Below are 72,089 nucleotides of genomic sequence, written 5' to 3' on the forward strand. Positions count from 1 at the left end.
CTGAAGGGCTCGTCGCTCGCTACCTCGCTGCAAAGGTAAAGGTAATTTACTATTTTTATTTCTCAATTCTGTACATGCATCCTTTAATAGTTTAACTGTCAGTTATGTTTTTTATTTTTTGTATGCATGTTTATAAATTGAAGAATGATTATAACTCTTATCATTTAAGATCTCATTTCAAATAACACCACAATAATGAAGCTGTTCAAGTAAAGATTATGCAACTATAAAGGTATAAGTTTTGATATATTCCATTGCTACGTAATACATTATACCGTATCCGCTATTTTATTCTTCTGTTTTGCTAATCTAGTAGGTTCCACTTTAGTATTCCGTACAGAGCCTTGGTTTATGCCAGCCCGCCCCTGGCTGTGAATACAGAGCATGAGTAAAATTCAGGGCAACTCTGGCTTTGCATCGTGTGGGGGAGAAGAGATGCTAAATCATCATGTACATTGTGAGATGGGATTGTTCTCTGAATAATCACTAGCTAGGATGCTATTAGGTTTCTAGCCATTCTGCATGTTAGTCTTATTGCTACAGAAACCCTTTTTTTTGTGTGTGTGTTTTGGTTAGTGCTGTACAGTTATCAACAAGTGTTGCTAGCAGATAATCATTTTCATTGTGTTGTTTGTAAGCATCTGAGACCTTATATTATTTAAGCAATGGATGTAGCAGATCTGGTAGTTCAGAGAACAGCAAACTTTTGATGGTGTTTTCCAAATGTGATGATCTTTCGATGCTTTAGACTCAATTTTCCCATGTAAGCCTTTTAGCACTATGCTTCCAACGGTGGCATGCTCACGAGAGGAATCAAAATAGTCAGCGAACCTTGATAAATATATTTTCTTAATCAAATATACATGTTACTAAGTAGAGAACTGACTTTTGATGCGCCTCCTTTTAATCCCGGTTTAAATAGACCCGGTATAAAAGGGGTGAGCGGAGCTTTACTCCCGGTTGGTATTTGCAACTGGAACTAAAAGTCACATTTTGTCCCGATTCAAAAATCAGCCACCCGTGGGGGACCCTTTAGTCCCGGGTTAAAAAATCAGCTACCCGTGGGAGACCCTTTTGTCTCGGGTGGTAAGAATAACCGGGACTAAAGGTCACCCTTTTAATCCCGGTTGGTGTTACCACTCGGGACTAAAACTCATGACACCAACCAGGATAAAATGGAGACTTTTATCCCGGTTGGAAACTCCAACTGGGATAAAAGGGTCCCTCACCGGTGGATGAAAAAGAACTAAAATTATCCCGGTTTGTAGTACCAACCGGGATAAAAGGGGGTCTTTTATCTCGGTTGGTGTTTCCAACCGGGATAAAAGGGTCCCCCAAGTGTCGCTGGGACAAAACTAAATCCTTCAGACCCTTTTATCCCGGTTTGTAATACCAACCGGGATAAAATGGGGTCTTTTATCCCGGTTGGTGTTTTCAACCGGGATAAAATGGTCCCCATGAGTTAGTATAAAAGGATTGGATCCCCTATATAGTCAGATGTGGTGTGTAGAAGGGATGGCAAGGAAGGTATGCGCGAGGCTTGAGGTCGTGGGTTCGAATCCCGGATAAAAGACACCCTCCTTTTATCCCGATTGCTTTATCCCGGATAGTTTTTCGAGAGATTTGCACCCTTCCAACCGGAACTAATACTCAGTTTTCTACTAGTGTGTCATAATGATTTTTCTTTGAAGGATTTTATTACATAGCATATGTATCTTCTTTCAAAACTCCTTCAGGGCGATAGCCGTCTCCCTTCAAGACTGCAACAGGGCCTGAGGAGAAACATGACCAATCCTCATTTCTAAGTTCATTAACCCCTTTGCATATTCAAGAATATAGTGTGAAATGGATCAGAAATTAATGTTTTTAATTACCTAGCGATGATGATGAGGTGGAGGAGCAGTAGGAGCATCTAACAGAGCTGTGCCAGATTCAAGATCCTTATTGGAACGACCTTCATCATCTCTTTATTTGTAAGTAGTCTTCTAAAGTTCTAATGCAGATCATGTCCCTATTCGGTACAGCTCTGACATCCCTGCAGCACTGACTCCAAGACTTAGGTGCAACAATAAGCCGCAACTGTACAGGATGGCGCCCTTCTGCTGTCGGGTACAATAAGCCGTCACATGGCGAGGAGAGATTATTGCAAACACAACCAGGAGGAGCACTATTTTCCCAGGCATCGTACTTAGGCTAATGTAGCTTGTTCAGTTGTTATGATCGCTCCATGAAGCATCGGTGTGCTCCTATATATACTACTAGTATAATGCTCATGCTAATTCTACGGCAACATGCATCACATATCTATTTCTATATCTACATCTATATCTATATCTAGATAGATGACAAACAGAGAGAGGAAGAGGGAAAAGTAGCAAAGATGTTCAAAATCTCTCATCTGAGACATGGAGAAAGATGTATACTCATATGCATGGAGCAAAGATATGTTAGTATTGATGGAGAATATATCAGTATATGTTTATACGTAGCATATATTAATACAACTATATGGATACTTACATTTGCATTGGGAAAGATAAGTTAGCTTTCATGGATAATATAGTAGTATAAGCTTCTAGTTTCTATATATTTACATCAATTATATATGGATACCCATACGTATGGGGCAACAAGATGTGTTGCATTTATAGGAAATATATACTAGTATATCATTGCTGGGGAATCGAACTTTAGTAGTTGGTACCGGGTTAAATAACTGATACTAAAGGGTACACATTAGCACTTGTTGGTAACACCAACCGGTACTAATCCGTTTTTTATCAAAAAATAAAGAAAAAAATCCGTGTGACGGTACTAACACCACCAGTACCTTTCAGTACCAGGTGGTGTTACGACCCGGTACTAACGGGCTTCCGGGGACCCCGAAATTTGGATCCGGTACTAATGCTAACATCAATACCGGGTCAAAATGTGACCGGTACTAAGATTTAGGACGAATGCTCATATTTCTAGTAGCTTATGTTTCGTATCTATTTATATCAGCTACATGGATACATATGCATTGTGCCAGATATATTAGTATTTATGGAGAATATGTTAGTACATGTTTTAAAATTATTTATATCAACTATATGGTTACTCATGCAGACGTGTTAATAGCATGGTGGAAGAGCGCCCGGTGAAGGCTTCATGGCTGGGTTTGCGCCCTGGCGCTGCACGGGTTGTGTACCCACGTCCCTGTTCTGTAACAGAGCAGTTGGATCCGCGGATGCCAATGAGCACACAGAGAGTAATTAGCTTTTCCCAAACACCATATAGTTAACGATAATTCTTAGCCCTCTCAGCTAGCCAGCTAACAACTATCTGGCCATTGCCTTCACCTAAATAATCCCAGCTAACCATTTAACTCTAGTTGATCCAAAGACCTTAGTTCCATTTCTCTTTCTCCTCTACCATCGGTGAGTATGCACATCATAAGCTTGCGTCGTGGATCTTATCATACTTTGCGATTTCAAATATGTAGCCTTTAGCCCTTTACCATGTGGTTATTGTAGAGTGAGGTTGAACTAAATTTGGTCACTTCTTATTTGATCTTCCACATGCTCATAAACATGTGGTGACGTGCAATATTTTTCCTTCCTCTTTGCTTCTAGTATTATGCTGCCAGTAGTTACAATTACGTTTAATCTGACATTAACTAATATTGGTGCAAATAAAAATTCGGGTAAGATTCACTTCAATATCATTTATAATTTTGGCTCTTCTATTATCACAAATAAATTCAAACCGTAGATCCGAGATGCAACCAAAGAAAAGGCTCGTGATGTGCACACATTCCTTGTCTTTACCATGATACTAGATTTGTTCTCCTACTTGTTAGAAGAAAAGGCATATTGCACTAATTTTGTAAGGATAATAAGACTTTGTGTACAACATTTTGTTGAACGACTCTCATATAATGATGTGTTTAATGGGTTTGGTTCATCTGAGCTGCGGTATCGAGCCCTTTTGGTTCACGCGGTTGTTCATACGTAAGTCCTAAGAGAAAGGATGTATAGATATCATTTTCTGATGATTGTGAACTACTCGGGCACCCAATTCACGTTACTTTTTGTGTTTTTGTAGTGTCTAACTTTAAAACGGTATTTACCTGGCTGAATTTACTATTTTTACCTTATGATGAACAAAGAAAAGAATGAGAAATGAAAGGTAATGTTACTAATGTATAATTTGGTATCAGGACTCATATAAACTACCCTCTCACTCTCTCCAAATGCAGAACAGATCGCAATTTCTTATTAAATGTGTTACAGCTCTTCGAATTAGACTATCAAATACACAAATTAATATGATGATGATGCTTTTCTTTGATACTACAAGATGATCTACATCAAGATATTCACAGCGTGCCAACTCTGAGCCTGCGAACTCAAAACTTTAGGGCATTGTAAAGCAAGGAGAGGCTGGCCTAGCTAGTTCAGGTGGGGAAGGCATGAAAGATACATTGTTTGGCTGCAAGCATTTCCGGTACAGGAGAGCTTTTAGCTACGCTGCTAATTTTGAATGCATTTCCTTGCTCCAACAGTCTAGTTTGCCTTGCGAGCAGCTAGAACTCGCTATGCGAGGTGAGGTAGTGTCTGGCCCAGCACTAGTTGGCCTAAAACAAATTTTGCTTTTGACCATTGCATATCTTTGCGCGGTTTTACATACTGCTACTCTCATGATTAGTAGGAAAATACTTCAGCTTCGCGGCTAATTTGAAGGCATTTGTTAGACCTTTCCTCACCTACCCAAACAAGTATTTTTAGGTGAAAAAAGGTCATATTAACAGAGCTTAACACCTCATTAGTTCATTTACAGGTCAAACCTTAGTCTATGGATATTTGATTAGTTCTTCTTTCTCTTTCACTCGAGAAAATCTCTAAAACGATTGGGCGTCGTTGTAAAACTGATCGTCCTTGTGGTTGATTCTATTCATACGTGCATGTAGAGAAAGGCGGCACCGTTTATGTGCTCTGAATAGGGCTGAAAGCGGTCGGGAATGGTCAAGAAATCACCCTAACCACTTTCATTACTACATTTTTTACTCGAGAACAGGAGCTGGAACAGGAATGTTGGTCGGGAAAGCGAAATCGGATGTATGGGATGACAGAAACAAAACTATATGATCGGAAACATGTCGATAATAGGCGGGAACCGGTATTTTAAATCGGGAAGATTGATGCTTATAAGGGTGTCTCCAATGTATGGATGCCCGGTTCCGTGTAGGAGCATCTGAAATCTGATGAAAATCGGACAATGTATAGGACCAGAGGGGCGGCTCTATAATAAGCTATAGAGTGCACAGCCCATGCCCATCACATCTACCCAACAGCTTACAGCCCAAGTGCAGAGACCAACAGCGACGGCACAAACAGTACATGCGGGCAGCTTGTCGCAAACCTCAGGAGGAAGAATCAGGCACAGTAGGTAGGCTTCTGTCTATTTTTTTTCCTTTCTTCATTTTTCTAATTATACTAGCTATTAGCTAATTATGTACAAGATGTACGATGACGTCAATTACAATCTAAAAGAGTTTAATCAACATTTCAGAATGAAAAAACTATTCAACGTTCTGATTATACTATTTTACCATTTTCACATAAAATTAAACTGACACGTTTAAACTGTTGAACTAATTTAGTCAACATTCTAAAGTACTGTGTTCAACATTTTCTTAAACTTAGTTCAACAATTTGGATAAATTAGATCAACATACGGTAGAAAATGTTGAAGCGTCATGTATAAAATGTTGAAGTAATTGCTTAAAATGTTGAAATAGTACAATCCAAATGTTGATTTTTAAAAATATATTAGAGAAATAAAAATATACTCATATTGGATCTTATTTTGTTGCATTAATTCCAAATAACATGGTGGTTCAAACGGATTTCAAAATGGATTGACGGTTTAAAAGAAAATCGTATTTGAAGTTTGAAACTCGAATTAGATTCCCATCCACCCCATTCGCTCAGCTGTTGACCTGTCCATCGGGTTTCCACCTGCTTCGTGCCTAAGCAAATTTACAATCTCAACCGTTGCACGGATCTCCAGCAATGGAAGTCAAATAATAAGAAAAATTCCGGAAGCCCCGGACCAGAGTGGGTTGAAATGGAGCCCACAGTTCAATAAAAGAAAGCCCATTAGCAGGCGCCGCAAAGGCCAGCAACACGGGAGAGAAAGTCTAAGGGCTGGGTATTCCCGTATTTAGAGGTTCACAACCTCAAACTAGCCCACTAGGAATACCACTAGGAATATTCCTGTTCAAATACGGGGCAGGAATATTGCTGTTCAAATACGGGAGCTCTGAATACGGTCAGCAAAATGCTTCAATTGATTACGCCCCTATTTTCGTTAACGTGTAACGAACTAACTAATGATAGATAAGTCAGCCCAATTTTCCTTTCCTTTTGCACCCTTTGTAATTTTGAACCACTGTCTCTTGCAAGAAAGTTCTTCAGGCAGCTCAAAGCTCTATCCAACCAAGGGCTGCCAAAGTTTCCTTCAAAGATAAGTCAGCTCAAAAGCAGGCGCATCGCCAATTTTGATTTGACGAGTGACGTTAAGTCAACTCAAATACGCGTTGCCAGTTCTGCTTCTAGTGACCAAATCAGCCAAGAACTTCTCTCCTTAACTATATGCTCGATCGCATCCATCATCCCGACAAAATTAGCAAAACTTCAGCATGTACTCGACGAAGCCGCTCTCCCTCTTTAAGAGCCAACCGGAGGCGTCGTTGGAGCCACCGCCGGAGGGCCGGAACTCCGGCTACCTCGTCGTCAAGGGCGCCGTCGATGAGGAGACTCGCTTCTGGGGCCTGCTCCCTGACAGGCGCGTCCGTGAGCTCCCCTTCCCGCAGGACCGCGTGCTCAAGGTGAGGTACACGGTAGGAGCCGGCGAAAATAGGAGCACCCATGAAGAAGCCGTCGTGTTCGTCCCCGTCCCCGACCAGCCGCTTGCGTCCAACCGCTACTACGCCGTCATCGCCAAGGGCAAGCGCAAGGGCCTCGTCAGGGCGTGCTCCCGCGAGGAGGACATGGCGACGTGCTGCTTCTGCCGGTGCATCAGCGACGTGGCGCCGCGGCCGTTCGACCCGGCCGACGTCTACCAGCAGGTCGAGATCGTCCAGCGGCGGCGGGGCTGGTTCACGGCGAGGGCCGTCGCCGCCGACGCCTTCCCGTCCTCGACCCTCCGCCACAAGTACTGGGAGGTGTACGCGTCCAAGTCCAAGAAGTTCGACCTCGGCGAGGCGCTGGGCCTGGACGCCGCCGCGCTCCGGACGCGCCAGCTCGCCGTCGCTGACACCTTCCCGGTGGCAGCTACGGCGGCGGCCGTCGGGAAATGGTACTCCCCGTTCTACCTCGTCAAAGAAGCCGGCGTCACGCCGCGCGAGCAGATGGAGCGCAGCGCGTTCTACGAGGTGACGCTGGAGCAGCGGTGGGAGCCGGTGCGCCCGGACGCCGGCGGCGGCGTCTCGAAGCTTGCCAGCAAGAAGGCGCTCGTCGGCGGGATCGTGGAAGCAGAGCAGGAGTCTCTGAACTCGCGCCACGGCGACGCCTACGTGCGGTTCAGGGCGGCGGCGACGGGGCAGATGGTCGGGGTTTGCACGAGCATGTGGGAGAGGATGCGGTGGGAACAGTGCAGGGGCGGCTGGGTCGACGAGGAGGAGGACGCCGGGAAGGTTGCCGGCGGATCGGTGCTGGCGGAGAGGTTCGTCATGAAGAGGCTGGATGGGAGCGTTGTTGTGGCCTTTGACTTTGTGCATTTCAACAAAGTCAGAGCGAAGCAGATATGAATTGTGGTGGTACTATGCTAAATTACGAGTTTGCATATATTCAGGGTGAAGAAACTTGTAGAATATTCTATATATTGATAAATTACAGATTCTCTGAATGGGATAAATTGCAGATTTGCTATATAATAGTTGTTCAAAACTATTGTAAAGAAATAGCATTTTCTTATGATATAACCATCTTCAAGATTCATGCTCAGGCAAATCTGGCAATCCAAGTGTACACCAAGATTGAAGTTCTTTGCTTGGCTACTACTTGTGGATCAGCTCAATACCAGGATTATCCTTAGGAGGAGGAATTTCAATGTTCAACCGAATCACAATTGTGTCCTATGCCCAAATGCATGTGAAGAAGACATCGGCCGCTTATTTTTCTCTTGCCAATTTGCAACTAGATGTTGGCAGAAACTCGGAATCCACTGGACACAGGCACCGGACCTGCACGAAGCCATGAACGCATCTCTCAAACACGGCAAACGACACAAATACCTTTCTTCATGGAAGTATTTATCATAGCTGCTTGGGAAATCTGGAACCTGAGAAACAATAAGATCTTCGAGAATATCAACCCCACCCATAGGCTTTGGATCGTGAGATTCAAGGAGCAGGTTACTCTCCAGCTGCATAGAGTTAGAGAGGATCATAGACCAGTAATTGTACAATGGCTAGAGACATTAGCTTAATTTAAACCTCCCTTCCCTCCTTTGTAAGTATTCCTCTTTGTACAGTTGCCTTTTTTTTTATAACACGAAGCATTGTGGGGAAACCCCCACAGTTTTACTTCTAAAAAAGATTCATGCTCTGGCGTGGAAAGGTTGTTTTCTCAGAATTCAGTAACGAGGCAGCTTCAATCCATTGCAAATAAAACTGCAATTTATGAGCACAAAGTATTTTGCAGCTCGGTGTCAAAAAGTTCAAATTCAAAAGAGTCGAAGAAGATGCCCGTTAACCAAAGTGAAGGCTTCAAAGAAGGCTGGGTCAAGGGATATTAGTAAAAAACAAAATGATTGCACTATCCATCAAGCAGACGTGAAATTCTGCACGATCCATCAGGCTGATGTGGCTTTTGACTTCGTGCATCTCAACAAAGTCAGAGCAAATCAGTTGTGAATTGTATGTGGAGACTGGAGAGATGGTAGAGTATGTTAACTTGCCACAAAATTATGCCCAAGTACTTGCATCAGGAAGCCTCTTGATATTTATCACGAAGTCACCTAGAACCAGACCATCATTTGGAAGGATTTGACCCTGTTACTGTCAAGAGAACTACCTCACCCTTCCATGGACACAGACGCCCCTTTGACCCTTCTCGTTCGCAAAAATTTGTTGGCAGAGCACTTGGTTGTGGAAGTCGAGGTCTTGAATCGAATTCAAAGTTTGCGATGGTGAGCTGCACCAAGGAAAGGGGGGAAGAAAGGAAGCTGGAGAAGAAGGTGACGGGTGGGAACATTGACTGATAGAGAAGAGAAAGTATCATGTGTGAATTCAAAGTTTGCGGTGGTGAGCTGCACCAAGGAAAGTGGGGAAGAAAGGAAGCTGGAGGAGAAGGTGACGGGTGGGACCATTGAGTGAGAGAGAAGAGAAAGTATCATGTGTGAACCAAAAATACCATTGCAACATCTGATTTACGTGGACGAACGGATGTGTGGAGCACAAGAACTTAGAAACTTAAATTATTCGCAAATACCATTATACTTAGAAAAGTGCAAATCATGATTATTAAGGTCGCTCGACTCTATCAATACATTATTTTCATCCAAATACGTATAATTAATGAGCTGTATCATATATTCGAGCGATTTTAATAGTCATGATTTACACTTTTCTAAATATAATGGTCAAATTGAAACCAGCCAACAAATATAATAACCATTCATGTATATTTACTCAGCATGGAATTCACAGCAACATATACGCACTCAAATCAGCGTTGGCTGTGGTGCTAACCTGGGCTCTGGATGATACGGCTGGGCCGACCACGGGCTCATAAATAATTGGTCGGGTCAATGGTGGGCCGTTTACATCCTTTGTTCCTTCTTTGGCCCAAAATCGGGCGTAATGGAAGCTTTTTTTAATTGTTCCTTTTTGGATTGCTGATGTACTCGGTATTGCAAATTTGCAATGCCGGTAAAATTAATATGATAATGTTTACGATTGACCTTTTAACTATTCCATCTACACGACTTCTTACACGACTTCTTATCCATTGATGGTCAAAACTATAAAACTTTAACCAATATTTCTAATCCAAAAGATTAGGGAAAAAACTAAGGTGAGAAGACAGCATCGTGCTTTAAGATCCCTCGTAAATTTAGCTCGGGGACGACAAAAATACTCAAAACAGGTCAAGAAGATGAAATGAAACACATAATATTTCGTCAAAATTTTCTAGTGAACATCGTACTCTCCAAAATTTCTAGTATACTATACAATCGTACTGGCACGTCTAGTACAGCGAGTCGTCGTTCATGGCGGTGTCGTCGTCCTCAACCTCCGTGATGGTCAGCGGCTCCTTCCCCATGGGGGCCGCGATGATGGGCTCCTCCTCGAAGCCCCCGCCCTTGAGACGCTGCGCGAAGAACTCGTACTTGAGAACGTCAATGTCGCTCACGCTCCGCCGCGCGTGCTTCAGGGAGCCCAGGAAGTGGCCCAGCCCGATCTCCGCGCCGCGCATGGCCGCCGCCTTGCCCACCTCCAGGCTCCGCTGGACCAGGTCGCGCACCGCCAGCTTGCATGCGCGCTGGCAGATCTCGGTGATGTCGGCGCCGCTGAACCCGGCCGTGATCCGCGCCAGCGCCGGCAGGTGGACGCGCCGCGACACGGGGGACCGGCGCAGGCACGACCTGAAGATCTGCAGCCGCGACGGCTCGTCGGGGAGCGGGATGTAGATGAGCTGGTCCAGCCGGCCCGGCCGGAGCATCGCCGGGTCGATGATGTCGGGCCTGTTGGTGGCGCCGATGACGAACACCGTCTTCTTGGCGTTGATGCCGTCCATCTCCGTCAGCAGCTGGTTCAGCACACGGTCCGACGCGCCGCCGGCGTCGCCCACGCTGGCGCCGCGCTTCACGGCGATGGAGTCCAGCTCGTCGAAGAAGAGGATGCACGGCGCCGCCGCGCGCGCCTTGTCAAAGAGGTCCCGGACGTTGGCCTCGCTCTCGCCGTACCACATGGTGAGCAGCTCGGGGCCCTTGACGCTAATGAAGTTGGCCTTGCACTCCTTGGCGATGGCCTTGGCCAGCATCGTCTTCCCACACCCCGGCGGCCCGTAGAAGAGGACGCCGCGCGACGGCGACATGCCAAACATCTCGAACATCTCGGGGTGCTCCACCGGGTATTGAACCGTCTCCTGGAGCTCCAGCTTGACGTCCTCCAGGCCGCCGATGTCCTCCCACGACACCTTGGGCACCTCCACGAGCCCCGTCTCGCGCAGCGCGGACGGCTTGGTCACCTCCATGGCGTGCTTGAGGTGGTCGTTGCAGACGCGCAGAGAGTTGAGCACGTCCACGTCGATGGTCTCCTCCTCCACGTCGATCACGTCCATCTTCTCGCGGATCAGCTGGAAGGCTGCCTCGGAGCAGAGCGCGGCGAGGTCGGCGCCGACGAAGCCGTGGGTGTCCTTGCAGATGCGCTCGAGGTCGGCGTCGTCGGCGAGGGGCATGTCCTTGCTGTGGATACGGAGGATCTCGAGGCGGCCGACCTCGTCGGGCACGCCGATGTCGAGCTCCCTGTCGAAGCGGCCAAAGCGGCGGAGCGCCGGGTCCAGGCTGTTGGGGCGGTTGGTTGCGCCGATGACCACAACCTGCGCGCGCGGCCGGAGCCCGTCCATGAGCGTGAGGAGCTGCGACACCACGCGCCGCTCCACCTCGCCGTGGGTCTTGTCGCGGTTGGGGGCGATGGCGTCGATCTCGTCCATGAAGATGATGGACGGCGCCAGCTTCTCCGCGTCCTCGAACACCTTGCGCAGGTTCTCCTCGCTCTCGCCGGCCATCTTCGACATGATCTCCGGGCCGTTGACGACGACGAAGTGGGCGCCGGACTCGGAGGCGATGGCGCGCGCCAGCAGCGTCTTCCCGGTGCCCGGCGGGCCGTAGAGCAGGATGCCCTTGGGCGGCTTGACGCCGAGCGTCTGGAACAGCTTAGGGTGGCGCAGCGGCAGCTCGACGAGCTCACGGATCTGAGCCAGCTGCTTGCGGACGCCGCCGACGTCGTCGTAGCCGGGCCCGTCGAGCCGCTCCTCGTCCTCCCGCTTCACCGGCTTGCCGCTGTCGCAGAATATAGTCGTGTCCTGCGCGACGAGGACGCAGTCGGCGGGCTCCGTGGCCACGACCTTGAACTCGACGGCGCGCATGTTGCCGCGCACCATGAAAGTGTCGCCCTTGCAGAGCGGCCGCAGGTACTCGCGGAAGTAGGGCTTGAGGTACGCCTCGAAGAGGTCGCCGGAAATGCCGTCCATGGAGTCCTCGAACGGCGTGACCTGGACGCGCGTGCCGTTAGGGACGTCGAGGCGCCGGTTCACGGTGACGACGTCGCCGAGCTTGACGCGGAGGTTGGCTCGCACGCCGCGGCTGACGCGGACCCGGCCCTCGGGGCACGAGTCGTCGGGCAGCGCGTAGCAGACGGTCTCGCGGCGGCGCTTGCCGCGGAGCAGCACGAGGTCGCCCACGTAGATCCCGAGCTGCTCCATGGCGGCGGTGGTGATCGCCACCGTGGAGTTGTCAGGGACCACGCTGCCCTCGCCGTCGTCCGCCAGGAGGCGGTTCGGCGCCTTCTTCCGCTCCAGGATCGCCGTGCTGAAGTCCTTCTTGCTGCCGCCGTTGGCGTCCATGCTGCTGCTGCCGCCGCCGGACATGGTAGATCGAGATCGGTTTCGACGACGCCGAGTCGCCGAAGCTGATCGATCGATCGAGGGGTTTCGATCGAAGGCCTCGGAGGGTTTTGGTGAAGGCTGCGGCGTCTGATATATTGGGCGCGACGTGGCTTGATCCAATTCGGAACGGACTCTGCTGTCTTCCGAGGTCGGTACCATACGGTGGCAGTTATACAATCCTAAGTCGGTTAGGGGCTCAGGACTTGTGTGCGGCAGAGTTTTAACAGACCTTTATACCTAAATCAAAGTCAGTTTCGGGGTCGTGTACGGCAGAATTTTGACGCCACTTAAGAACTAAAGTTCTTCATGCCTTGTTTGGTGCTACCTTGTCGTACTAGCTTAAATCAAGATCAGCATGCTACTATACTAGTAAAGTGTTTGAGCAACGCGTACGTGTTTTGAAAAAAAAATCTTAGAGGCTTATGATGAAATAATTTAATTATAGATCGTTTTGGTTTTTCTATATATATAGTTTTTTTATGCATCTAGATATAACGTATACCTTGATGCATAGAAAAATTATGAATGTAGAAAAAACTATGAATATAGAAAAAATTAAAACGACCTGCAATTTGAAATGGAGGGAGCGGTGTACAATAGTATTCACATGCTTATGTGAAGGCCAACCTTCACAGGAAAAAATACTCTAGGTCAGAAATTGCATCTAGAGTGCTATAACAATCAATTCTTTGTCAAATGAATTAGCAATCTATATACTTACTAAAAAATATCTTTTAGAGGCGCACTAGACATAATCATAATAGCAAGCAACAATTGAAGAAAAGAGCTCCAGTCGTAGAAGATACGGTCGACAACCGAGCACATAGTGCAAATAATGCATACCCTGCAAACGAAAGGGGACATGATTGGCGAAGTAAATATGTTGACGACTAAAATTGGCATTCATAGGAATTTGCTGTCTGAATCTAACATTATTAAATATTTGATTTGACTTCACCATTGCATAGATCTCATCGAGGCGATCGAAATGCATATGTAGAACGTCCAATTTGGAATCCGGATGAGAGAGTTATGGCTCTGGCAAGATTCAGCCCTATGCAGACCAGTCAGACTGGTTTGGATGGGCTGGTCTAACCGGTTTGACCAGCCTAATCCGAGTAAGGAGTTGTCTTTTGATATGGGATTTGTATAACCTTCGACTCCTACTGAGGCAAGACCTCCCCATCCTATAAATATAAAGGGCCACGGGTGATTGAGGACAACCCAATCGAATCAAACAATTATGCATTTACTTTATATCTCCTAAACCCTAAATCTCTCTTCCAACCTCCATGTTGTTCGTCTACTGATCTCCACGACCATAGATGGCGTCCTAGGATTGCTGGAAAACCCTAGGGCACGCCGGTGATGTCCACGCCCTGGCGGGGCCCTCCCAGGCGAGAGTTTCGACGGCCTTTGCTAGTTTGCTCATAAACTAGTCGTTCTTCTCCATGTAAGTGCACTGATTATCCCTTTACTGGTTTGCTTGTAAGCCAAGCCGTCCTCCATCGCGTAAGCATGGTAGTTATCCCCTCGAATGATCAATTTGGGCTAAACCCTAGGAAATTGGTCTGACCGGGTTGCTAGACCGGTTTGACCGGTCCGACCGATCTGTGCATCATCTTTGCTATTCGGTTTGTTCACGACCCGCACGCACTTGTGCTCTCCTGTGTTGGCTCGAATTTGCACCAACACATTTTGGCAACTCTGCTAGGGAAGAAAGATCCAGTTTCTCAAACTGTTCTATCAAACCCTAGCTATTTACTTAATTGACCTACTATTTTGATCTGCCACTATTGTTGCATCTGATCTTTTTGGATTCATTGCATCTATACTTGGACATTGTATCAGGCTGCTCAAGCCATTTGCAAAGCTGTTTGCATTATGTTTTGCTTGCTGCTATTCAAGATTAAAAGCAAACTGTTGGTCATTGATTGCTTAGATTATCAATAATATCTGGATTTATTTATCACAAGACCAAAAGCGTCAAGACCTGTTATGGCGGGATATCTATATACTTTGCATCAGTTCAACTACAACAAGCGCAAGGTACAATTTGCAAATACATTACCTATGTCTAATAAATATTTTGCAAGTACCACAAATTCTCATGTTGATGTTGCTAGACATGATATTAGTAGGCATATTGCATCAGCCAGTAATTATTCAGATGGTTTTACTTATGCAAATTATAATTCTGAATGTTACATGCAAAAGCGAGTGTAAAATGATATGCATGCTCTGAATTTTAATACCACTAGCAACATATAACATGCACCTATTTACTCTCACACATCGACTGTACAAGTTCATAAGCCAATGAACATTTATCAAGGCCAAACTAACATGGTGAGTTCGGCCAATTATTTTGAGCCTTGTATGCAGCCTCAAACATATGATCAATTGGCTAGCATATTAAGGGACTAGTTTGAAATAGAGCTAAGGGGCAAAATGGGTCCATATCAAAATCTATACCCTGAGCATTATAATTCAGTTTTGTGCCCCCAAATGGTTTTAGAATACCTAATTTTGTTAAATTCTCTGGAAAAGATGGAAAAGTTGTACAACATATAAAAAAATTCTCATACAATGTGGAGAAGCTAGCTCCAATGAGATCTTGAGATTAAAATTATTTCCTTTATCATTGTCTGGTGGTGCTTATGTTTGGTTAACTACTATATCACTAAATTTTATTCGCACATGGTCTCAATTAGAGCAGTTTTTCTACCGCTGGTTTAGAAAGGCTAATGAGGAAGATTGTGACACCAGTGTTGTATACAAAACCATGGATTATAATGTCAATGCTCGCAATTTGGTTCCTTGTTTAGCAATGGTTATAGCCAAATTAGTGAGAATTCAGCAAACATGCCGGTGAATGAGAAAATTGGCCATGCTAATTCTAGCTATCCGGCTAGTTATTCTCAACCATCATATGCTGCACAACAGGCTACTAGAATGGAGGTTGCACCTACTTTTTCAGCACCATATACAAATGCTATGAATCATAATTTGGCTCCAAATGTTTCTAATAACTATAGCCAAATTAATGAAAATTTAGCAAGAATATATATACACCTCCACAAGTTAATTCACAAGTTAATTCAGCATATGTTTTGTCCCATGTATCATCACAAAAATTTGATATTGCTCATGCATCACTAAAAGCTCATGTTAGTGATGTTCCACATAAAAATATGCCACATGAAATTTCTACATCACAATAGCAGAACTTGCTAGCCTTAAGGCAGATTTCCCTAAACTAATGAGACTTATAAGAGAGATGAAATCTGAAGCCGAAAAGCTTATTGTCTTATCACCTGATAATGAGAAGACCCGCAATGATGCAACTCCAATCTACAAGCCGACCCGCGCTGCAATGGATAGGTTGAACGCGCGAATGGGATGGTCCTCCAGTCCCTCAAGTCTCACATCTTCGATGACGCATCCAAGTATGCCACCAAGGGGCTACGCGAGCTACCCGATGTCATCTGGGGCCTTCGGACCCAAAAAAGTCGGGCTACAGGCTACACTCCTTTCTTCATGCTGTACAGCTTAGAAGCAATCTTGCCCTCCGAAGTAGCTTTTAGCACCCCACGCATCCAATACTATGAGGAAGGCGAAGAGGAAAAAAGCCAGCGGATTGACATCGATAACCTCGAGGAGCATTGAGTGGCGGCTCTCATCCAGCATGCACGCCACGAGCAGCAGATACGGCGCTACCACGATCAGAATATTAAAGAACGATCCTTCAACATTGGCGATTTGGTGCTTCGCCGGATCCAGTCCACCAAAGACATGTACAAGCTGGCAGCACCTTGGGAGGGCCCCTTCATTGTTAAAGAAGTCATCCAGCCAGACACCTATCGACTCCAACGGGCGGACGACTCAGGCGTCCCCAATCCATGGAACATCGAGCACCTGCGGCGCTTCTACCCTTAGGATTTAAAAGCTATGTATTCTTTTTTCCCTTTTTATTGAATGAATAAAACCGCTAAGGTTCTTTGCGTACCTACTTCCTTGTTCTCTTGTTTGAGCTGTTCCTAACGCTCGGGGGTTGTCCGACCTATTTGACAGACCACTCGCTTTCATGCTCGGGGGCTTCCCCTAGGCGCCGACCTCTAGGTCTCTCCTCCTCCTCCCCCTCTCAAGGCAATACGACTAACTTGTGTGGTCGGCGACCTAGCTTGCAAAATCAAGACAACCTTGCGTTCAACCCTTCTACAAGCTCGAGATCCGTTCTCAGCAAAATGCTGGTCAGGCAAGGCTGAACACTTAGCGGCTACAGGCGTCATCTACACGTTGTCCTATCGTATACACCAAGGGAGGGATGGATCCCTTTCTTTCCACATACATTAAATCAATTAGATCACTTGTCTTGTCACACAATTTGATACACCACAAGTTTTATTTTACAGGTCCAGCTCCTTAACGACATTTTCGCTACACCATTAAATTCTTCGGCCAATTTCGGAAGCTTCTCTACATCGAGTCCGAAGCGACCCCTGCACTAGCACGCTCCAAAGGAATCCGTGGGAAGTGCGTCTTTAACACTGCCAAGACATTCTTGATGCACTCCACCACAGTATCCTTCAGCAGCTCTTTTAGCCAACCAGGCGCACTCTTAAGGCAATCGAGAAGTGGCGTCGGTGCGGTCGGGTTGGTTTCCGGTTGGACCATGTCCATCACATAGCTGGCTGCCTTGCCCAGATCTTCCAGCTCCACCTCCAGCCCTGCAATCACCACTTGGTCACGCTGGAGACTTTGCATTGCAGCTACTAAGCAGTGGTTAGTATCCTTGCGCAAGCTGGTCTCGTAAGCCAGATTCTGTGACACAGCGTACTCACGGTGAACCACCATGTTGTGATCTTCCTGGAGATGAGCATTTGCTGCCTTGCATTCTTTGAGGCCTTGCTTTAGCCTCTGCTCCCTCGCTTCGGCATTTGCTCATTCAAACCAACACACATCAGCACCAAGACTTCAAGGACAGAACTGAGTCGACAGGTCGGCACAATGCATCTTTCAACTGTGTAGCAAGGATCTGTTTGTGCTCGGCATGCTCTAGGTATTTTTGCTTAAGTTGCTCCATGGCATCCTCTTTGGCCTTCTTGAGGTCGGCCTCAAGTCGTTATGCCTTAAGGCGATATTCCTTGGCTTGCTGAATCACGTTTGCCCTCTTATGAGCACGTGCGGATTCTGTTTACACTCTAAAATCAGAGCACTGCAAAGAAACGGGATTTAAGATGTAGGTTCTCCGGGTTGGTCGGCATACTTACAAATACCATGTGGAAATCTTGGAGGATGACTGCCGCAGCTCGGCAAGATCTTTCTTGTCCTCCGCCATGTCCCCAACAAGGTTAGTCCTGGAAAAGTCCAGGGTATCAGGATCATCTCCTCCTTGCATGTCCATGCTAGCATCCCCGGTGGACTCCTCCAGCAGCAGATCATCTGTGGGCAACTCTTCCAGGTGAGGCTCGGCTCCGGCTCTATCATAGACACTTGCTCGGCCCCGGAACCGACTACAGCAGCGTCCGTAGCAACTGCACTTGAAGCCGTAATATCCCCGACTACGCCTTGCTGCGGCACCGAGATTGGTACAGCTTCTCGTCCGGTGTGACTATCTTGATCCCCCCCAGCCTCCAGAGGCGAGGACCGTTTAAGGACGCGGCCGCTCGCCCCTTCAGCATTGGACGAGCCAACAGTCAGTTGCATACCAAATTCATCATCTAGCATGGCCTTCCTGTATCGTTAGTGCGAGAGGCAACTTAAGCAAGATAGGTAGCAAAAGAATCACAAGACAGATAATATAACCAGATTGCACTTCATGGTGCTCTGCTTCACCTGAAACTTGGGACGAAAGGATGGTGGTGGCGACAACACATCTTCGCTCGGCCCCCCGCGGATTTTTGCCTTTAGCGTCTCCTTGATCTGCTCCGCGCCAGCTGCGGTCGTCTCAAGGAGCTCGGCCTTCTTCTTCTTGGCGGCCGGGCTCGGCATGTCCGAGTCCTCGTTCGCTTCACTGGCAAATCTGCCCGCGGAGGCTGTGCTCGGGGTAGCCTTCTCTTTCTTACCGGCCACCTTCTTCCTCTTACCACTCAACTTTTGAGATTTGGAGGTGGGAAGCTTCTTCACGACCTGCTGTGTTCAACGTCCAATTGGTGCGGAGTCCTCGGCCTGGCCGACCTCATCTGACACATCCTCATCCGACCCAATGGAGGAGACCGACTCCCAATCAAGGGCAGGAGGTGGCTAGTCGGACTCGGTGGTCGGGCGGACCTTGGGTCATTTTTGCTCGGCCCCTTCAAGAAGTGGTGCCAGGCAAAAGAACTCAAACTCGCGGCTCTGGTAAATCAACAAGATTAGTCAAAGACAACACAAAAGCAAAGCGTGAATGCCAAATCCATGTAGTTAAGATCATATCGGGTTGGCCGGCCTCTTGAGGGAATACGCCTCGGGGTAGCACTTGTTCTTGATGACACCACCAAAGAACTCGCATACCGGTTTGTGACATCTTCTTTGGTCACCTTTCGTTGTGCCTCTTGGGTTGGATCTAGTAGCCCTGTGTATTCATATGCCGGATGGACCCCGTCCTTGATCGGCTGCGTTAACCTCCGACAAAAGTTGATGCTCATAGCCTCGGCTGTGAGCCTATGCCTTTTCAGGTTGGCGATTTCAATTGATATAGATACTTCCACAGATCGAAATGGGGTGGAATGGCTAGGAACGCTTCACAAAGATGGATGAAAACTATGATGTCCAGAATGGAGTTGGGGTTGAGATGTACTAACTCAATTTTGTAGTACTCCAGTAATCCACGAAAGAAATCCCCCGTTGGGATCCTAAATCCATGCTCGAAGAACACTACGAAGACAACGGTCTCCATCTTGTCCCCGGAGGGGAAATCTTGGCCAGCGGTCGCCTTCCACTCCAGTAGCGTCTTGGGTCCCAGGAGATTCCGGTCATCAAGGGCCTGGATTCACTCTTTGGTCATCACGGATTTCATCCAGTAGGTGGATGGATCCGGTGCTTGCTCCACCACCATCTCCTCGGTTTCTAACCCTTGCTGCGCAGATCGACTATAGGCGGGCTTCTTGGTTCGCATATGGTGGGGAACCGTGTTGAGGCGGTAGTGGCTACACCCTGTGGGTGGAGGAGCGCTGGATGTGCTCTATGGATATGGTGGCAAGACCTCGGGCTCTCAGGAGTGGTGACTATGGCACTGGTGGTGGTGTTCAAGTGTGGGCCGACCGGACATGAAAATGGATCCGCGCCCCTTCGGCTTTTGAAGACACTGATGGCGTAACCCTAGTGACGGAATCCACGGACCATCTGTTACGCGGCAAGTGTTAGACGAAATTTGCGGGTTTCCCGTTAAGTTGCATGGCGTGCCTTCGTGGCTCCGCCAGTCCTCGTACTTAGGGGCATGGCGCCTATCTCTGATCGGCGTGCCTCTGCATCCCCACCAGTCCTCGTATGTGGCGGAACCATCCAACTTAAACTGGTTTAAATGCGCCTAATTGCTGCCAATGCAGCAATTATCCGAAACGCACTTTAAAACAGTATAAGTCCGGTCGTCCGTCGAGTGTCCCTAGGACTCCTCGAAAGATCCACGTCGTGTCTCATAGCCATACATCAGGATTGTATCCGCGATGGGATAGCATCAACAAATATTACATTTTTACATACATACACGAGGTACGAGTTAATACAAGACATAGTTTGAAGCATTAACAGTGTAGTGTTAGACAGAGTTCTAGGGTTTAAAACAGAAACGGCTCGGGTGGAGATGATCATTATAAAATTTCTTCTAAGGGTATTGTGAGACTCATAACAATACCCTAGGGTTTTGGGGCTTCCTCCTCGGTGGACTCCTGCGGTGCTTCTGAAAAGATAGCCACAAGGGATAACCCTGAGTACGGGGTACTCAGCAAGTCTTACCCGACTAACCATTATAATAGTTTTTCTTGGAAGTACATGATATCTTTTTCAGTGTACTTGGCTGATACATTTTTGCCAAAAAGCTTACTACAAGTGAGACCTTAGTTTTATCTTTACTTGGGTTAAGTCTTTACCTAACCATTCTAGGTGATGATAAAAGATTATTTGCAAACAACAAGGTATTAAGTCATATACCAAACATCATCAGAAAGATATGACATTCATGAATTTATGCTACGATGCTCAACAGTGATCAAGTGCATTCATAACCAAGAATTGCGGCGATCCGGATCATATTACATCCTGCAGGAGAGTACCCTGGTCACCAGTTATATACGACTGTCCAGGTCGTACGTAACGACTTTTCGATTAGCAAATCCAATGATTGGGAATAAGACTACCCGGACCCAGGGACGCACCCCCACATGGGACCCCACGTGTTGCCCGATCACCATGTGAGTTTCAGGCTACGCCCCTGCCAATCTCCAGCACATCAAGCGCGGGTACGAAGTATTCCCGATCAGAGAGTTTACTAACCTACTGGGCTTTACTGGTCCCATACCCAGTAAGTGATCAGATGTCTTTCACTTGATCAAAGGTTAAGACAACGAATCGGGCTTTAACCAGATTAATCTAGCAGACAGAACTACATCCTTAGCTTCTGTCCGCTTCTTAATTTCCAAGTCATCTTTCCATATTTAACATGCATGACTCAAAATTTGCCTTAAGGTTTGGTAAACCAAGTATTTAAGCAACTAAGCAATTCTAGACTTGGGTTATCTATTAAAGGTTTGAACAAGTGGCAAAGATGTCCTTAAAACAAGGTATGATAATGCACAAGAATGGGTTTCAAGCAACTCCTAGACTTAGTGCATACATATGGCAAATAACCAATAATGGACACATGAAATATTGACTCTAAAATAATAGGGATAATGCACCGGGGCTTGCCTTGTTCGCTAAAAAAGTTAGCACTGTCCGAAGGATTTGCCTCGCAGGGGACCAATTCAAAGACTTCCTCAAATTCCGGAGATTCTTCTAAATATTCCGAGAAATCTCCTTCTGGTGCTTCGGTGTCTATAACACAACACATGCAGAGTTAGGAATGCAACTTTTTGAATACAAGACCATACAACTTTCCTTCATGATAAAGTTGCAAGCCAACAAGGACTATACAATTTATCATGATAAAGTTGCAAGCCAACACACAAAAACCCGAAAAGATTAGCCCACAATTTTTATTTTCTTAATTATCCTTACTTAAGGCCTTTTCTTTTATTTTTAGAAAATGTTATAATTATTTTCTAGCTTTAAAACCTAATTTCCTATGAATTAATAATAATTTGTAATTATGAAAATGTTATTCCATATTTTATGTATTTAATAAAGATTAAGTATTTATTTAAATACCTTAAAAGAAAGGCATTAAATAAATACTCAAATTGTTATTATTTTTCTAGGGTATAAAAATTTTAATGCATAAAGGAAAATAAAACAAGCCTAACAAAATTGGTTTCACTAATTTTGGACACTCCTAGAAATTTCTGTGATTTAAATGGTGAGATTCGGATTTAAACTAATTATTCTATAAAGGAAATCTAATTTTTCCCGAAAAACACCCCCGACAACTTTTCTCACGCGACCCTACTCTACCCCCTCTCTCTTGCGCTGGGCCCGCGGCGCGGACCCACCCTTTTTCCTATTCATCCTACCCGCCGGCCTACCCCCTCCTCTAACGGGCTCTCTGGGCCGATTCTTCTTTTCTTTTTCTTTTTCCAACCGGCGACGGCCCGACGGACCATCTTTCTTTTTCTCTTTCTCCCGCAACGCCGGCCTGCTGGATCTCTGGGCCTCCGGCCTCTTTCTCCAACGGCCGACCGCCCCAGCTTCTTGGGCCTCCGGAATGCTGGCCCAACTGACGCCCGCGCCCGACCGGCCTGCCTCCTCTTCTCCCCTTCTCCCCACTGACACGCGGGCCCGGCTCCAGCGCCTTCCTCTTCCTCCCGCCAAAATCCCGAGCGCAACAGGGGGCAGCGCGGCTCGCCGGCCGGCGCCCCACCGGCGACGGGGCTAGGCCGGGGAAGCATCCCCATGCCATAGCACACCCGGGCGCGGCGACAGCTCCCCGGGAGATGGCTGGAGCTACTCCCTCCACGGCGGCGGGCGGCGGCGCCTACGGCCGGTCGTGGCGAAGCACGACAATGGCTTTGCTTACCCCGACGACTCCCTCTACGGCTTCCTAGCATCCCAAGGCCCCGCCTACGACTACCCAAGAAGAAAGAGAGCAAGCGCAAAGAGGTGCTCACCGTGAGCAGGAGGTGCGGCGACGGCGGACAGAAACAACGGCGGCGTAGGGTATTCCGGCAAGGATGTTGGACAACGACTCAACTGAGGTGTAGCTGGGGTGTCTATGGAGGAGTGGGCGAGAGGAATCGACGGGGGCTGTGGTGTGGTGGGAGAATTTTATCCGGCGGCGGCGGTTTGGACAGAAGGAGCGGCGGCGGTGAAAAAGAGCGGCGGTAAAAGGGGCGGCGCGGTCTAGCTAGGGACTCGCGTGGCAAGGAGGTGGCGTAGCTGCCGAGAGCGCCGGCGGCCGACCGAGAGCGCTGGCGGCGACACGTCAAGCTCGACCCTATCACCCGTCCTCCCTTTCTTCTTTCATCAGAAACTTCACAGCCTTTTCACGGTCGATTTGCAATCCGACGGCTCCACGGTCCTTTAAGCAATGTTGTAGATAAACTTGGACTCTCCAAGTTTTATTTTTGCTCTGACCCGAGATAATCATCCTAGTATAGTCAAATTTTGAATCCTTTCTTTCATTTGTCTGAATTTCTCTGAAACTCGACATTCAGTTCGTCAGTCACCTGACAGGGTCATTTACCCTACTTCGTAATTAAATTTAGTGATCCAAATCCTTTTCTTCCAGTCCAACTTCTCTCCATTTGCGTTCTACAACATCCAAGGGTTCCATTTTGCCCATAAACATGTACACCTTTTACTCCACATCTCTCTAAAACCGGCTCCAAACTTGGCCATATATTGCTGTTTCAGACTTAGTTAAATTCAGTGGTGCAGTTTACCGTGACAGGATGCTGACTTTAGGCCTCCATTTGAAATGGCTCCCTCTACTATTCTCGATCAACAACACCTAAAGATACTTTTCCAAAGTCCATACTTTAATATGATATAGTTGTCTTAATCCACTTATTTGAAAAATTTAACAGAAATCAATTTCCAAAATGGAGTCTGATGTTGTTCTTCTGAAATTCCTATTGTCGGACGATGAACAGTGCAATTCGGTTTTAACTCCTTTCTTTGTTTTTTTTTGAGGTATTTGGGACCAAATCTTGTCCCAAATCTTGATATTTAAGTTTTGCCCACCCTTATACTCCCATTCCATATTTTTGCCGAATTTTTCTGAATTTCGAATTCAAAATTCAAATTTCGGTCAAATTTGACCCGAATTTGATTTTTAGCCAATTTCTTCTCCTTTCCTTCATGAATTGCTTCTATTTCTTTAGAGTTACTTTGATGACTAAAAATGGCAGGTATTACAGCCTCTCCCCCTTAACAGAATCTCGTCCCGAGATTCTCGGGGTTAAATCCTCGGCTTTGAGAATGGAAAGGAAACTGCGTCAGGCCATCTATCTTTCTCTTTTCTGTACAAGGGAAGTGGGGTGGTGGCTTCTGTTCATCTGATCCTGACGGTTTCAAATAGTTCAGGATATTTAGACTCTAGGTCTTCAGCCTGCTCCCAAGTAGCTTCATCCGGAGTATGATTTTTCCATTGTACCTTGTAAAACGTAATACTTCGAGTTTGGGTATCTCTTGTCTTTTGATCCAGAATTTTAATAGGCCTTTCTTCATAGGTTAGATCTGGTTCGAGCTTAATTTCTGGATCTTCTAGAATCTCTTCTGGAACTCTTAAGCACTTCTTAAGCTGGGATACATGAAACACATCATGTATAGAAGTAAGTTGGTCTGGTAATGACAGCTTGTATGCTACCGGACCTTTTCGTTCCAGAATTTCATAAGGACCAATGTACCTTGGAGATAATTTACCCTTTATTCCAAATGCTGTACTCCTTTCATTGGGGATACCTTCAAGTATACAAAATCTCCGGTATGAAATTCCAAGGACCGTCTCCTTTTATCTGAATAACTCTTTTGTCGAGACTAGGCTATTTCCAAATGTCTACGAATTTTTCGAACCTTTTCCTCGGTTTCCATAACCAAATCTAATCCTAAATGTGTCCTTTCTCCTATTTCCGACCAATTCAAGGGGGTTCGGCATCTTCGACCATATAAGGCTTCGAAAGGTGCCATCTTGATACTAGCCTGATAACTATTATTATAGGAGAACTCGGCTAGGGGCAAACACTTGTCCCATAGCTTAGAGAAGGTAAGGACACATGCTCTTAACATATCCTCCAAAATTTGATTGACTCTTTTTGTTTGTCCTCCGGTTTGGGGATGATAGGCAGAACTTCTAATTAAAGTAGTGCCCATATCTTTTTGTAATTGTTCCCAAAATCTGGAAACAAACTGGGGGAGCCTCGATCGGAGATAATTGTCTTTGGTACTCCGTGCAAGGATACGATCCGGGCTATATAGAGTTTAGCATATGTCGACACTGGATAGGTAGTCTTGACTGGGATGAAGTGGGCTGACTTAGTGAGTCAGTCGACAATAACCCATATGGAATCATATCCTTTTGAAGTGGTAGGCAATCCAACTATATAATCCATGGAAATATCCTCCCATTTCCAGACAGGGATTTCTGAAGGTTGAAGCAAACCCGCCGACTTTTGTAGTATTGGTTTAACTCTCCGGCAGGTGTCGCACTCGGCTACATATCTTGCAATTTTAGGTGTCATTTTGGCCCACCAGAATCTTTGCTTTAAATCTTGGTACATTTTATTGCTTCCGGGATGAATGGCGAACTTAGACAGATGTGCTTCATCTAAGATCAATTTTCTTAGGCTTTCCTCCTTAGGAACTACTATCCTTTTCTTGAAATAGAGTCCTCCATCTTCTTCTTGAGTGAGTTCGGAAATCTTTCCTTCTGTTTTTCGTTGATAGAGCACCTTAATCCAAGGATCTTCTTTTTGGGCTGCTATGATTCTCCCCTTTAGAGTGTCTTGCACAATAATGTTCTGGAGGGCACCTTGCTTTACTATTTCCAAGCTTAAATCTTCCAATTCTTCACATAAGGTCTTAAGATTAGACTGAACAGTGGTACAATGGCACTGGGCCTTTCTGCTCAAAGCATCAGCCACCACATTAGCCTTACCAGGATGATAGTGGATTTCTAACTTATAATCTTTAATTAGCTCCAACCATCATCTCTGCCTCATATTCAAATCCATTTGAGTAAATATATACTTTAAGCTTTTGTGGTCAGTAAAGATACGACATTCACTACCTAAAAGATAGTGTCGCCATATCTTTAATGCATGGACTACGACAGCAAGCTCTAAATCATGGGTAGGGTAATGCTCTTCATGACTCTTCAGTTGACGAGAAGCATAAGCAATAACTCTGCCTTCTTGCATAAGAACACACCCTACTCCTATCCCTGAGGCATCACAGTACACATCAAAGGGCTTCTCTATATCAGGTTGAGCTAGCCCTGGGGCTGTAGTCAGTAGCCTCTTTAGGGTTTGAAATGATTCTTCACATTCGGGTTTCCACTCAAATTCACTTCTTTCTTTAACAATTTTGTGATTGGCTTGGAAATTTTTGAGAAATTGGGGATGAGTAATACCCGGCCATTCCTAAGAAACTTCTTACTTCATGAACAGAGGTTGGTGATTTCCAATCCAATATGTCCTTGACTTTCCCGGGATCTACTTCAATTCCTTTTTCGGACAGTATGTGCCCAAGGAATGGAACTCTCTTTAACCAGAATTCACATTTACTGAACTTGGCATACAACTGGTGTTCCCGGAGTCTACTTAGAACAATACGCAGGTGTTGCGCATGTTCCTCTTCATTTTTAGAAAAGACGAGGATATCATCTATAAAGACGATCACAAATTTATCTAATTCTGGCATGAATACCGAATTCATGAGGTACATAAAATGCGCTGGGGCATTTGTCAGTCCGAAAGACATAACTAAATACTCATATAATCCATATCGGGTTGAGAAGGCTATTTTAGGTATGTCTTCGGGTTTTATCTTAATCTGATGATATCCTGACCGAAGGTCGATCTTTGAAAACACCTTGGCTCCAGCTAGTTGATCAAATAACAAGTCAATCCGTGGTAACGGATACTTGTTTTTAATAGTTACCGCATTTAAGGGACGGTAATCCACACATCTCTATCTACCTATTATTAAAGCAAGTAACGCCTCTGCCTGGATTTTCGTCCGTCGTGGTTATTTTACAAAAAAGTCCCTTGACTTTTTAGTAATCAACCCGCGGTCCAAATGTTGAAAAGAGGGGAGCTCGGGTAGAAAAAGAAGAGAAGGGAGGGGGTTAACGGGAAAAACACTTCTCCTTTCTTCACAACAGAGAGGCGGAGGGAGATTGGGCGCGGGCGGCCGGCAGCGTCGGTGGTGCGGCGTGGAGCGGCGGCGGCGGCGGCGGGAGAGCCGGCGAAGGGGACGGCGGCGGGGGCGGGGGCTTGCGGCGGCGCAGGCACCGACCAGGCAACGTAACCAAGAATGGCCGCCCGCGTCGCCGCCACCCTCGTCGCGCTCCTCGTCGCCCTCTTCGCCGTCGCCGCCACGGCGCAGGCCCCGGCGGCGGCGCCCAAGATGGCTCCGCTGCCGCCGCCGCCCAAACGGGCCCCGATGGCCTCCCCGCCCGCGCCGCCCATGGGGAGCCCGGCCTCCGCTCCCTCGGCCTCCGTCCCGGCCATGAGCCCGACGGCGGCGAAGCTGGTGTCTATGGCGCGCGGCAATCCCCGCGTCGCCATCATCGACGTCAGGTACGTACGTCCGCGGGCCGATGCCTGTGCTGCGCTGCCCTTCGCCGCGCCGATTTGGAAATCGGAGCGTAGAATTCTGATTTTGCCCTCTCCGTGTGTTGCTGGGGAATTCGATTGGAAACGGAAGGGACGAGGAGAGGAGCTACCAGGCGCACATCGCGGGGTCACACCACTTCGCCAGCGGCAGCTTCGCGGCGCGGATGCCGGAGCTGGTGCAGGCCGCCAGCGGCAAGGACACCCTCGTCTTCCACTGCGCTCTCAGCCAGGTCCCAGATCCGCCGCCCTCGTTTCTCTCACTTCTATCCGAAGCTCCGCACCCTGCAACTACTCTGCCCCGTTCCCTATACATACAGGGGAATCTGATTCTCCCCGGATAATGCTGTTCTAGGAACTATCGCACGTCCGTTGGCTTGATTCGCTTTTGCAAATGGAAACATATATGTGTTGGTTTGAGGCACAGATGATTGTCAGCTCAGTAGAGGTGTTGATCTTCATCTTCCTGTGGAAACTGATAATTTGCACAATGCACATCATATTAGCATTTGACTGTTAAGATGTCCACTAGACTAAGCAATTGTTAAGCCAACAACAGCTTTGGTGATGCCAATTTGTTTTTGAGCGTGGTCTCCACATGTACCTTCCTCTGATTAAATTAACTGCCCTACCCTTGTAATTTCGTTAGCTTGATCATACTGGTGGCCTGCATAGTAGACCTGTATATGCACTGCTCTGTCCTGCATATTAGACTTGTATATGTAATGCTCTGTTCAGGTTTTCATGTTTGGGTCAAACTTTAGTATGAAACAAAAAAGTTTAGGATGCCTTAGCTTTAGCTAGGAATAATGATACAAGTTCAGGATTCAGAATCTTCCTTGTGGGAGGTATCTAAGAAAAAATTGCTATCCAGAGGCATTCCTTTCCTTTTCCACTGGATGGTTGTTGCAAATGACGCAATAAATCTTTCCCTTGGGGAAAAGCACAAAGGGAGTTTGTTTTGTTTTATTGACAAGCCACACAGGAAGTTAGAATTAACATGTCACATCCAATTGTAACTTCTTTTTTTGCTTATTAAGAAATGTGTGTGAAATTGCAGATAACAGCTTGCTTTTGACTTTAATGAAATATACGCTGTGATGCTGTTTTAACTTCTATAGAGAATGCAAGGCCTATGATGTTATTGCTGATTATTATGCCCATGGCTTTGGTTTTGCTAAACGCTTAAACATCCATTAACTTCCAAACATTATCTGATGAAATAGATGACCAATTGAACAGTCTTATCTAAATCTCATCATCTAGCTCTACTTCCACCTGTAGTTGATAGCTAGGAGTTGTACCCACTCGATATTTCTTCTGGAGCAGAGACCTTTTACAATTTTACTCTCTAATGAATAGTGATGCTCATATCTCATGCGCTGTTAGTATCCCAAACTGTGTTAGTTTGGCAGCAGCATCGCTATTACTCCCACCGTCCCAAATTACTATTCGTTTTGGTTTTTCTAGATACATAGCCTTTGACATGCACCTAGATATATATTATGTCTAGGTACATAGCAAAAGTTATGTATCTAGAAGAGCCAAAACGAATAGTAATTTGGGACGGATGGAGTATCTGATGGCAGGAACAGCAATGCAGCAAGTCCTGTTTCCTCTGTTTTATCTGTGTTCTTTTATTCTTATAGTCTTCATTTTATATCCAAATCTTATCTTTCAGTCCAGTGCAGGGATTATATGTAAATAAAATAGTTTTTTCCCCTTCCTAACTGTTGTATCACTGCACTCCAGGTGCGAGGTCCAACATGTGCTCGGATGTTCTCTGACTATCTATCGGAGACCAAGGAGGATTCAGAGATAAAGAACATCATGGTACTGGAGCTCGGGTTTAACGGATGGGAGGTTTCAGGGCAGCCTGTTTGCCGCTGCACCGACGCTCCTTGCAAAGGGACGTGCTCATGAACACACGAGTTCCATGTCAGGCCTTCACAATCAACGATCAGCATGGTCGGCGGGAGAACTACGTCGAGGGGTGGGAAAGAAGGCAAAATCATATGCTCAAGTTACTGATGAAGAAGAAACTTATGTTTTATGTTTTATGTTACCCGTAGCAACGCACGGGCATTTCTGCTAGTAACCTTAATATGTCATCTTTCTCTTTAACAAATAGAGCAGGGCAGCCCCATGGTGAAGTACTAGGTTGGACAAAACCTTTATCCAGCAATTCTTGGAGTTGTACTTTTAATTCTGCTAATTCCTTAGGTGGCATCCAATACAGTCTTCTCGAGATAGGAGCAGTGCCCGGTTCTAACTCAATGGTAAACTCTACCGCTCTATCAGGCGGTAGTCCAGGCAGATCTTCTGGGAACACATCTATAAACTTATTAACCACAGGAATAGATTCTAGAGTCACTGCTCTAGTCTTTTTGACCATCTGGTCCAAACAGGGATGAGCGGGTAATTGGAGCTCAAAAGGGTGGCCTTGGTCATCTCTCATGCTAACGACCTGATTATCCATATCGATTTGAACTTTATGTTCCTTCATCCAATTCACCCCCAAAATAATATCTATTCCTTGATCTTCCAGAATTAAAGGATAAGCACCCACCTTATTTCCTTCTAAATTCAAAATTACATTGCGAGCTACTTGATTTGTATTCTGAGTAGCCCCAGTAGCTTGAATAGCATATTTGACATTTAAGGTGTGTACTTCTAGTTGGTGTTGCGTAACAAACTTTCTACTTATAAAAGTATGTGATGCACCCGAATCAAATAAAACCATGGCAGGATAATCGTTAACAAGGTACATACCTACCACAATAGGCTCTCCTTCCGAAATCTCCTCCACATTCATATAATGAGCCTGTCCTGTCTTGGTGTTCAGAAATTTGCGACGAACAAACTTCTGTCCGGTGCCCTGACCAGAGGTTTGAGCCCTTAAATTCGCGTTTCCCCCAACCTTGGGAAAACGGCAGTCTCGGGCAAAGTGTCCCGGTTTCCTACAGTTAAAACAAACCTATGGATTCCCTGGAGGAGTAGGGTTACGAAACCCAAGAAGTGGTGCATTTCCAGGACGAGGAGCATTAATAGGAGCTCTGACATTCCACGGCTGAAAGGGCCTCTGCTGAAGAGAAGGTCGATACGCGGGTCGAGGAGGACCTCGGTATACCACCTTCATTCTCTGTGGGGCACTCCCGAAGGTTCCAAAAGGAATATTCTTCCTCTTCAAGGATTCTTCTTTCTTTAAAGTCTCATCTAAGATCCTCATCTTTTCTTCTGCAGTAATGGTTGTGCTTACCGTAGAGCTATAGTCAGCAAAGGTGCAGGTGGACAGTTTCTCCTGCATTCGTCATTTAAGACCACGAAGATAACAATCTCTTTTTCTAGACTCCGTATTGACATGTTCCGGTGCATACTGGGCCATGTGATCAAACTCATTGGTGTACTCCAGAATGCTGCGGGTCCCCTGCTGCAGCCCTAGGAATTGCTCCAGCTTCATACGCATGATACCTTCTGGCACAAACTGTGTCCGAAGGCTTCCTTGAAGCTCTCCCATGTAACTTCCCTTCCAACTGGTTGCCTTGCCAGATAACTGGTCCACCAGGTCCCAGCAGGACCTTGGAGCTGGAGTCCAGCAAACTCCACCTTCTGGGTGGTGGTGCACTGGGGAATCACCCGAAATATCTGCTCCATCGTCTGAAGCCATTCATTAGCTTCAAGTGGGTGCTCTGCTTTTAAGAATATTGGAGGACGAGTTTCCAAGAACTGGGTGTAGGATACACCTCGTTCTGGGTCTCGTCGGTTTCCACCATTGCCGGTGTTTTGCACGATCATTTGAAGCAGTCGAGTCTGTTCGGCTCCTGAATTCATGAGGCTGGCTATGGCATCTGCCAGCGTTGGAGCTCTCGGTAAATTCTCCTCGTGGCCCCCTGACCCTGAAGCTCGTGGACCCCTCAGATCTGTCATGCTGTCAAAAGCAAACAGAGTATTAATATCTAAGTTACATTTCACCAACAGTTCTCTGTGCACACTAATATTTCACACATCACAGCATGACCATACACAAACCACACTTATATACATATTTATTTATAATACATGACTTGAAGTTACTTTTTACAAAAACCACCGTACTACTTCATCCACTGTATTTATCTTACATAACTACATCACAACATCTCTTGGTTAAGGTCTTGCTTCAACCATCGTAGGGGTAAATGCCTAGTTCTTCGGCATTCAGTCCTAGACGGGCCATCGCAGCCTGCAGGATATCTTGGTCCACTGTCATTAGCGTCTGTCCCGGAGGAGTGACAGGTGGGGCCTGATTTACTGAGTTCTCACTCTCTGACTCTGGCCTGGGATCACTTGAAGTGTAGGAAGTGTAGGATGCAGAGGTACTGACTCCGGAATTTCCCTCCATTTCTTCGGGGTCTTCTTCTTCTTCCCCGTCTTCCTGCTCAGCTTCACCCCACTGTTGCATTGGTCCGTAGCCTTGTGGATCTAACCCATCGGCATTTGCATTTGCCCAGGCAAATTGTTGATTTCCCATGGGAGCTTCACCCTGATCATCTTCCATGTCAACATCAAACCCTTCTAAGTTCTCGTGAGCGTATAAGTCAATCTCGGGAGCTGCAGGTGGAGCAATATCACCCTCCACTCCTACAACGTCCACCAACTGATCTGCTTCTTCTGGGTTCGGTGGTTGGGGTTCTTCTGGTGGTGGAGGCGGTGGAACATTGACTATGTTCTGAGCAGGTACCTGGGCCTGCATTTCCTCCAAAGCCAGACGAAGAGATAAGATTTCGTCCAGCTGCTGGAATCTTTCTGCCTCGAGCCTATTAACATTGGATTCGGCTTCTTCTCTTGCCCTGTCTGCCATACTCCTACTGGCCTCTATGAATCCTTGCATTACCCTGAGCTTCTCTTCATATTCATCGATTCTTCTGGACTGCTCTCTCATGATTTTCTCCATGTCGTGTTCCCTTGCTAATGCCGCCTTCTTGTACAACTCCTTATCGTGTCTGGCACCCATTAACTCCATCTTGGCATCTTCATTTTTCTTCCTCTGATTATAATACTCTCTGATGCAAGACTGGTGCAAGTTGTACATGGCCGTCATATAGTCGGAGGCAGCAGCAACCAAGATGTCATGCTCTACACGAGAAGAGTTCTTCAGGGCTTTAATCCTTCTCTTCCAGATTCCATCATCTTGATGCTTTATAGGATAAAATCGAGCAGAGCTCGACCCTATCTCTACCTTGTGCTTCTCACATAGGTCTGTGAGAGCAGCCATAGCCGCCCTTTCAATTGTGTCGTTAAACTCAAAACCCGACTCCATCACTTCTTCTAGACGCCAATTGGGGTCGGTGTCTTCATCTGGAATATGCACATAAATAGTGCAGCACTGCTTGTGACACGTGTTCTCCTTCCTCCAATAGTACTCTGGAGGGTTATGGAAGCCTAACTCCTGCAGCGTTTTCCATAGCAGCTGCACAAACCCTGGCTTGTCCAGGTAATGCCCTCGGGTCCATCCGTCCTGGTCGGTGTAGCCTTCTTGGAACATCCTATAAAAGAAACGAGGTTAGGTCTAACGGCACTCACCAAACCCAAAAGTTTTTAAAACATGCTTATGCAACATGATGCAACGGCTCCTACGTACTCACAGACTCATATACACACTCGTAGAGAAATTGGTGGCATCGTAATCTCTCCCTAATAATATACTACCGAATACTAGCGACACGCAGCAAACAGTTAGCATCTGCAAAACAAACAACCAGTTAACACTACTGCCACCTGTGACTCACGTTTTCTTTTGTTTAAAATAGAGTCTCAATGTTCAAATGGTAATATCTGTTGATTATCCCAACCTACGGCTCTGATACCAGCTGTGGCGGAACCGTCCAACTTAAACTGGTTTAAATGCGCCTAATCGCTGCCGATGCAGCAATTATCCGAAACGCACTTTAAAACAGTATAAGTCCGATCGTCCGTCGAGTCTCCCTAGGACTCCTCGAAAGATCCACGTCGTGTCTCATAGCCATACATCAGGATTGTATCCGCGATGGGATAGCATCAACAAATATTACATTTTTACATACATACACGAGGTACGAGTTAATACAAGACATAGTTTGAAGCATTAACAGTGCAGTGTTAGACAGAGTTCTAGGGTTTAAAACAGAAACGGCTCGGGTGGAGATGATCATTATAAAATTTCTTCTAAGGGTATTGTGAGACTCATAACAATACCCTAGGGTTTTGGGGCTTCCTCCTCGGTGGACTCCTGCGGTGCTTCTGAAAAGATAGCCACAAGGGATAACCCTGAGTACGGGGTACTCAGCAAGTCTTACCCGACTAACCATTATAATAGTTTTTCTTGGAAGTACATGATAGCTTTTTCAGTGTACTTGGCTGATACATTTTTGCCAAAAAGCTTACTACAAGTGAGACCTTAGTTTTATATTTACTTGGGTTAAGTCTTTACCTAACCATTCTAGGTTATGATAAAAGATTATTTGCAAACAACAAGGTATTAAGTCATATACCAAACATCATCAGAAAGATATGACATTCATGAATTTATGCTACGATGCTCAACAGTGATCAAGTGCATTCATAACCGAGAATTGCGGCGATCCGGATCATATTACATCCTGCAGGAGAGTACCCTGGTCACCAGTTATATACGACTGTCCAGGTCGTACGTAACGACTTTTCGATTAGCAAATCCAATGATTAGGAATAAGACTACCTGGACCCAGGGACGCACCCCCCATGGGACCCCACGTCTGGCCCGTCACCATGTGAGTTTCAGGCTACGCCCCTGCCAATCTCCAGCACGTCAAGCGCGGGTACGAAGTATTCCCGATCAGAGAGTTTACTAACCTACTGGGCTTTACTGGTCCCATACCCAGTAAGTGATCAGATGTCTTTCACTTGATCAAAGGTTAAGACAACGAATCGGGCTTTAACCAGATTAATCTAGCAGACAGAACTACATCCTTAGCTTCTGTCCGCTTCTTAATTTCCAAGTCATCTTTCCATATTTAACATGCATGACTCAAAATTTGCCTTAAGGTTTGGTAAACCAAGTATTTAAGCAACTAAGCAATTCTAGACTTGGGTTATCTACTAAAGGTTTGAACAAGTGGCAAAGATGTCCTTAAAACAAGGTATGATAATGCACAAGAATGGGTTTCAAGCAACTCCTAGACTTAGTGCATACATATGGCAAATAACCAATAATGGACACATGAAATATTGACTCTAAAATAATAGGGATAATGCACCGGGGCTTGCCTTGTTCGCTAAAAAAGTTAGCACTGTCCGAAGGATTTGCCTCGCAGGGGACCAATTCAAAGACTTCCTCAAATTCCGGAGATTCTTCTAAATATTCCGAGAAATCTCCTTCTGGTGCTTCGGTGTCTATAACACAACACATGCAGAGTTAGGAATGCAACTTTTTGAATACAAGACCATACAACTTTCCTTCATGATAAAGTTGCAAGCCAACAAGGACTATACAATTTATCATGATAAAGTTGCAAGCCAACACACAAAAACCCGAAAAGATTAGCCCACAATTTTTATTTTCTTAATTATCCTTACTTAAGGCCTTTTCTTTTATTTTTAGAAAATGTTATAATTATTTTCTAGCTTTAAAACCTAATTTCCTATGAATTAATAATAATTTGTAATTATGAAAATGTTATTCCATATTTTATGTATTTAATAAAGATTAAGTATTTATTTAAATACCTTAAAAGAAAGGCATTAAATAAATACTAAAATTGTTACTATTTTTCTAGGGTATAAAAATTTTAATGCATAAAGGAAAATAAAACAAGCCTAACAAAATTGGTTTCACTAATTTTGGACACTCCTAGAAATTTCTGTAATTTAAATGGTGAGATTCGAATTTAAACTAATTATTCTATAAAGGAAATCTAATTTTTCCCGAAAAACACCCCCGACAACTTTTCTCACGTGACCCTACTCTACCCCCTCTCTCTTGCGCTGGGCCCGCGGCGCGGACCCACCCTTTTTCCTATTCATCCTACCCGCCGGCCTACCCCCTCCTCTAACGGGCTCTCTGGGCCGATTCTTCTTTTCTTTTTCTTTTTCCAACCGGCGACGGCCCGACGGCCCATCTTTCTTTTTCTCTTTCTCCCGCAACGCCGGCCTGCTGGATCTCTGGGCCTCTGGCCTCTTTCTCCAACGGCCGACCGCCCCAGCTTCTTGGGCCTCCGGAACGCTGGCCCAACTGACGCCCGCGCCCGACCGGCCTGCCTCCTCTTCTCCCCTTCTCCACACTGACACGCGGGCCCAGCTCCAGCGCCTTCCTCTTCCTCCCGCCAAAATCCCGAGCGCAACAGGGGGCGGCGCGGCTCGCCGGCCGGCGCCCCATCGGCGACGGGGCTAGGCCGGGGAAGCATCCCCATGCCATAGCACACCCGGGCGCGGCGACAGCTCCCCGAGAGATGGCTGGAGCTACTCCCTCCACGGCGGCGGGCGGCGGCGCCTACGGCCGGTCGTGGTGAAGCACGACAACGGCTTAGCTTACCCCGACGACTCCCTCTACGGCTTCCTAGCATCCCAAGGCCCCGCCTACGACTACCCAAGAAGAAAGAGAGCAAGCGCAAAGAGGTGCTCACCGTGAGCAGGAGGTGCGGCGACGGCGGACAGAAACAACGGCGGCGTAGCTGCCGAGAGCGCCGGCGGTTGACCGAGAGCGCCGGCGGCGACACGTCAAGCTCGACCCTGTCACCCGTCCTCCCTTTCTTCTTTCATCAGAAACTTCACAGCCTTTTCACGGTCGATTTGCAATCCGACGGCTCCACGGTCCTTTAAGCAATGTTGTAGATAAACTTGGACTCTCCAAGTTTTATTTTTGCTCTGACCCGAGATAATCATCCTAGTATAGTCAAATTTTGAATCCTTTCTTTCATTTGTCTGAATTTCTCTGAAACTCGACATTCAGTTCGTCAGTCACCTGACAGGGTCATTTACCCTACTTCATAATTAAATTTAGTGATCCAAATCCTTTTCTTCCAGTCCAACTTCTCTCCATTTGCGTTCTACAACATCCAAGGGTTCCATTTTGCCCATAAACATGTACACCTTTTACTCCACATCTCTCTGAAACTGGCTCCAAACTTGGCCATATATTGCTGTTTCAGACTTAGTTAAATTCAGTGGTGCAGTTTACCGTGACAGGATGCTGAATTTAGGCCTCCATTTGAAATGGCTCCCTCTACTATTCTCGATCAACAACACCTAGAGATACTTGTCCAAAGTCCATACTTTAATATGATATAGTTGTCTTAATCCACTTATTTGAAAAATTTAACAGAAATCAATTTCCAAAATGGAGTCTGATGCTGTTCTTCTGAAATTCCTGTTGTCGGACGATGAACAGTGCAATTCGGTTTTAACTCCTTTCTTTGATTTTTTTTTGAGGTATTTGGGACCAAATATTGTCCCAAATCTTGATCTTTAAGTTCTGCTCACCCTTACACTCCCATTCCATATTTTTGCCGAATTTTTCTGAATTTCGAATTCAAAATTCAAATTTCGGTCAAATTTGACCCGAATTTGATTTTTAGCCAATTTCTTCTCCTTTCCTTCATGAATTGCTTCTATTTCTTTAGAGTTACTTTGATGACTAAAAATGGCAGGTATTACATCGTACTCGGGGGCTAGGCGCCTATTTCTGGTCGGCACGACTCTGCGGCTTTGCTAGTCCTCACGCTCGGGGGCTTAGCGCCTATTTTTTGTTGGCAAGCTTTTGCAGTTCTGCCAGTCCTCGTACATATGGATTTGTTCATGCTACATTATGTTTTTGACCATTGGACTGATTATTTTAATTGCTTCAATGCTCGGGGGCTACTCCATATGGAGTGCGTCTTGCGACACCCTCCATGTCCTTCGCTTCGACCTACTAGATGCCCGACATCCATCAGTTCGGCGCTCGACTTCGCTCTGCGCGTATGGCTCTGCATTCGCTCGAATTTTCTTCTTTTTTGAGCACTGCGTAGTCTCTCCGTCACTATGACGCCATCGCAGCTTCAGCCAATCACATTCCAAGCTTCGTTGCGATGTCCTCAGGTTCTTGTTCGCCTACACACCGCTCAGGGGCTTGAGGGATATGGTACCCCATGGGTCCCCACTGACCAGGATACTAGCTATCCCTAGCAAGTGGGCCCGCCTGACCAGAACGTGCGGGCTAAGGACTTGAAGATACTTGGAGCGCAAGTCAAGGAGGTCGTACGATTCAAATCAGCCCGGATATTACAGGATACTTATTATAATCCGACTCGAGTTGCTTTCCATGTAACAACCGATTAGATTAGATTCAAACCAACTTGTAACCCTAGGTCATTAGCCTATATAAAGCGGCCAAGGGCGCCTCCCGAGAGCATCCGATCTATTCTTCGCACCCACACAAAGCAATACAAACCGGCAAAACATAGGACGTAGGGTATTACTTTTCGGAGGCCTGAACCTGTCTAAACCTTCGTGTTCTCATGATTACCTTCAAGTTCTTGATCTCGCAATCCTCCCTACCTACAGATTTACCACTTGGGAAACCCCCTAGTGGACTACCGGGCTACTAAATCCGACAAGAATGATTCAGATTTGAGCAATAGTTCAGTTATTACTATAGCTAAACTAAATAATAGATATTCTGGATCTGTTTTATCAAAAGAACCAAGTTTAGTTGTACAAAGCCATGTCAAACATAAGAAAACAGCTATACTTGATTTTTCTGAAGCTGAAGGTGTCGTGCATTTTTCTAGCGATTATCGCTTTATTAAACGACAAGTTTTGGTTGAGAAAAGTTTGAGTAGTGAGAAACATCAAACTATCGAAGACTATGACAATAGAGGCAAGAAGGAAACATTAGCATGTCAACATAAGGTGATTTCCAGCAACCCTAGAAGCACCAGTCGAACCGGTTCCATAATCCGGTCTGACCGGTCCATGCAGAACGTGGCTGTGGGCTGCCATCAAGATGAGAAGCACGATATCATCCACATCAAGGTTCCTCGCCTCTCCAACATATTTGACAAGGTATGCTTTGCAAGTAATTCCCAACTAGATCATATATTAGTTAATTCATCTATTAGTGATTCTATCATAAATAATTCCAAGAGATCGATTGAGAATGGTAATTTACTTGCTAGTAATAGTATGCCTTCAGATTGTCTTAGCCAATGGATTGTGAAAATTAGGAAGGCTGATAATAGTAACACTTTGGCATTTAAATTTTCTCCATCATCATTGCCAAAGTTTTTCTCTACATGGTTTGCTTATGGTCATTCTGGATTTAAAAGCAAAATCATTGTGAAATCGGATGCTAATATAGTGATAAAATATAAAGCATCGGATATGAAAAGCACAAGGAAAGCTATAGCTGAATGGATCGGTGAGAAATCTGAACCATTTGCTTGCTTGGCCTTAAAGCCTTCTCCACAATAGTATCGGTTAGAGAAAATAAAATATACTTTTGATTTGACTTTGTGTGATGATCTATTTGATATCTTGCTAGAGAATAAATTTATTAAGCTATTTGATCACAAAGTTATTCCATCACCTCTTGAATTAGAAGATCGAAAGTATTGTAAGTGGCATAATTCATTTGATCATTATACTAGCAATTGCAATATGTTTTGCCAATTTATACAATCGGCCATTAATACTCGACAATTGAGATTTTCTCAAACACAAGAGGATGACCAATTGGCAACAATTGGTCTTGATGGCAAAGGATCATTAAATCAGTTAGCATCAGCCGGTTCATGTAGAGATCCAAATTTAATTACCAAAGAGAAAGATTCAAAGCTCCCAAGTAATGAGAAAGACAACATCCATGAATTGCAAGTTCAAGCAATTATTCAGGACGATGAGCCTATCAAAATCCTAGAAGTTACCTAGGGGCAAACGGATTTTTCTCCATCAGATTGAGAACCTGTTATTCTTCCTATGCTGGGTGAACAGGTCAGACCAGTTTGGCAAACAGGTCTGACCGGTTTGGCCAAACAAGTCTCGGCGCTGCTGACGGCAGGGCGACGCAAACCAGATCTCGGATCAGGAAAAAAAACAGCAGCAGCAATAGGACGAAGCTTCACGTAGAGCACCGGGTGCTCGTAGCAGAAACCCAACCCATCATAGGGTGCACGTAGCCCGTAGCCCCTTATCTTCTTTTCCTCTTGTCCGGTCAATCCGTAGGCAGGCACAAACAAGACAGAGGATGTAGGAGTTGCAGGATATGGCGTCCGACCGCACGCGGAAGAGCAGCACAGCCCGGCGTTTCGGGCGTCGGAGATGCGCGGAGAAGCACCCCGTCACCCGTACGACACGAGGGCCTGACGGCCTCCACTAGTGCAGCGACCCGACCCCGCATCCCCACTGCGCGCTCAAGGCAGCAGCGATGGGGAAGGAAGTTGAGGTGCCGGCGCCGCGGCCCGGCCTGACCCCGGCGTCAATGCACGGAGGGGACGACGAGGACGGTGAAGGCTACAGCGGATCCTGGATGCGGCGGGAGGCTACCCGACGTGGCCGATGCGGCCACAGGAGAGTTAGGTGTCCTTGCTGCTGCTTGACCACGATGGCGCGACGGATCGAGGGGATCGACCGCGCATCCTACGAAAGTACTGTCTCTAGCGGAGATCGATCTCCCCTCGAGCAGCAGAAGTCGGAGGCCTAGGGTTTGAACCTAGACTCGTGATACTATGTAAGATTGTGTATAATGCGTGGGATGTATTGCTTGAGCCCCTTGACTGATTATATAAGAGTACATAGCTTGGAGGGCAAGTAATCTCTCCTAGAGATAAGGAAGGTTATCCCGAGATTACAATAAATTCTAAACTAACCATATCCGGAGTTGCCTAATATACTCAACACAATCAGCTATAGCCTTTTAATTTATATTTATAGGGAGGGGTCTTACCCCGTTAGGTTTAGAAATCCTTGCAAATCCCGCGTTGAAATACAACTCCTAACGCGGACTACATAGACAAACCGGTCTAACCCGCCCTAGCATCTGACCGATTTTCCTAGGTGCAGATTTTCCTAAGGTCATAACACCTTCATCCGAACTCCGAATCGGATGTTCTATATATGTATTTTGATCATCTCGATGAGAGCTACACAATGGTTAAGTTCTATTTGCATTTGAGGACTTTTTCCCAAATTGGTCCGGTTGGACCGATTTGGAGGCTGGTGTGTCCAGATCTACCAATTTTGATCATCAACGGAAGTGTGACATTCCTTGAGTGTTTGCATCCGGTGGAGATTCAGAGAAACAAGATTTGTAAATCTGAAAAATGTACTATGCTCTCCAATCATGAAAACATGCAATAATAATCTTATCCTAGGCTTGGCTCGTTAGCTGGACGAGATGGCCACTCAGATCCGTTCGGACCGAGGGAAGCCTGCCAGTATGTAGTTGGGCTGCCCTAGTAAGAGAAGCATGGGAAATTCTCTAAGGCCAAGAAGGAGGTGCTACCGCGCTAATAAGACAAGCTTCATTATATGATAGCTTTATCATTAAATCGAAATGTAGAGTCAACACCTCCAATAATGCATAGTTTCATACTGTTGTTTCTTAGAGGTTCTGAAAAAAAAATTCATACTGTTGTTTCTTAGAAGTTCTGAAAACAATTTTATTGATGTCGTGTTGTGCTTATCCATCGACTTTTAACAAATACATAAGCAAGTATACAGTACGCCTAAGGTACTTTTAATGGTACAGCTCCCGATACTATCTTATTTATCACTTTTTTTACAATGTACCTTATCAAAGTGATAGGGCAAAACTCAAAATTGTCAAATAACAGAGGGAGTTTGTTTATATTTGTTATTTTACAATTTTTACAAAACTAGTCTCCAATTTAGAAGATTTACACTGCCGGGGAATCGGCCTTTAGTACCGGTCCGAAACCCCCTCTACTAGTACCAGTTCTTCAACCGGTACTGCTATATCGGTACTAAAGGGTCCTTTAGTATCGGACCAAATAACTGGTACCATAGGGGCCTTTAGTACTAGTCGGTGACCCCAACCGGTACTAACTTGTTTTTTGCTAAAAAATAAAGAAAAAAATCCGGTGAATATCTGGGAGGCCCCTGTTGATGTCAGTTAGTACGCCAAGTTGTAAACCGCAAGCGCACAGATCATTGTAGCTTTTCCCTTAGAGTATTCCATCCAAGGTTTATCAATTTGTGGATCGACAGTGAACTGACTAGGATTCTCAATCTAGCTAAACGGATCTAATCCTATCATAAAGCATGAATTGCATATAAAGGTAAACCCAATCGAGAGATAAGTATTATAGATAGGGTAAATAGATCACATCCATATATATGAGGTAACACAACCAAAAGCCGCATAAGCCTATTGTCTTCCTGTTGTAGTTCCAGCCAAAGTGATAACCAATCTATGTAGCACCTTGATAAACACTCATATCTTAGAAAGGTGGCTCGCAAGCGGCCTACTTTCTTGTAGTCACCACTGCGAAGTGTGTGTTAACGCCTCCGGTTTCCCAAAGCTTTACCTCAAACGACTCCCACAATACTCACCATCGATCCTACTCAACATTACGCAATCGTTCAGCCTTTTCCCTTCCCGCATGATGTCACCACACGAAGGTAATCACACCGACTTCCTACGCATTACTAAGATGTATCCGCAATACATAGACTAATCATAACGATTACATCTATTCCTACTAAAAACATATGCTAGCTAAACATATGAGTGACACACGAAGGTAATCACACCAACTTCCGACCATTACTAAGATGTATCTGCAAGATATAGACTAATTACAACGATTACATCTATTCCTACTAAGAACATATTCTAGCTAAAAATATGAGAATAAGCATGCATCATAGTAGATCAAATTAAGCACAACATTAGATTGATATCACCATCTTGTGTACATAAGCTTTGATGATCACAAGGCTCGGCTTCAGAACTCCATCATGGCTTCGCCGCACAGGGACGACCATGTTGGCTAGGGTCTAGCCTAAGCCATCTCCTAGATAATCTCAAAGACTTGCAACGGCCCTCAGCTCCCTCTGGTGTGTTTCCTTCTATTCATCAAGTTCTGGTGGATGGATCCACTGTGCCAATGAATTTTGGGCATACCTATTGTCTGGAAGACGTGTGGCTAAAATAGGAAGGCGAGGGGAGCAAGGAAAGCCCCAAGCCGATCGGCCTGGCCCTTCCTTTTATCCCCTCACGCCCAACTTTGTCACCAAGTCTCCTCTGATATTTTGGAAGCTTATTTTTGTATGCATGTGGGACTGGAACGTCGACAGCTTCAGACTGAGATTGATCTTTGATAACTTTTCAAATCTTTGCTCGATCTTCTTTGATTCCTCTTTGATTCCGGAGTGATACTTGCCATAATTTACAATCTTAGCCCTCAAATAATCTTGGAGGAGTGCTTGCCAAAAATGAGCGTCGGAGGAGGCTAGAAGAGCCCCTGGCCGATCGGCTTGGGCTTCACCAGGCCGATCGGCCTAGGCTCTTTCTGAGCCTACTGCCTTTCGTCTTTGATAGGTTCATTGCTTGTTCGGGTCTTTATCCAAAAATATACTTTTAGGTCCAATTTCCTACAAAAACAGAATGTCCTCCAAAATACAATGCATATGCGAAAATGGGGTTATTTCAGGTACCAAGTGGTGGGTTAGTATAAGAATATGAATGAAAACACCACTTAAATAGCACTAAAAGTGTGTCAATAACGAGCATCAACAATTCCCCATGCTTAAACATTGCTCATCCTCGAGCAAGTCTAGGATACTTTCTTGAGCAAGAAATTGGCATTGCCCTTCGATGTCATCCTTGCACTCAGTTATATATAACAAGACACGTTGCTCTCTCAAGTATTTAGCATTTAAAGTTCAAGTTGTGATTGGCTACTTTTCATCATGGAAGGTATACTAGCAGAAAAGAACATGTCATAATAAAATAAATACAATGCTCTTGAACTTAAGTGAACTTCAGACCTTAACCTTGTTCCATCGTGGAAAGTTTTTCAAAAATATGGAAATCCAACATAAGTGAAATTCTTTTGCAAAAGTTCATAGAAACACTCATCTCATCAAGTCACTCAAGCCAATACTAAATTATTTTCAACCGATTTTACACATATATGAAAGTGGAAGGCTTCTGTGGATCTTTGTAGGTAGGAACAATCCTAGAAAAATATTGTCAAATTAAGAGAGAGGTCTATTGGGATTACTGAGACTTGTCAAAAAGGCCATGAAAAATAAATGTTGGAGAGGAAGAGGGATGAAACACACACATTTAGATAAGTGAACATGTGCAAGTGGCAAAAGGGCAATCCCGAGGCACAACTGAAGTCCTCGTTATCAGATTGCACATGGTTGGAAAATGAGTATGGATCAATTCTTAATCTTGAGAGCACTGAGAATTTTTAATGAGGTTTAAAGAACTGAGGAGCATTTTATTCCTTTTCTCCTTTATTATATTTTTTCTTTTTCATTCATTTTTCTCTTCTTTCTTTTTTCTTTCTTTTGGCTCATTTTTTTCATTTTGCTCCTCAGAACTTCTTGCAACATAGTACTTTACTCAACAGTAGTCAGAGATAATACGATGACTCCTCCACAATGCTTAGACGATGCTCATCCCCGAGCATAAAAAGGAAGAAAGAGAAACTGCTGATGTAAGTACCAAAATCTTCGATCTTCTGTAGAAAAAATTATTTTATTCTTATGGAGGGACTTTCATGCCAAATTTTAGAGGGAACAGAGGAGGAAACACCTCAAGCCGATCGGTATGGCCCCTTCTAGCCTCTATTTTCTTCGCTTTTTATTCTCCACACTGGTGGACGCCTCTAGGTCTTGATTTTCTTGAAAAGGCACTGATTAATCTTCTGAATTTTTGTCAAAATATTTTTTCATACTCAATAATAGGTTGTGGTTAAGTAGGTAGTTGCAAAAATCATAATTTGAGCTTAGGTTGGATGCCCAGCAAGGTTTGGAAAAGTTGCAGTGTAGAAACTCACAATGCATGGATAAAAAGGCTAGCAAGAAAAAAAAAGGTTTACGCAAAGCAAATGACCAGCTTCTAAGTCTCAAACCACAGAAATCAATTTTAATCCAACTCATCAAAAAATAAGTTTGCAATCTAAAGGTTTCACCATGAAAGATTATGCATGTATATAGGCTCTGGTAGGTAGAACTTTGCAAGAGATTCATAAATGTAGATAGCATATGAATTAATTTTAAATAAAAATAATTCAAGTTATCAGGTCATCAGAATACTTAAATCAAAGAGCAACATAGAGTATGTGGGTCTAGAATTTATTCATTTAACCTCCATAATTAAAAGAGCAGGTATTTAATCAATTTAAGTTCATTAAACAAAGAGCAATTAATGAAGTCATGTACAACATTGTGTAGGTAAAACAAGTAGCAACCTTCATCATCTTTCCATAAGCAAGATTAAACCAAAATTATTAACATCGTGGTGAGCACAAGGTGATGGTGATCATAATTTAAAGAAAACAAAAACTAGGTTGTACTCCTAGTACCCATGTTATTATAGGGAGAGATATAAAAAGGTTTTATTGAGTCTATGGTTGAAGGCTTATATTCACAGGCATTTAGAAAGAGATGGACAAAGAGAAGGCTGAGGAAGAATTTACCATCCTTTCGATGCTTGTAATGAAGTGTAGCGCAGCCTCCCCATGCTTACTAAGCATTGTGCTTAGCATGGAAGAAGAAAAATGAGCATCTTCCAGCGACCCTGATCCTTGTATTCTTCATCCACCAAGTCCTCCCTATGCTTAGCATTATGCTAGGCATGGAAGAAGAAGATGAAGCTTTTTGTGATTGTTGAAATCCTTGTTCTTAGCATCCGGAGCTTGCATTTATGCTTCTTCACTTTTGTCGCCTTTATTATTTTTCAATTTCTTCTCTTTTCATGAAAGCGCTTCACCATGCCTGCAAAATAATTTAAGTGCACAAACTACCCCCAAGGTGGCTGTCGGAAGTAGAAGCAATCGTCAACAAACCAACAACATCCCTAAGACTTTAACTTGTGGCATAGCTACTCTAGTAAAATAAAAACAAAAACCTAATGAGTGCACGTGAGTGCAAGCGCGAATGCAAAATGATAGCTAGGAACATAAACAAAGACAATGTTTGCACCAACTTGTAAGCACCATACTTACAACTAGGTTGCTAAAATTCTCCATAGCCATAGAAAAATTGTTAATCAAGGTCAACACCACGCTTATCCCAAGATCAATTACTCTTTATAGAACAAGAAAAATAAAACGCATTGCAAAGCTTATAAACCAACCAATGCAAAATGAGACTACGTGAAAAGCTATCAAGGTTTATTAAACTGAATGATGATGTCTACAAAGTCTAAACACCACGTTTACATAAGAATGCAAAAGCAAAATGCCATACAAGCATTAACATAGATATGAAAGCATTCATCAAAAAGTTTTAGGAGAAAGCCAAGATAACATATGAATGATGGAACAAATGCAAATGCACATGCCAAAGGGTTAGAAAAACAGGGGTTAGCAAGATCGAAAAAGTATTGATGTTATTATGCAATTAGTTGAGTCAAAAAGAATTGCTTAGAACGACAAAGTAAGGCTGGTCACCTCATAAGAAGTCAAGCAATGTCAACAAGAAAATCATTCATCGAAAAGCTTCAACAACCAAACTAACAAGGATCAGGGTAGGTTCATAGGTTTCCTATATTTTTGGCTTGAAACAAGAATTTTGAAGAGAGAAATCAAGCATAGAAATTATAACTAAAGGGGTTTTCGAAAAAAGAAAAATAAAGGGTTTATTTTTTTGGATGAAAAGCAAAAACCTATAGTTTTAGGATGGCTCTGGGTAACGGTGTAGTCAATACAAAAAAAAACAGCTCAGGCCAATTTGAATGGTGCAACAAGGTGATCGATAGAAGTTAATCCTACCTCTGTTGGCTTTGATTTTCGGCGGGGATGATAGGAAGGCTTAGGTGGAAAAAGATTTTGATAAAAACAACATGAAAAGGCAATGCAGCATGAGGTGGAAGAACAAAATAACATGACATGAAATAGAGGTGGTCTAAAATAAAATAAAAGTTTTTCTAAATTAACTAGCCACAAGTTTAGAATCAAAGGGTGGTGCCATACTTCATATTTCTCTCTAAAAAGACACAAATAAAAAGACTCTAAACACTAAAAGCACACAAAAAAAAGTCTAAAGGTTTTCCAAGATCGAGTAACAAAGTGCTCTGTCAATATTATTTAAAGCATATAACATGTGGTTGCAGAATTTGTTGGAGCAATGGTACAATGTTACTTGATGGTTTTGATTAAAAAGCATAATATAGACCTGTCGTACATACATCTATGGGAGCACCAGAAGGTTTGGATAGTACTAAATATGGGGCTGGACACCGAGATGCATCTGACATGGAGACCATGGCGCAGGATGGCATAGTCTATATGGAAACACAAGAACTAGTCGAGGATTAGGAAAGTACTCGTTATAATAAGAGTAGAACTCCTCTAGTCATATCCGACTAGTATTCTTGTAACCAACCGACATGTAACCCTACCCCGACAATATAAGGCGAGGCAGGGACCCCCTCCAAAGCAATTCAATCCAACCAACATACAAGATGTAGGGTATTACGTAATCTAGCGATCCGAACATGTCTAAATCATGTGTCTGCGTTTATCTTCGAGTTACTAATCTTGATGAGCCCCACTAACCAAAATACTACCTCGGGCACCCCCTCGATAGGTTTCCGGGTTTAAACACCGACAGTTGGCGTGCCAGGCAGGGAGCCTCCTCGAGAATCCATTGGCGAACTCGATGGCACAAGTCATCATCAAGCCAATCGTCGCGTTCGAAGTAGGCATGATGTTTGTCTTCGGCTCCAGGATTTTCATCACAGACGGTGCTGAAAATTTCCACCGCCACATTGCATCGACCCCAAAGAAGAAGCAGCGAACCATGAAGCTCCAGCGCCAAGCTCTGGAGGATCTTGTTGATAATTTTGGCGAATTTTCAATTTCTGACCTACTTAGAGGCTGGGGGAATGAGTCCAAGTTCAACTTGACTTCTTCTGCCAGTCGGATTAACTTTCACGAGCCAGCACATAAGCCATCGTGCGAGTCGAACTACCACCCGAGTTGATTCTCGTTCGGACTCCGCAACGTGGCCACTATTTATCAGGCTGCCCTGTCCAGATCACAATCTGATATGGATACGATCGAGGACCTTGACTACTACTCGAATTCGAACGAGGAGACTCCTTTATCAGGTCTGCAGTAAGGTCTGGTAATCACATCAACTTCCCAAAGCAGATTCGTCTACTAGCCTATCATGAAGCCACCTGCTTTAGCCAAAGACGATGATTTGCGCCTCATCGTCTACCTCGACACTCTCCCGTACTAGGAGGGAGCTCCTCTGTCGCCCATCTACAAGGAAGGTGGCACAATGAAGGTCATCACTTCAAGTTCGAGAAGCCACTCACAAAAGCGAGAACTCTTCGCCGCCATTATTGGACTAGAGGACAAAGAAGAAGAGAAACGGGACAAAAACCCACAACATGAGTGTCACCCTGATGATGTCTTGTAGGATGAACTCACCACCAACATTGTCGGAGAAGAGACCGAAGCTCAAAGAACTCGACGATGAGCAAGAAATGTCGCAAGAGCAGAGCGCCACCGCCGCCTTGCAGCGGACCTACCAATCCAGAACTTGGATAATGCCTTTGAAGCAGTTCAAACACGTCACCATCATACTCCCTTGGCTACCGTCGCATCTATTGATCTCATCACCCACGTGATGCCTCAGAACAAGTACACAAGGCAATTGGCTGAACTGACGGAACTCGCATACGAACAACTCGATCAGTAGAATCCGATACAGTCAGTCCAACGCTTTCCATCCCAACAAAGTCAACATGGCAGCAGCCATAGAGGTCCTCCATCCAGACCAAGTCAACTCGGAGGCACCAGACAAAGCCAAGCTAGAGTGGCAAGTAGTCAGGCAGGACCCTCGGGAGCCGTGACCACCGTGGGGCTAACCTAAAGTCTGAACACCCATTAGGAGACCTCCACAACAAGATCAATAGAACAAATATTAAAATATAGCTCTATTAAAAAGTTTATGAAATTATCTTTCCAACGAGGGGTCATTCATCTAAAATAGAGTTCAAATGAGAGATTTATGCCCATTTTATTTTAGCACTGCGCACTGTTCAAAACTAATTTCAGGACGGCGACCTTCAATGATTTGGCCATAACCGCTTGTAGGAATCTCCGATTGTCTTGATTCTTGATTCGTTGGAATATAAAATTCATGGGGCTTCTGAATATCTAAAAATATTCTATTATTTTCTTCTGAGGTCAAGAAAAATATTGATGACAACAGTAGCTTGTCGTGAATTAATTCGGAGATGTTGATGATCTTGATCTTATGGTCTTTGGGGCATTATGTCTCACATCCTTTAGCTTCAAGTTCATCACCATAGCTGCACCAATGAGTAGCATGGTGGCAATGATGCATCTTCTCCATAATTCTTGCTTTAGCCAAGGTGCCGGGATTAGAGGAGGCTCCTGCGCTTTGTGTTCATGATCTAAGTGGTTTTGTTCCTTGATTGCATCACTCAATTAGAAGCTTCTTGAGCATCCCACTGGAGAAGATTGGTAGTGTCATGGTGCTTCTAATCTTGTTGCCTCCAATCTTGATCAACCTCAAGTTATCGTCTTTTGTGCAGAGAGGCCCTCCAATCATCCCTCAACATCATCACTACCTTCTTCGTCATTCGCTGCTGCCTCTTCTCCATTAAATTCCTCTATATAAAGTACAGAATATGTACCTAACTTCTACTCCATTTCAAAGTGCATCAAATTCCCTTTCAAACAAGTGTTCATTCACCAAAAATGGTTTTCGGATGAAAGAGTTACGACCATTTTACTCCGGCATTACGTTTTGTCCTGAGCTGATTTCACAACACGCAGCATTGAAAGATTTTATCATAACTCCTTGTACGGATCTCAAAAATTAGCAATTCTTGATGCGTTGGAAAGAAAACTTGATGGAACTTTTGAATATTCAATTTCCTTTATTGTACATATCTAATCATAGGTAGAAAATTGATCACAACAGCAATATTTGAGATGTTGGTGATCCAACTTACAACTTTTTGGGCATGACCCCACACCTGTTACTTGAACAAACAAATCTCCAAGAAATATTAGTCTTAAAAATTAATTGACACAACAACATACCTTGTTTATCATCATTTGTATTGTCTTCATTGGTGTGAACTCGATAGCAGATGCTGGGCCACTAACAAAGTTAGCACCTACTGCTAAAGAGTCGAGCTTGATATTGTCATCATCTTATCGGGGTGAATCCAGACTTGATGAAATTCTATATTCAATCATCTGGCATCTAGCATTTACCTGTTCTCAAGGACACAAACAAGAAAAATAGAGTATATGCAACAGAAAAATTAGGGTTAGTCTAAAAAATTAGATAGATCGCCCCAGGGTTTGAGTTTCCGCTCCTCGAATATGGTGCCAAAAAAGCTTGTTGACGTCAGTTAGCACGCCAAGTTGTGAAGTGCAAGCGCACGGATCATCATAGCTTTTCCCTTAGAGTATTCCATCTAAGGTTTATCAATCCATGGATCGACAGTAAACTGACTAGGGTTCCCTATCTAGCTAAACAGATCTAATCTCTATCATGAAGCATGAATTGCATATAAAGGTAAACCCAATCAAGAGATAAGTATTATAGATAGGGTAAATAGATCACATCCATATATATGAGGTAACACAACCATAGGTAGTATGAGCCTATTGTCTTCCTGTTGTAGTTCCACCATGGCTTCGCCTCGCAGGGACAATTATGGCGGCTAGGTCTAGCCTAAGCCATCTCCTAGACAACCTTGAAGACTTGTAGTGGCCCTCAGCTTCCTCTGGTGTGTGTCCCTCTATTCGTCGACTTTTGATCGATGGATCCTCTGTGCAGATGAATTTTGGGTATACTTATAGCCTGGAAGACGTGTGGCTAAAATAGGAAGGCAAGGGGAGAAAGGAAAGCCTAAAGCCGATCGGCCTGGGGGTCAGGCCTAGCCCTTCCTTTTACCCCCTCGTGCCCAACTTCATCGTCAAGTCTTCTATGATGTTCTGGAAACTTATTTTTGTATGCATGTGGGCCTGACACGTCGATAGCTTCGGAATGAGATTGATCTTTGATAACTTTCCAAATTTTTGTTTGATTTTGTTTGATTCCTCTTTGATCCCAAAGTGATACTTGTCATATCTTCACAATCTTAGCTCTTAAGTAATCTTTGAGGAGTGCTTGCTAAAAATGAGCGTCGGAGGAGGACAGAAGACTCCTAGCCAATCAACTTGGGCTTCACCAGGCCGATTGGCCTGGGCTTTTTCTGAGTCTGCTGGCCTTCATCTTTGACAGGTTTGTTGCTCATTCGGGGTTTTATCCAAAAATATACTTTTATATCCAATTTCCTGCAAAAATAGAATGTCCTCCAAAATACAATGCATATGCGAAAAAGAGATTATTTTAGGTGTCAAGTGGCGGGTTAGTATAATAACATGTATGGAAATACACTTAAATGGCACTAAAAATGTATCAATAACGAGCGTCAACAGCCCCCGCACACGCACATTGTCCCAAGTCACAAGTCACGCGAAAATGTGCGCAGTCCGTGGGATTCGAACCCACGACTTCAAGCCCCACGCGAGCCTTCCTTACCATCCCACCTACACAGCACATGTGATGGAGGTAGATATGCTTTTCTTTTGAAGTAACCCATGAAGAGATCTTTAGTACTAGATCATAACACCACCCGATACTAAAGGGTTACCTTTTGTACCGGGTGATGTTATGATCAGGTACTAAAAGTTCTAGGTTTATTAGTACCGAGTCACCACCGGTACTAAAAGATCTTCGAGGACCTCCAATTTTGAACTTGTACTAATGTAACATTAATACCGAGCCAAAAAGCAAATGGTACTAAAGCTGAGGAGCAATGGTCTTAAGTCACCTGGACATAGGGAGAACTATTAAATTCACATGAACAAAGGGAAGCGGATTCTCTGCAATACATCTATGCAGTTGAGTCACTTACGTGTAGGTTCAAGATCACGCATCAATGACTCAACTGTAGCAGAAGTACTGCAGAGGAGTCTAGGATGATTTTAGCTTAAAATCGTCAATATGGAACGTGAGTTGTAAAATGTGGCCTAGTAAAGGGGCAAAGTTTAAAGGAATCAGACTAAAGAAGGGTGACATTCCTTGAGTGGCTTCATTGGGTAAGATTTAGAGAAACTAGATTTGCAAATTTGGAAAAATACTAGTCGCTCCAGTCATCATTAAAAAATGTACTAATCATTTTGTCCGAACGTCGTGTTTCCATAACTATAGAGAACATTACAAAAAGATCAAACAAATGCTCTAACGCATGTCTTCTCTCGTGAAATGAAGAGTTCTGGGCTGCTCTGGCTTGGGCCAGGCCTACCTTAAGACCAAACAAATGGCCCATCGAACATTGGGCCAATCTCACAAAAAATTGATCAAATGTTAAGCTGAGCTCACGAACCACCGCGGGCGCGCGCGGGGGACCCCGAAAATTTCAACCGCAAAAGGGAGGGAAACACGAAAAAGCGCGAGGAGTTTCGAAGGCCTCCAGAAACTTCTCGTCTCCCCACCCCCTGCAGCGCCGCCGCGGTGCGCTGGCGATTCGCCGCCCCACCGGGGACCCGGTAGCGGTTTCCATCCCGCCGACCCACCCCGCGGCGGATCCCATGCCGGTCGAGGGGATGGGGAGCGTGGTCGCCACGGTGAGCGGCTACCACGGCGACGAGCGGCACAGGCTCGTCAAGCTCATCTCGGAGACCGGCGCCAGCTACGTCGGAACCATGAGCAAGTCCATCACCCACCTGGTACACCACGGCGCACCGCCCTGCTGCCTGCGCGCCGGGTTTTTTTTTTCTCGGTTGATTTGATTCCGCGCGATCCGAAATTGAATCCGGTGCGCGCTTTCTGGCGGGCAGGTGTGCTGGAGGCTCGAGGGGAAGAAGTACGACATCGCGAGGAAGCTCCGGACGCGCGTCGTCAGCCACCGGTGGTTCCTGGAGTGTCTCAGGGAGGGGAGGCGTCTCCCGGAGGGCCCCTACTTGATGGAAAGGTAGGAGCAGCTCTTCGACGACTGTTGTTGTGAACTTGTGATATGATCAGACATGTGCCTAGCAATTGTTTGACTTGGGGAACTGGGTAGAGCATTTTAAGGGGAAGTGTGAAATTGTAACTAGGAATTTTGTTTGCATAGATGCACAGCAACTGCACAACAACATCAGTTATAATGTGTCAAAAGAACGAAATTGCTGCAGACTGTTCTAATCCATCTGTCACATTTTGTTCTTAGATTTGTGCCAATGTGTTGACAGTTTTTCTCAGCTAAAACCTATCATTCTGTTTGATTAACAGTTGTGAAGAAGCAGGGACAGTCTCTGTAAGCTAGAAGTTGCAGATACTATCTTATTCTGTAAAATGTTGACTTCTTTCTAAGAAAGCCTTCGTTTCTGCCTGATACACAGTGGTGAAGAAGCAGGGTCAGTCCCAGAGCTCCCTGCTCGTCCCAGTACACGAGGCAACAAAAATGAAGTCACGGAGGATAGAGTTTTGAAAGAGTTACCTGATGGTTTCTGTGATATTCCTACGGCCAGCCATACTATCAAGATTGATGATTCAGATTGTGATATGGAGCATCAGACATGGTTCGAATCAGCCCTACTAAAAGAAGTAAGAATCACAAGCTGCACTTGATTTTCTTCCTGCTTGTAGTCTCTAGATGTTGTATTCTCTAATCTTTGTGCCATTCGTCATGTCGTTTTGATCTTCAATCTGCTAGGTCAACTAAAAAATGATTTCTCGATCAATCATCCATTATTTCAATTAAACACATATAGCATATTTATAATTGTTCAATCATGGGCTAGACTCTAGTGAGGTAGAAATGCCGTCTAATGGTTCATCTTGTGATATTTGATGATCACTTCATCGTCATACATGGTTCTCATTTTCAATGTCTATGTATAAAGAAGGAAATTGACAATGAAATGAAAGTTTGCAGTATAAATGATTCAGCGGGTATATCAGGGCAGCATGTGGTGTATTAGAAACTTTCTGCCATGTATATACATAAAAAATTTCTTCATACAGGAACTCTAAATCGTCTGTTGCTTACATCTAAGCTGCTAATTGAGTTTTTAAACTTTAAATTATATGTACTTGTGCTACATATAAAGTTAGTTTCTCTAGAAGTTTTGGAAGTTCTCTATATTTGTGTTTACTTCTATATTTGTATTCTACTTTCTCCATCCCAAATTGTAGGTCGTTTTGGCATTTTAAGGTTCATAGATTTTGTTATGCACCTAAACATAGCGTATATCTAGATGCATAGCAAAATTTATGAACTTAGAAAAACCAAAACGACCTATAATTTGGAACGGAGGGAGTATCTATTTTCTGATAGAGCTTGGCTCTCCTGTGGGCTTCAGAATTTTGCTGGTGATAGGGATTCTGAGAAGAATGATTCATCAGATGTTAAGGAAAGAAGAAAACGTTTGAAGCGTGTGAAAAAATCAACAGATAAAGATGTCCTACACCTGCAGGACAATGTATCAAGTGTCATGGTAATATGCAAGTTCATATTTATCAACCCCTTCTTTTATTTTAACTATAGTCTTGGAAATTTCTTTAACCTCTTAGTACCCTGGTCTTGAATTCTGATCAAGGACCCTTCAAAAAGACCAGATTGTGGTGCTCTGTTTTGCTTAATACTTGTATTCATAAGCAAAGGACCCAGCTTAATAAAAAAAAGAGAAAAGGATCTGGTAGGCAAATAACTTATTGTAATATAAAACTGCTTAAGGACAACTCGAGGGACCTATATGGAGATATTGTTTTCTTTAATACTGATGATACTGATTTTTTGTTGCATGTGTCCATGTGTCCATGCTCAAGATGAAAAAAAAAATCCTGTTGTGACTTGTGACTACCGCATCTCATAGGCTGCACCCTTTTGGGTATATTGGTTTTGATGAATACATGTACACAGCTTGGTTCTTTTTAACTTTCATTTGTTTTGCATTTTTATTTGTAAGCTTATGCTTATATCAAATGATAATACAGACAAGAAAACGTCTTCATGAGTCAAGTCACACAACATCAAGGAACACATCGAAGCAGAAGGGGGAAAGGAAGGATCTTACAGAAATTGATTGTTTTTCTGACAGCTTCGAGGAACCTCAGACTTTGGATACTCTGTCTATAGGAGTTCGAAGAAAACATACCAAGACAAACATATTATCATCATCACTTTGTCAAAGTACCCTGGATTCAATGTACGAATATGGTGAAAGTAGTAGGCATGAACCAGACAGAAGAAAAGAACTAGAAAATGTTGACTTAAGGGAGAGTTCAACAAGCTTGCCTCCATGTGATTTATCTGGACAGGAACCAGCTTTCTGTACTCAGGAGCAAATAGATAAATGCAGCCTTGGTGCCATAGCTGATGATGAAATGCGAGATGACAAGAAACCCTCAGAAAAAACATCTAATTTAGAAAAGCAAGAAGAATTATCATGTGCCATATGCTGGACAGATTTTTCATCTACAAGGGGCATCTTACGATGTGGACACCGATTCTGTTATTCATGCATTCAAGAATGGGCAGATTGTCTGGTATGCTTTAGTTCGATTCTTGTTTAATCTTTGTTTATATTGTGTTTTCCTTCTACTCAATACTTTGGAGACATATTTTTGCCCTACAATAACTGACTTGCCTTCTTGAATGTTGTGCTTGTGGTTTAGTTCGGACTAAGAAATTAGAGAATGTACTATGCAGATTCAAGATAGAATCATATCATAACTGAAAGAAATGTTACATCGAACTAATGGCAAGTCTTGGGCCAAAGGGATTAGCAATAACCTGACATTGTTATAGGTTTTTAGGTTTTTTCCCGTCCATTTATGTTCAATGAAAAAATTGCAATTCTTACAGCTCCACCTTCGTGTTTCAGGCTTCCAGGGGGAAAGTCTCAACATGTCCCCTTTGTAAAGCCAGTTTCACATGGATCAGTAAGGTGGACGAGGCAGGCACCTCCGATCAGAAGATATACTCACAGACCATTCCTTGTGAAGCTTCTACTGATGTTTTTGTGTTCCGCAATGAAGGCTATGGCTTCTCTCGATCCTGGGTAAGATCCTATCCCCTTGCTGCTTGCATCAGTTCGGCCTGCCATGCTTGAATCAGTTTGGGTTCGCGATGCTTACCCCTCCATTGTGTAGGTTGGGCTAGGAGCATGTTACCAGTGCCACAGCCGTGAACCTGAGGAGCTTCTTCTGAGCTGCCATGTCTGCAGGTCGCAGTGGGTACACTCGTACTGCCTTGATCCTCCACTGACCCCGTGGACATGTGTGCATTGCAGAGATATGCGTATGATGTATCACCGCTATCGCTAGTCTGAAATTGGAATACTCGTTCCATAGTCTGAAGTCTGAACGTTGCCTATTTACCCATACAGTAGTCTGTTTTGAGATTGTAGCGGGAACCTGTATCTATATTTCGTGACAGTTCTTGCCATTTTTCACGAATAGGCCTGGACACATACTTTATTAAGAGGAAGAGCGTCTACATCGATCCAAATGGGACTAATCCTGAGCGGATTGCAGTTTCGTGGGAGTTCTGGTCTCCTGGACATAGAACGAATAAATTGCAGTGTACCTGTAACATTGATCTCTTCAGTGGATTTGATAAGAGATTTGGGATATACTGTCAAATCTGACCCTACACAAAATTTTTCTAATTTCTCAATCAGGCAACACCTTTTCATGCTGATATTTAGGAAGAGTCTGATAACTCAAAGACTCCAGACTGATTATTTTTTGCACAAGATGATGTGAACATATTGTCACATCAACATTGGCAAGAACTACAAATGGCAACAACTGAACAACTCTTGCATTACCAGCCAGTGAGAAGTGCAAAAACTCTGCCAAAAACATGCATGTGGAGCTCCAGGAGAAGCTGCCTGTGCGTGATAAAATTAGGCCCACTGCCAGCAATAATCAGGATCTGCATTTGGTTCTCATCTAGTTAAAATTACTGATCTTGAACCTTATACTTGCATGGAAAAAGGTAGGCACATAATTTGAAGTGACAAAATATGATAAGTGAGCCTTTTTCTAAATCCTCAAGGCCCATTAGAGAGCTTTCCCTCCATGCTCTTCACAAGGAACAGACAAAGAAAAACAGACCAAGAAGCATTTCATGCTGTTGATAAGTTCCACCTGGGTGGTTGGATGAAAATTGGTTTGCCTCCACCGAGGCAGAACATAAGCCTCCCAAATATCCTAATGCAAAATCATCTTCACACAAGTAGAGAAAAGTCGGACCGTGAAGCCTTACACATCTCGCAGACATATCAGATGCATTCCTTGCTTGTCGAATTTCAGGTTTGCAACAGAACATGCAACGACTAGCATTAACATGCTACCTCCTAGCTACATTGTCTCTTTTTTTTACCGTAAAACTGTGGGGGAGTTCCCCACAGCATTTCATTGCATAAAAGGAGTAAGATATTTACAAGAGAGGAGATATACTTACAAGAGGGAGAGAAAGAGGGGAGAGAAGGGAAGGGATTACATCACTGAGTCAAGCCATTGTCTAACTACTGGTTGGAAATCTTCTCTAACTCTATGGAGCTGGAGAAGTATCTGCTGCTTGAACCTCACGGTCCAAATGTCTAGAGATGCATCTTCACCTTCAAAAATCTTACCATTCCTAATGGAGGGAATTCCTTATTTAACACTGGAAGATGAGTTAATTCCTTTCTTGACACCAAAAATTTTTCCCTTCCTAATACGACACCAACTTCTAACTTTCATTCCTTCTTTGATATTTCCGTCACTTGTGTTAGTTAAGTCAGGTGAAACAATCTCCAAATCACCTCCAAAAATCATGGAACTTTTTTTAGTGATACAACAAATGAATATGAACCCATATTTATTAAAAGGACACATATACCTTTACGGTTTTAGAATTAAAATTCACCAACTTAGGCTACCTTTATAAATTATATAAATTTCTATGGCACCAAAACACTTTTAAAAATTATAAAAAAATAACTAATATTTATCACATCAGATGATTGAACTTATTAAATTATTTCCTAGCAAAACTTACATAGAGAATTATGAGGAACCATAAATTTGGGAAAATTTAAAAGAACCTTGTAATTCTCTGTATAACTTATGATAGAAAATAATTTTATAAATGACTACATCCCATGTAAGGAATATTAATTATTTTTCATAATTTTTGGAAAGTATTTTGGTACCATAAAAATACAAATATGCTTCAAAAGTAGTCAGATTTGGTGAATTTTAATTTGAAAATGGCAAAGGGACATGTGTGTTTTTAAGCAAAATGGACTCATCTTTATTTGTTTTATTATCAAAAAAAAGTTTCATGATTTTTGTAGGTGATTTGATGGTTGTTTTATTTGATTTATATGACAAAAATGATGAAAATGTCAAATAAGAAATAAAAGATAGAACTCAGTATCATATAAGGGATGGAAAATTTTTCAGTGTCAAGAAAGGAATTTAGTTATCTTCTAGTGCCAAATAAGGAATTTTCTCTTCTTAATATTCCATATTTCTCAGGCGGCTATGATGAAAATTTCAATGAAGGGGAGTTGCATGCTTGCTCTTATAAGCCTTAGGCCCTGTTTGGATACGCTTCTTCTAGCCACGCTTGGATTATAATCTAAGCAAAGATTTTCTCGCTCCTCGCTTTTCGCTTCTCGTAGTTCAATCTCTAAAGCGACTTACCACATAAGCGAGAATCGGTGAAAATAAGCAAAACGTTTAGCGGGATTCTCACTTATTTTCACCGATAAGCCGCTTATAAGCGGAAACAAACGGGACCTTAATCTATCATGGATGTCAGGGGCATCATTCCACTGTATCCCAATCTTCTGCCAACACAATTGAGCAAGGCTGCAGTCAAAGAACATATGAAGAATGTCCTCCTCAGATTGGGTACTGCATAGGACCCAATGTGTGTCATGTAGAACATTATAATTGCACCTATGGAACATAGACTTGGTGTTTAGTCTGTCCACCATAATGAGCCATGCAAAGAATTTTAGTCTCGGAGTGCACTTTGATTTCCATATCCACTTGAAGGTTGCGGGTATATTCATATGTTTAAATGCTAGATTATAAAATTTCTTTGAGTATGTTTGATTTCCCTAGAGAAAACCCCACTTGTCATTAGTGTCACTAGAATACGCAATTTGTTGTAATTGCCCCTGTAATAAATGGTAGTCTTCTAAAGCCTCTTCTGATAGTGGTAGGTGAAAGACCGAGTCGAGATGATCTGACTCCATGATTTGTTTGACCGAGGCTTGAGTGTTTTTTTTTTTTGAAGGAACAGGAGGGTGACCTCTACTGAATTTATTAAAGAGTTAAACAAATACAAAACAAAGCCGAAGCAAAAGAAAATAGAGACAAAAACAAAGGAAAGACAGAGAGAAAAAAGAGTTCAAGCAACAGGTTACAAAGCGTCTACCCAGTCTAACATAAGGGATTGCATTTGGGTCCTAGCCCTATGAAGGGCTACCAGACGAAAATCTAAAACAAATTTCCTTATGACGTCCCTGATCGTCGGAGCAGAATTATTGAAAGTCCAGTCGTTTCTGGTTGTCCAAATACTCCAAGTCATGAGAATTATGATTTCCATAAAGAATGGTAATTGTATCTGTCTTCGAATGGTATTGAAAATGGATGTGGCCGATCTGGTGCAAGGGTATGTGATGCCAACTGAGCGCCAACAGGCCTTAGCAAAATTGCATCGCAGGAAGAGATGTGCTGTTGTCTCGCGTTTCTGTAGGATGCACATTTCACAAGTTGTAGATTCCAAAAACATGGACCTCCTACTTAGGACATCTTTGGTATTGACTCTGTCTTTGATGAGTAACCAGAAGAAAACTTTGTGCTTCTTTTGACATGTGGATCTCCATAGCCAACTGTGGATCGGGTGGACTCTTCTTTCTCCAATGAGGGTTTTGTATGTCTTGGAAGCTGAAAAGATAGGATTACCCCAGCTGTAAACCCATAGGTCTTGAGGCTGTGTATTATCAATATGTTGTAAGAATTCTTGTAATTGTGCAAACTGACCATGCGCCTCTGCTGACAAAGGAAGATGTACTGCATTGATCAAATGATCCTCTACAACCTCCTTGAGGGTGATCCTCTCATCTTTTGCAAAGGAGGCTAGCTGTGGAAGATCACGTGATAAGAGATGATTGTTCCAAGTATCCTTCCAGAACAAAATTGTACTACCATCCGAAACTCTGGCAGAAGCTATCCCCTTGTATAGATCAATGAGTTTCACTATGTCTCGCCACCAGAAGGAACCTTTCCTACGCCCTCCAGGGAGGTTACCATGTTGATAATAGTTTTCCCAAAGAAGCTGTACCCAGGGAGTATCTACTTTAGAGAAAAATTTATGCAGGAACTTGAGCAGGAGGGCTTCATTTTGGGTGTTGATGTTGATGACCCCCAATCCCCCTTGTTTCTTGGGCAGGCACACCATAGGCCAAGCCGCCCGAGGCTTGAGTGTTGTGAGCAAATGAGTACAATTGCGAGAATTTTGATGCTAATATATCCTCTGACCATAGGTCCTCCCAGAACGAGACTGTAGATCCATCTCCAATTGTGCAATGCGCAATACCTCTATAAATTATGTTTAGTCTTAATATATCCCTCCACCAAAAAGACCCTACCTCCTTGTTCCATGTGGAACTTTGTTATGTTATTGTAGTATTTCGTCCAAATCAGCTTTACCCAGGGCACTTCCATCTTACTGTAGAACTTGTGTAACTGCTTGAGTAATAGGGCATCATTCTGTAGCCTCAGATTGATAACACCTAATCCTCCCTTATCTTTTGGTTTAAGAACCATTGGGCAGCCAAATTACCCCCTTTTTTCTCATCATTCCCCCTCTTTATTCTGTCAATATTATCAATCATACCAACCGGGAGCTTGATTGTGCACATGGCATATGTTGTTATTGGTGTTATGACTGAGTTAACCATCTTCTCTTGACCCTGTCTATCGTTGGCATCAAATCTTCAAATTTTGATTTAGTTGTCCCCATGGGCAAGCCGCCAAGATAAGTAAAGGGCATGGAGCCAATTTGGAACCCCAAAACTGCTGCCAATTCCAGCATCTTACTATCCGAAACATTTATAGGGAGTATCAAGGATTTGTGAAAGTTAACTTTTAGTCCTGTAGATTCAGCAAATTTGTTCAACAAGTCTTTAAGACAAAGCAGCTCTGAAGCATCAGCTTTCATGAGGAGAAGTGTGTCATCAGCGTATTGAATGATAGGAAAATCACTGGCGTTCTGAGAGATGGGAATAGATAGTAGGCCATTGTTGTGGGCATCATTGACCACATACTACAGAAGTTCAGTAGCTAGAACAGAAAGAAGAGGGGACAGGGGATCACTTTGTCTAACTCCTCTCTTACGTTTAAACTGCTTGCCAGGTACACCATTTAGTAGCACTGAGCATGTTCCTGTAGATAAAATCATGGTAATCCATTGCAGCCATTTATCAGGGAATCCCATGTGTTGCATTACTTCTAATATAGCTACATGTTCCACAATATCAAAAGTTTTGGCAAAGTCCAACTTAACAACAATGATTTCTGTCTTACTTTGTTAGCACTGATGAATGTATTCAAAGCTCCAGGCCAAGCAGTCATGTATGGTTCTGTTCTTTGTGAACCCATATTGATTTGAATGCAACAGCTTGATGACCAGAATCTGTAATCTTTCAGCTAAAATCTTTGTTATGAGCTTGATGTTGCTATTGAGCACGGAGATTGGCCGAAAATCATTAACTATCTCTAGATTATTCGTCTTTGGCACCAAAGTGACGAGGGAGTTATTTATACTTTCTAGATTCAGCTCACAATTAAAGAAGTCATTGCATAGTTTGTAGAAGTCATCTTTGATGAGAGGCCAACATTTCTTGAGGAACATCCCATTGAAGCCATCTGATCCAGGAGCCTTATCTGTAGGAATACTGCTTATGATTTTGTCGATTTCAGATGTGGAAAAAGGTGCAATAAGGCTACTAAGATCAATATTGATGCTGAATAGGTTAGGTAGGTCAAAAGCCACGTAGGCAAGGAAGAAACACCCATCCTATTTTTGTATGCTGCCCACAGAAGCCCTGCCTTCCTTCATGGTCACTAATAAAGCTGCGAAATTGTGTTTTTCCTGAAAGAGATTGTTGCCATAGCATGGAAGAACTTAGTACACTCATCACCAAACTTGATTCTAATTAGTGTGTATCTCTTTCTCCAGTACTCATTTTTATATTTCAAGAGAGACTGTAAATGTTTCTTGATCATTGTCCTGAAGTTCCATTCATAGATGAGTAAAACTCTGCATTCCTCTAAGCTGTTAAGATAAAAAAAATGACTGTTGCAGTTTTTGATAAGCGGGGTTAAATTGGCAAGCCTCTTGCTCCAATGCTTCAGTTCATACCTAACATTCTTGAGCTTTCCAGCCAAAATAGCTGCAGAATCTCTCTGATTTCTAACTAGTGCCTGCTAGCCTTTTTGGACTATTTCATCAAATACATTGTCTCGAGCACCAATACTCCAGAACGACTGTATAGCTGATAGCAGGAAATGTACTCCCTTCATCCCAAATTACTATTCATTTTGGCTTTTCTAGATATATAGCTTTTGATATGCACCATGCATGTCTAGGTGCATATCAACGGTACATATCAAAAGCTATGTATGTAGAAAATAAAAAAACGAATAGTATTTTGGAACGGAAGGAGTAGACTAGAATCTCTACAAAGTAGAGACTAATATCCGAGACTATTCAAAGAATAGCATCCACTCTCAGTGCAGCCGAACTACAAATAAACACCAAACCAGCCCCAATTCTAAAGGAACTAGGTACCACCAACAAATCTTCTGAAAGCTTCAGCACCAGTTTTGTTATTCTTGGTCAGAAACTACATACAAGCTCCAAAATTGGATGGCAGAACCAAGAATTAATTCACAAACCTAGTATTTCCAACACTTCATTTTAGTACCCTTACGAGTACAGTGAATATAAAACAAGCAACAAAATCCAATTGCTGCAAAAAGGGGAGCAAAAAAAAAACTCTATTGTAGTAGGTGACGAAATAAACTGACATGATGAACACCTTACACCTGTCCTTAACAATAGCCACTGTAAGAAACACTTAAAACACAGATGCACCTAGAACAGCAATTCATTAACTTACAAAGCGAGATTGCCAATGGACCGTTAAGCATTGGCCCAAGAAAGTCACTATGCTTATTGAGTTAATGACTACAGATGCTTAATGCAGCAGAGGCAACTAGCAAATCAGGAAACTAATTCGTCAAGTCTACTTCGTAGTTCCTAGTACATTGAGGGGACACTTCCACAAGGACACATCACCAGCAATGGAAGCTTTTGAATACCTGTATAGAAAATAAAGCCATCAATCAAACAACTTCGTACTGGTCACTGGTGCAAAAGCCAAAAGTTATAGTTATCACTAACGGTTTGTCACTTGCCAGCATTATCAGATGAAACTAACAAAACCAATGTTAGAACCCCAAGGCAATACCGGTCAAACCCTGAGTCAGCAGCGTCTTTTTGCTTAAGAGCCCCTGCCCTTTCCAGTTTAAAAGTGGTTAGATTTAGCTCCTTTTCTTTGCGTTCTAGCCCTGTCTTTCCTGGTTTTAACACCCGCCATCCTTAGAACCTAGTTTTATTCATTAGACCCTGAGTTTATATGCTTAATAAGGTTTTAGCCCTTGATTTCTTTAAATTTAGCCCCTCGAAGTTTAATTTTCTCACCGATAAGTGCCTATATCTTGTTTACTTCATATCTTTAGCGTTTTAGATCCATTTTAAGCCATTCTTGCGCCTATGAATTCATGTTAACGTATAGATTAGTTTTATAACCTTGTTTTATTTTGTTACTACTATTTGATGCATTGTTTCCTTAGTTTATTCTTTTATTTGCTTGCATGTGCTTGATTGATGCGAGTAGAAGGTTCGTTGTTCGAGGGATACGAGGATCAAGCTTTTGAAGACCTTGAGCAACAGGAGCACTTCCAGGAAGGCAAGTCGTGTCCTTGATCACATATTTTGGACCTATGCAACCTTTACTTTTATGTTCAATATACATGTTATGCACTTTTTATAATTAAACACGATGGATCCTATTTAAGATTTGCCTAGTTTTATCCTATATCTTGAACAACCTGGGTTTATTTAATGTTGGGCAGTACTTGCTTAGTCGCTCTAATTAGGTATGGTGGTTACTGAACGTTAAACTTGTTTTATTTAGGCTATACCTTTCATTAATACAAGATTACCATACTTAATTGGAACATGAAGTGATCACTCAGGAAAACAGTGGAACCATAAGACTTATCTCTGGTTTTAGCTGATTAATTAGAAACTTTAGTGCATGATAGTTTTACCTAAATGGCAAGAGGGGAAATAATGCTTACCTGATTACTGATTAATTATAACATTAAACCCTAGCATGTTTTCTTTTTTCAGGTTTTTGCGAGGAAATAATGCTTACCTGATTACTCGGACAAGAAACTACCATCAATCCATCATTATCAACAGCTAACACACAGGTGCTTCATTACGCCACACGGGACAAGGACAATGCATTGTCCTTTTTGTTTTTTCTGTTTTGTTTTTTCCGGAAGTTTTGCTGGAGCTAGATTGAAGTCCTGGAAACAGGGCCACGTGGGCACGCCTTAGCCTGAGTCCCCCAGCCCATTTTACAATGTCAGAAGAAGACGAAGAGTGTCCTTTAAGTTCGTCCCAAATCAAATTATTTTAACTTTGACTAAATTTACAATGAAGAGTATCAATATTTATAACACTTATGCTATAAAAATATATTTCAAAAACTAATCTAATGAAACTTACTGGGCATCAAAAGCATTGATATATTTTTATTTAAACTTGGTCAACCATAAGATTGTTTGACTTAAGATAAAATTAAAGGGATACTCTTTGTGAGACGGAGGGAGTACATCAATATCTTCCTCTATCGTGCAATACAGGAAAACATATCAAATAAGAGTGCAAATGAGTATTCCCCTTTTTTATTTTTGTGTCCATTGAGCACGGAACTTAATCTTGAATTTTATTTCTCTATGTCTAAGTCCTTAACCCACCATTTTATGACCCACATGAGTTTGAAAAGCGTTTGGAAAGATCGTCGAACAAGGCGAATGACACTATCAGACGCCAACACCCTTAAGGGCTTGTTTGGTTTGGATCCTGAGAAAGCTGTCTGGTTCAGGCAACAATCTGATTTTGATGATCTGGGATTGGATGGTGCTGCCTGGGCAAAGAGCTGCCTGCCGGGCAGCAAGCAAACAAGCGCACACAGCAACCTGAAGCTGTCTTAACCAACAGAACCGAGAAAGCACATACAAGTCATGCGGAAGGAAGAGATAATAGCTGAAATGACTGTAGCTTTTCAGTCTTCATCATCCACGTCCTCACTTCACAAAAGCAGAGGCAGGCCGGGGCGTCACTCTTGGCTGTGACGCTAAGATCCTGCCGGCTGTGTGAAGCATGACCTTGAACCCCTCCAGAATCTTGCCCTGCAGCTCGCGCCCATACAATTCTGCCAAATAAGACCGAGCATATTATACAATCCAGGGCTAAGAATGTTGTTGGGCTGATCATATTATACGAAATTACTAAGAACACCAATTATCCTCTTCTGTATCAATACACTCCGGACAATACTTCACTATCGGCCATTTCAAAAAAAGAACACCAACCATATTGGACTACATTGTCTTGCCTATATTGGCGCACAAAATGTGGCAAGCGAATACACGGTACTCATCATTTTGACATTCAGCGAAGACTTCTCTGCAGTACTGTTATTGCAGTTGAGTTGCTGACATGTAGGCCCGGACCCACACGCCATTGACTCAACTGCAGAGGGAATACTGCTTGCATGCTTCTTCAAGCCACATAGCACCGAGTGTTCCATCAGGCAGCATCTCTAAAGAGATCACATGACATAATAGAAACACACCTGTCCTTACCAATAGGCAATAGCCACAGTAAGAAACACAACCCGGTAAACTGAACGCAGATGCACCAGGGCACAAATTCGTTTCATTTACAAGCGAGCTTGCCGCGAACAAGCCAAGCCAATGAACCGTATAGCATTAGTCTGCGAAGGTCACTGTGCCCATTGATTAATGACTACAGATAATTAGGTAATTAACTCCAATTCCACTTCGTAGTTAACCAGTACATTGAGGGGACAATTCCACAAGGACAACATATGGGCGGGATACACACAATGGATGAGCAAGTTCCAATAAAACATTTGTGCAGCTCAGCAATCCGTGGCAGAAGTTTTTAACTACCTTTATAGAAAATAACCCGTCAGTTAAACCACTCTGTACAACTGGCTGGTGCAAAAGCCAACAAGTTATAATTATCACTAACAGATTGTCACATGCTTCAAACAGTCAGCATTAGATTCACACTTAGCAAAACGTAATTTCAAGGTTGAATCATCGCAGCATTACCAGGTGAAACTAACAAAACCAATGTTACAAACAAAAAATGCCAATACAAGACGAGTTTAATTGCACTCTCCATATCTGATCTCACTAGCAACACAGGCAAGTTTAGTTATTACTGTCCTAATCGGGAAAATATTGAGCAGCTAAGTTCATCAAATCATATTTCGAGTTTGCATCATACGACTCATTATGAAATGGAAGAACCAATTAGCTACTCCATCCGTTCCAAATTATAAGGCATTCCAACCTTCTTAGAAAGTCAAACCATTTTATGTTTGACCAAATTATAGAGAGGATCACAAAAGTTTATGGCACCGAATAGATATATTATGAAAATATATTTAATGAAGAAACTAATGGTACTTATTTGATATCATGAATGTTAGTACTTTATTGTATAAATTTAGTCAAATTTGAGATACTTTGACCCTTCAAGAAAGTTAGAATGACTTATAATTTGGAACGGAGAGAGTATCAAATAAGTTGACATGACAAATTTCACACAGTAGAAGCACTCTATTTGGATACTACATATGGAATTTGGATAATATCTACATATGGAATTTGGATAATATCTACACTCAGTTTTTCTCAATATCCTCTGCAACTGATACGTCTGTCCAAAAAAAGGTCTCGTTTCTTTTAGTTAGCATAGGAGCATGACAAAAAAATTGCACTATATTTTATCATAAATTCAAAATATGACAATATAAGTACCAAAAGTATGAAACGATCAGAAGCATTTTTCTTTAAGAACAACCATGTCATTTGGATCACATCAAGCATGTACAGGCTCAGGTGCAAATAACCACATTGCAGAGTCAGCACACTCCCAATATCCTTTGTCTTAAGCTAACAGATAAATCTCTGTTTCAGAAGAAGTAAAGGACCCAGCTTTTACGGATGAATTATGCTAACCCTATAACTCAGATTTAGGTATGTAACCAAACTGACTGCACTACAGCTACCAGGTTAGCAAGGAAAACTAACAAGACCTTCAGGGATCCACAACCAAAAGAGGCCCTTGCCCCTTGCAACTTGCAAGTGTTTAGTTCGGTTCCTTGTACTATGAGACACAATCAAACGCACAATCTGTTCAGGCATTCATCAAAAGCACCTTTAAGAAAATATTCTGGGGCATCTTTAATAACACCAACTATTAATCTACGCTGACCATATGAGCATACAAGTCTAGCAGAAATGAACAGATATATTATAATACTTTACCATTTTTTACTTTCAGCAAATTTTTATTAGCTGCTTCTTAAGCCACATAGTTCGAAGACTTCCATCAAGGGTGAGAAAGATCTCTCGATTTGCAGCATCTCTAAAGAGATCGCAGGACAGCACCTTCTCTTCATCACTCAAATCAATCATTTCTCGAATTGCATGGACACAATTGGCAATTGAAAATTCTTGCGTTGGTCCATGCTGCTCCTTCCTGACAACAGTACTCTTGGTTTTCTCAGCTCCTTGAATTGGGGGCATGGTAGAGGAACTTGAATTACCATACTCAGCAGGTCTTTTTGACCTTGATCTCTCACTACGTGCTCCCTGCACTCCCTCAATGCATGTTGGTACTTCTGACCCAAACATGTGTGGAATCAAATTTTCACAATCATCTCCTTCATTGCTTGATTGAATATGTTCTGTATCCAACTCAGCTAAATGTGCACCAAAAAGACTTGTATGGTCCTTCACCATGCTTGGACCTGCCCTCTTGAGAATTTGATTCTTTGAATTTCTTCCTATTCCACTAGCAGCCTTTGTGATCTTATCACACCACTAGTGGTTCTTTTTGTAGACCCAGTAGCATTGGCAGTACTAGGGGGGCATGCCTCATCAGTAACATGGCCTAGTACAATAAATTAAGTTAACAATAAAATTCTGCAGGAGATTTTATCAACATATAAGGAATTTTTGAGCTACTTTAAGGGATTCAGTATATGGATTTGAAGCTCTCAAGCTCATACACTTAATTTTCTCAATGACACTTACTCTTCTATTAGTTCATAATTTCCTTTGGTCAAAAACAGGGGTTGTTTCTCCTTACCTCACAAAGGATCGCAAAGAAAGGTTTTCTGTTACTGATTGATTCATAATATGACACTGCCAAAATTAGGATATGAAAGCGTGTTTTGGCGACAAACAGCCTTTTGCTAGTACGATGCAGTTAAAACTGAAGAGTGGAATGCACAGAAGAATAATATGCTTGGAATGCACAGAAGAATAATATGCTTGGAACGCACAGAAGAATAATCTGTTTTGGAGCAACGAAAACATAATGCTAATGGAAACGTACTAATTGACTAATGTCCAGTAACAATCTTACAGATGAAAGGTAGATTTAGCACCTGAAAAAATGAAAGAAATGCTGGAAAAACATTCAAGCAAAATGGTTCACGGTAGAATTTTTATCCAGAAATAACTGCAAGCACTTAAATAATTAGTAGGTTCCCATCAGATAAGGACATGCTCATCTAGTATGGTTGGTATGACCAGTTCTGTAGTGCATGAGGAGGTACCATAAAATATCCAAACAGAGCATAAGTTTAGAGTGGCATGGTATGACGGTTTATAAACACACATAAAGTCCGCATCTCTTGTTAGTGTTCAATTTTATTTCCACAGAACATTAGGCAAACAAACGAACTAGTAATCACAATTCACAGTAGAACTTAAGGCATCCTTAAGCACAAAAAAGGCCAATGATTAACTGGCCATGGTAAAAAAAAATAGAATCCATGAAATGCAGGAAAGGGAAGTATGTCACCCTGCAATTACAAAGTCATGGCACGGTGAGGTATTTGGATTAATCAACTGATGTAATTTGAGATAATAACTTACCCCTAATATAATATCACAAACACATCTATTGTAAAATGCAAAAAAGAAAAGCTCAAAAACGGTGTGCTCATCTATCTGATAGTGAAGAATCAACCTCCTTACAAATAAGAAAGGGTAAGGCTGCCAAGAAATTCCCTTTTCCAGACCTTGTGTGGGAGCTTTCAGCCTGGGTATGATTTTTTTAATCTCATAGTGAAGAACATGCAGAATGAAGCCATTTGGTTGAAAAGGGGGAAAATTACCCTATCAAAAAACTATCCGTAAGTGAGCTCATCCCATGTGATCCTAAGAGGATCTAAAATATACCCCAACTAAAAAAAAATTATAGCATCAAATGTGATGGCTGCAAATTTGATTATAAAGTATTGAAAAATGGACTATAATTTTATATACATCAAGCCAAGAAGTTATTGATAATGTTCTTATGAAAAAAAGTTAATATGGATTTAAATATTAGAGTTAGAAATATTGAATTGAAGAATGTAAACATCTAGCTGTACAAAGACTACAAACTGAGCAACTAATTTGAACAATTCAGTTCAAACCTAGTGTTATCATCAATGTCCAGCTATTCTGTGTCATGCTGAGAGGGGGGGAAATTCGTTGTGCGTATCTGAATACTACAGTAATGCAATTTATGCTAGCATGCTTATAGATGAGCCACACTTTTGCTCTTAAGAGAATTTCCCAATCTCTATATCTACGATTTTGATACATGGAGATGCATTTGATAAACTGATAAAAATTGTTTAGAACCAATGAATGAAGCGCATTGCCCAATGATATTGTCAATATAAAAAAGAAAGCATCGCTAGATGTTAGAGACTGTAAGCAGCCAAAGAAACAGCTGACATGATCTCAATTCAAGTCAGTCCAACCTGGAAAAGAAAGGCATTGCATCAACCAAACCTCGAAAATAACTTAAAATCTGCCAGAACGGAAATGTAAAGCATAATATTCACCTGCGGAATAGAAACTTCTGAATGGATAATTGATTCCATAGCTGTCGCCCATTATTATTGAAAAATTGTTGAACTGCATTGACTCAACATGTAACACGAAGTCACCAGCATTTGTCGAAAGAAACATTGTATTATCGTCTTCAGCCATCCCCAGTATCTCGGGGGCTCTGGTATCCACCCCTGCCTTCAGAGAAAGAAGGCTGTTGAGATCAACATTCCTTCGTAGCATCCATCCAGCACCATCATTTCCATTGTCCTTCCACTGCCATACTTGGGCGCTGAAGCCTGATAGATAGAGGAAGCTGAGACCACCACCATCTGCGGGTGTAATCAAGAATCGGCACTCGTTCTGGCACCATGCATCGAAGTCAACAGCACCGGACGGCAACTCAATAGCAGCCAGGCTTTGCGTACCGAAATCAAACTTAAGGATACCAAACCTTTTCCCAAGAAGAAACCAGAAAACGGAATTTACAACCAGGGTATTGGCACAATCCGAAGAGATAGCACTGATATTCTGCGGCCACAATATTGAAACAGCATTGCCCCATGCACAGGTTTCTGATGAGTAAACAACTATTTTCTCTACAATCCTCAAGAAAACAAAATTTTTCAAACCGACAACTAAAAACTGAAGGACATTAAATAAATTTTGTGTTGTCGACGAGTGGTCGATAAAAGCAAGGGAAGAACAAATTTTTGTGTTGCAATCCTTCCTTTTTTGTTCCCTATGATCTTTTTCTTACATGAAAATGACAGCTATAAGTTATATCATCGAGAAGAAAATGTCACAACACATCCTCCGGGTATATAGGCTCAAATATCATTCAAAACTCTATAAAACAAAGAACCGTGCTTAACCTCTTTATAAATAGGGTATTGTATGTTACAAGTTAGTTTGAGTTTTTTCTCCCCTTTGCAGCAGGCTGTATGTTACAGGAATGTTACCTGTAGGTTTCATGCTCCATGGGCAGGAAATAATAAAAAAAGAAGCCAATACTCTCTGCGCTCTTATCGGGTATGTTTTCCTATTTCTGCAGTTGCTTGGTTCTTCTGACATTGTAAACTAAGGCATGCCAAACTCCACAACTGATTAAGCATGCCAACATGACCAATGCGATTATGGCCCCGTTTCCAGGACTGCAAGTCATGAAGATCCGAAAGGAATGCAATGCAGATGATGCCCACAAGCTCCATTAATTTGGGGAAAGAATAACTTCAAGAAAAAAAAAGAAGCAAAAAGGATACTCTTGTTGTGCATGGGCCAATTTTCTGAACCGAGTGCAAATTCTTGATTATACCTGGAGATGGTGGTGGTATCAACTTCCTCTGTTTATTAGGTTTCAGCGCCCAAATATGGAAGTGGAAGGCCAGTTGCGGATGGTGGTGCTGGATTTGAATAGATGCTAGGAATGAAGCAAGGTTGATCTTAATAACCTTCTTTCTCTGGAGGCAGGGGTGGATACCAGGCCCCATAGATACCGGGGATATAATGCACAGATGTTGATGTCTTCATTTTACATTTTGAGTCAATGCACTACACCCGTCACTACACCTATTATCCAAATTACAGGCCATCCAAACAGCTAGCATTCGGAGCTGATGCCAATCCCAAATTACGAGACTCAATATTAAAGAAATGCAGTCACAAAGTAAGACATCAAATTTTACATGTTTTTTTAATGAACGCACCGGAATATTCGGGTATTTGGTGAATTGATCTAGTGACTTGAGAGGTTCCTATCAGAAGCTTGATCTCTTCCACCCATTCTTCAATTCCACGGTCCTCTGATCTTCCTGATACGTCCAACCGTGTGCTCTCCTCTCCCTGTCGATCATAGAAAACCGCTGCATCACTGTCTGGTGACGAGCTGAATCACACACGAGCACGACACGATGAGCCCATCCTCCCAACACACAACAAACAAATGGCCGCCGGAGACGCCGACGCACGGCAGCGGGAACTTGCCTTGCAAGCACACCGCACATGAGTACGCGCCACGTCG

The 72,089-nt window shown here is 43.3% G+C and overlaps 4 protein-coding genes across 4 annotated transcripts; 3 read left to right on the plus strand and 1 right to left on the minus strand.

Moving 5' to 3' along the window:
* Positions 1 to 6,472: 6,472 nt before the first annotated feature.
* Positions 6,473 to 7,997, plus strand: LOC117860005 (uncharacterized). The gene has a single exon (XM_034743212.2). The coding sequence runs from the start codon at positions 6,686 to 6,688 to the stop codon at positions 7,793 to 7,795; it is 1,110 nt and encodes a 369-aa protein (XP_034599103.1). The 5' UTR covers positions 6,473 to 6,685; the 3' UTR covers positions 7,796 to 7,997.
* A 2,084-nt stretch (positions 7,998 to 10,081) lies between these two features.
* On the minus strand, positions 10,082 to 12,875 carry LOC117862007 (cell division cycle protein 48 homolog). Its single transcript, XM_034745517.2, has one exon. The coding sequence runs from the start codon at positions 12,816 to 12,818 to the stop codon at positions 10,239 to 10,241; it is 2,580 nt and encodes an 859-aa protein (XP_034601408.2). The 5' UTR covers positions 12,819 to 12,875; the 3' UTR covers positions 10,082 to 10,238.
* Positions 12,876 to 27,115: 14,240 nt separating this feature from the next.
* Positions 27,116 to 29,771, plus strand: LOC117859556 (arsenate reductase 2.2). The gene is made up of 3 exons (XM_034742683.2): positions 27,116 to 27,532; positions 27,660 to 27,798; positions 29,318 to 29,771. The coding sequence occupies exons 1-3, from the start codon at positions 27,267 to 27,269 to the stop codon at positions 29,486 to 29,488; spliced, it is 576 nt and encodes a 191-aa protein (XP_034598574.1). The 5' UTR covers positions 27,116 to 27,266; the 3' UTR covers positions 29,489 to 29,771.
* A 22,438-nt stretch (positions 29,772 to 52,209) lies between these two features.
* On the plus strand, positions 52,210 to 56,410 carry LOC117859719 (uncharacterized). The gene is made up of 7 exons (XM_034742898.2): positions 52,210 to 52,509; positions 52,621 to 52,754; positions 53,164 to 53,368; positions 54,127 to 54,261; positions 54,761 to 55,312; positions 55,651 to 55,827; positions 55,919 to 56,410. The coding sequence occupies exons 1-7, from the start codon at positions 52,372 to 52,374 to the stop codon at positions 56,090 to 56,092; spliced, it is 1,515 nt and encodes a 504-aa protein (XP_034598789.1). The 5' UTR covers positions 52,210 to 52,371; the 3' UTR covers positions 56,093 to 56,410.
* Positions 56,411 to 72,089: the final 15,679 nt, after the last annotated feature.

This window comes from Setaria viridis, chromosome 6 (assembly GCF_005286985.2).
Source record: "Setaria viridis chromosome 6, Setaria_viridis_v4.0, whole genome shotgun sequence".
In the NCBI taxonomy this organism is placed as follows: domain Eukaryota; kingdom Viridiplantae; phylum Streptophyta; class Magnoliopsida; order Poales; family Poaceae; genus Setaria; species Setaria viridis.

Excerpts from the sequence above, each read along its gene's own strand:
- LOC117860005 (XM_034743212.2), top strand. The coding sequence starts at position 6,686 with ATGTACTCGACGAAGCCGCTCTCCCTCTTTAAGAGCCAACCGGAGGCG.
- LOC117862007 (XM_034745517.2), bottom strand. The coding sequence starts at position 12,818 with ATGGTACCGACCTCGGAAGACAGCAGAGTCCGTTCCGAATTGGATCAA.
- LOC117859556 (XM_034742683.2), top strand. The coding sequence starts at position 27,267 with ATGGCCGCCCGCGTCGCCGCCACCCTCGTCGCGCTCCTCGTCGCCCTC. Across the intron at positions 27,533-27,659 it reads GTCGCCATCATCGACGTCAG|GGACGAGGAGAGGAGCTACC; the intron begins GTACGTACGTCC and ends TGGAAACGGAAG. Across the intron at positions 27,799-29,317 it reads TCCACTGCGCTCTCAGCCAG|GTGCGAGGTCCAACATGTGC; the intron begins GTCCCAGATCCG and ends ACTGCACTCCAG.
- LOC117859719 (XM_034742898.2), top strand. The coding sequence starts at position 52,372 with ATGCCGGTCGAGGGGATGGGGAGCGTGGTCGCCACGGTGAGCGGCTAC. Across the intron at positions 53,369-54,126 it reads AATCAGCCCTACTAAAAGAA|AATTTTGCTGGTGATAGGGA; the intron begins GTAAGAATCACA and ends TGTGGGCTTCAG. Across the intron at positions 55,313-55,650 it reads AAGAATGGGCAGATTGTCTG|GCTTCCAGGGGGAAAGTCTC; the intron begins GTATGCTTTAGT and ends TTCGTGTTTCAG.